Source organism: Triticum aestivum, chromosome 3B, assembly GCF_018294505.1.
Source record: "Triticum aestivum cultivar Chinese Spring chromosome 3B, IWGSC CS RefSeq v2.1, whole genome shotgun sequence".
Taxonomy (NCBI): domain Eukaryota; kingdom Viridiplantae; phylum Streptophyta; class Magnoliopsida; order Poales; family Poaceae; genus Triticum; species Triticum aestivum.
In genome coordinates this window covers 29,305,854-29,377,942 of record NC_057801.1, presented here as the reverse complement: position 1 = coordinate 29,377,942, position 72,089 = coordinate 29,305,854, and the positions used below count along the sequence as shown (strand labels likewise).

The 72,089-nt window shown below is 46.6% G+C and overlaps 1 protein-coding gene across 1 annotated transcript; it reads right to left on the bottom strand.

Moving 5' to 3' along the window:
• Positions 1-61,140: 61,140 nt before the first annotated feature.
• Positions 61,141-65,401, bottom strand: LOC123068378 (delta(7)-sterol-C5(6)-desaturase). Its single transcript, XM_044490948.1, has 3 exons — positions 65,040-65,401; positions 62,153-62,458; positions 61,141-61,723 (listed from the first exon to the last, which is right to left on the bottom strand). The coding sequence occupies exons 1-3, from the start codon at positions 65,284-65,286 to the stop codon at positions 61,434-61,436; spliced, it is 843 nt and encodes a 280-aa protein (XP_044346883.1). The 5' UTR covers positions 65,287-65,401; the 3' UTR covers positions 61,141-61,433.
• Between the last annotated feature and the right edge of the window lie 6,688 nt (positions 65,402-72,089).

The window sequence follows — 72,089 nt, the reverse complement described above, 5'->3', positions numbered from 1 at the left end:
AGGACTATGGCATCAATGTGAAGAATGTGCCACTCTATTGTGACAATGCGAGTGCTATCAAGATTGCTCACAACCCAGTTCAGCACTCGAAGACAAAGCACATCCAGATTCATCATCATTTTCTTCGTGACCATGTGTCGAAGGGCGACATCTCCATCAACCACGCAAGTATTGAAGATCAGCTGGCCGATATCTTCACCAAGGCCTTGGATGAGAAGAGATTTAGCAAGTTGCGGTGTGAGCTAAATATCTTAGACTCTTCGAATGTTCTTTGAAAAGGACACACATCCTAACACTTATGCTAAACTGATGACTTAGATGTGCAACACACGAAGTAATGTTTTTCTTCAATCAATGAAGACTAACCCTCTAAGTGTGAAGAAATTAATGAAGAATTTGATTCTCAGAACCCTACGACAATTATACGCGATGTTTGAAATCATCATTCTTATACGGTGGGTTACGCCACCAACCAAAGTTGAAATTCTTCAAATCTGAGTTTTTTTTGCAATTTCTTCAGAATTTTTTCAAATTCTTCAACATTTCAATTTCCTTAGTCTTTCCGACTCCGTTCTTCATTGCTATATATATATTTGAGTTTTTCATGTCCTCTACAACATTCACTTATAGCTAATTCTTCAAATTGCTTTTTCATCTAAGTGAATGTGATCAGACCCGTTCCCCCTCTATGCTAAACTCAACCTAGTCTGTTCACAAATTCTTCATGTGCGTTCTATTTGAAACCCGTTCAAAATCTTCACTGTGTCCTTGACAGCTGAAGAAATTGTGAACAAACATTAAAATTATCATATCAATTTTTTTCGGCTTTTGCCGCTCAAATCCAGTCGTGCATGATTAAACTACTGACCCACGATCTCTCATGATCTCCACCTCTCTGTACATGGGTGACACATGTCTCTAGGATAGCAAGGGTCAGGGGCACGTTCGTCCAAATTCTTTGGACAAACGGTTTTTCACCTCTGTTATAAATACCCCTCCCATTTTCACCTCATCTCATTTACTCCGCTCAACCTCTCTCCTCCGCTCGACCTCTCTGACCTAGAGCCGCCGCTAATCTTCATTCTCACCGGTGAGGAAGAGCTTAGCTGCCTCGACGTCGGCATCGTCGTACTCGCGCCGGCCGCGGAAATCTTCAACTCCGCCGTCGCCGTAGTTGTCTTCCTCTGCCAAGTTAGGGCGTGGAAGATCTGAACGGACGAACTTCCACAGTTCATCTCTCAGTTCGTCGTGTTCTTCGTCAAGGGTAAATAAAACTCGCTTTTACTGCCATTGTTGATTCTGATGATTTCCACAAAATCTTCAAAAGGTGTTTATTCTTCAATTTCCATATCTTAAACACCACAGTTGCATCTGTTCTTGATCTATTTCTCTAAGATGCATTTTTCTTCAAGATTCCTCAGTTGTGTGGATTTCCAATCTATACAACTCTGGAACCTAAGACAAGAACTCTTAGTGAAATTCCTCAAGACACCTCTGGTCAAATTCCTCAAACTTGATTTCTTTAAAAAAACACTTCTGAGAACGCATATGGCCTCTCCAAATTCTTCGCACCTATACTCTATTCACAGGTACACATGTCTGCTGATGAATCACTAGGTTCTCATCAACTTAACTCATTTGCAGCATTCCACGAAGAAAAACTGCATACCTCTTCAGAGACATCCATTATTAAAAATCCTCAGCTAAAGAATATGGCTGAAGAAAAGCGTCCTCAGAAGGGAGGCAGGAGGCCTGAGACTAACACTGCTCTTGAAATCCCTGAAGATATATATGCAGATTATTGTACTCCTGATGAGGCCACTCATGGCAAGGAAAACAAAAATCAGCGCAAAGTGCGCATTCAGCGGATTGAACGCAGATGGGCACGGGAGTGCAGGGAATACCGCTATATCACTCCCAAGTACATGAAGAAATTCGCAGTAAATCCTCCATGCCCAAAACCTCCATTGGCACCAGGCCAAGTTGCAGATCCTTCTAGCATCAGAAGTGGTGAGGAATTTCCAAAGGAATGGGCCAAGCGCCAAAGGAAATTGGGTAAAGTAGCAAAAGAGGCAGTGAAGAAATTCAATGAAGATTCTGCCGCTGCTGCTGCTGAAGCCTCTGCTAGTCAAGCCAGGAAGGCTATGAAGAAGAAATCAGATGTAAAGCCATCTTCTTCTGCAATGCGCTCACGGTCCAGCTCCTCAATGCCCTCACGGCCTAGCTCTTCAAAGCCCTTAGGGCGACCTGCTCAAGCAAAGCCCTCAGTTGCACCAACAAAGTCCTCAGCACTTGTGCACCTTGCCACGTGCCAAAGGACTACATGCTTTTAATGTTGGAAATATGCCCTAGAGGCAATAATAAATTAGTTATTATTATATTTCCTTGTTCATGATAATTGTTTATTATCCATGCTATAATTGTATTGATAGGAAACTCAGATACATGTGTGGGTACATAGACAACACCATGTCCCTAGTAAGCCTCTAGTTGACTAGCTCGTTGATCAATAGATGGTTACGGTTTCCTGACCATGGACATTGGATGTCGTTGATAACAGGATCACATCATTAGCAGAATGATGTGATGGACAAGACCCAATCCTAAGCCTAGCACAAAGATCGTGTAGTTCGTATGCTAAAGCTTTTCTAATGTCAAGTATCATTTCCTTAGACCATGATATTGTGCAACTCCCGGATACCGTAGTAATGCTTTGAGTGTACCAAATGTCACAACGTAACTGGGTGGCTATAAAGGTGCACTACAGGTATCTCCGAAAGTGTCTGTTGGGTTGGCATGAATCGAGACTGGGATTTGTCACTCCGTGTAAACGGAGAGGTATCTCTGGGCCCACTCGGTAGGACATCATCATAATGTGCACAATGTGACCAAGGGGTTGATCATGGGATGATGTGTTACGGAACGAGTAAAGAGACTTGCCGGTAACGAGATTGAACAAGGTATCGGGATACCGACGATCGAATCTCGGGCAAGTACAATACCGCTAGACAAAGGGAATTGAATACGGGATCGATTGAGTCCTTGACATCGTGGTTCATCCGATGAGATCATCATGGAACATGTGGGAGCCAACATGGGTATCCAGATCCCGCTGTTGGTTATTGACCGGAGAACGTCTCGGTCATGTCTGCATGGTTCCCGAACCCGTAGGGTCTACACATTTAAGGTTCGATGACGCTAGGGTTATAAAGGAAGTTTGCATGTGGTTACCAAATGTTGTTTGGAGTCCCGGATAAGATCCTGGACGTCATGAGGAGTTCCGGAATGGTCCGGAGGTAAAGATTTATATATGGGAAGTCCTGTTTTGGTCACCGGAAAAGTTTCGGGTTTTATCGGTAACGTACCGGGACCACCGGGAGGGTCCCGGGGTCCACCAAGTGGGGCCACCATCCCCGGAGGGCTGCATGGGCCAAGTGTGGGAGGGAACCAGCCCCAGGTGGGCTGGTGCGCCCCCCCCACCAAGGCCCAAGGCGCAGGGAAGAGTGGGAGGGGGCAAACCCTAGGGCAGATGGGCCCTAAGGCCCACCCCAGGTGCGCCTCCCCTCTCTCCCCCTCTGGCCGCCACCCAGATGGGATCTGGGGGCTGCCGCCACCCCTGGGGAGGGAACCCTAGAGGGGGCGCAGCCCCCTCCCCTTCTCCTATATATAGTTGAGGTCTAGGGGCTGCCCAACACATGAGTTTCACCTCTCCCTGGCGCAGCCCTACCTCTCTTCCTCCTCCTCTCCCGCGGTGCTTGGCGAAGCCCTGCAGGATTGCCACGCTCCTCCACCAACACCACGCCGTTGTGATGCTGCTGGAAGGAGTCTTCCTCAACCTCTCCCTCTCTCCTTGCTAGATCAAGGCATGGGAGACGTCACCGGGCTGTACGTGTGTTGAACGCGGAGGTGTCGTCCGTTCGGCACTAGGTTCTCCGGTGATTTGGATCACGGCGAGTACGACTCCTTCAACCCTGTTCTCTTGAACGCTTCCGCTTAGCGATCTACAAGGGTATGTAGATACACTCTCCTTCCCCTCGTTGCTGGTTTCTCCATAGATAGATCTTGGTGACACATAGGAAAATTTTGAATTTCTGCTACGTTCCCCAACAGCGGCATCATGAGCTAGGTCTATTGCGTAGATTCTTTGCACGAGTAGAACACAAAGTAGTTGTGGGCGTTGATTTTGTTCAATATGCTTACCGTTACTAGTCCAATCTTGATTCGGCGGCATTGTGGGATGAAGCGGCCCGGACCGACCTTATACGTACACTTACGTGAGACAGGTTCCACCGACTGACATGCACTTGGTGCATAAGGTGGCTAGCGGGTGCCAGTCTCTCCCACTTTAGTCGGATCGGATTCGATGAAAAGGGTCCTTATGAAGGGTAAATAGCAATTGACATATCACGTTGTGGTTTTTTCATAGGTAAGAAACGTTCTTGCTAGAAACCCATAGCAGCCACGTAAAACATGCAAACAACAATTAGAGGACGTCTAACTTGTTTTTGCAGGGTATGCTATGTGATGTGATATGGCCAAGAAGAATGTGATGAATGATATGTAATGTATGAGATTGATCATGTTCTTGTAATAGGAATCACGACTTGCATGTCGATGAGTATGACAACCGGCAGGAGCCATAGGAGTTGTCTTTATTTATTGTATGACCTGCGTGTCATTGAGCAACGCCATGTAATTACTTTACTTTATTGCTAACCGGTAGCCATAGTAGTAGAAGTAATAAGTTGGCGAGACAATTTCATGGAGACACGATGATGGATATCATTATGATGGAGATCATGGTGTCATGCCGGTGAAAAAGATGATCATGGAGCCCCGAAGATGGAGATCAAAAGGAGCAAAATGATATTGGCTGTCGTGGAATTGTCACGTCAGATGTCCTAGTGTCAGGACTTAGTCGCGAGGCCAACGAATCTATGTGGTAGCTTGAGAGGGGTTGATCGGGACGAGAGACGCAAAACGCAAGACAATGATTTAGACAGCTTTGGGCCCTGGGAAACATCATCCGGTAATAACCCTACATGCTGTTGAGGCTAGGTCTCATTATGATCATCGAGAGTCGCCGCATAAGCCGGCTCCCCCTTTGTGTCTAGCCCTAAATATTGTTTCTTGTTACTTGTCCCTCTTTGGGGAGCCCTGCCCCTCCTTATATATAAGTTAGAGGGGCGGGTTACATGTGGAGTCCAAATAGGATTGGACTAGCCTATCTTCTACTACAAGCCAGATACAAGTCCGGGTCTTGATTCCTTGTGAGGGAGATATTCCTCACGCCTTTCCTCTTAAGCCGGCCTACCATAACGTAAGCCGGCCTTCTGGGCCTTGAGCCTCCTGGGCCCTCAGGTCTTGTCGCTCCTCTGATCCGCTTGCCAGGTCACCGATAAGTCGCCAGGCTCGGGCGGGTCACTCAGTGAGTCGTCCAGTCAGGGCGGGTCATTAGTGAGTTGCCAAGTCCGGCCGGGTTATACATCCGGCCGGGTTACACCGCGGGGTATATCCCCGACATTAGCCCCCAAGTTTAGCTTGGATTTATCCATGGTAAACTTATGCTGCAAAATAAACACAAGAACAAATTTGACAGGTTGTGCTCCGGGTTAAGAATTCTTGTAAACCGGCACCTGAACATCCTTAAGTCCTTGTCACTTCCTTTTTCTAGAAAATCCGGGCCAATAGACCAGCTTCACAATCAATTTGCTCGTAGAATAAATATTGTAAACAAATAATCCATTTGAGTCGGCTTCCAAAGCGCCGGCTTAAAAAATATAGGTCTTGATATACTCATCTGATTTTCAACCGGCTTAAAGATGTAGATCTTGTCGAGTTATAATTTCCAAAGTCTCCGGGTTATAAAAGACTGATGATGTCGAGTCATAATTGTTGTTGACACTGGGTCATGTAATTGATCTTCCTGATTTACTCAAAGCTGGGAATTTTGAAGATGTTCCCTCTTTATATGCATAATACCTGTAGCCCCCAAGTCTTAAGAGGAGAACATAGTGATAACTTAAGACTTGCTTCAATATAAGTGTTGCAACCTTGAAGAAATCCGGGTTATTCATCTCAATCATTAGTCATAAAACTGAATATTCCACATATGTAGCCCCCAAGTGCCGGGTTGTCATGCTTGCAGCAACCTGGGACTTGAAATTGCCTTATGCTCATAAAAACTTCAACCAGTGTACCCCTCAAGGGCCGGGTCATTATGCAATAATAAGCAGAGACTTTGTAAATACTTCAATGAAAATAACATCATATGATGTAACCCCCATCATGGGCCTTGAATCCACGTTCACAAGGTTAAGAGCCTTATGCTCTACCAACTGAGCGATGGACCTTTCAATATAATGGATAAAAAGCTTTGTACCTTGAATTGTTGACAGGAGCAATTGGTAGCCCCCAAGGGTCGGCTCATTATAATGTGATGAGTCGGGTCTTCAATAAGGTGAGCAAAAAATGACTTTGCATTAGTCCCCAAGTGTCATGGTGCATGCTTGCTGCGACTTGAGACTTGCATATTTGATATAATCTCAATTTGAATAATGTATCCCCCAAGTGCCGGCTCGTAAGCCTGTAGCGACTCAGGACTATTCCTTCCATTGTAGAATAAATCATATCCTTTGATAAAATAATAGCCATTGCGCTAAAGCAACTTTGAAAACCTCAATAATACTGGTTATTGATAATCACAATAGAAATCCAGCCATGTTGGCTATTCAAGATTTGAATAATATAACTCGGTATGAAAACCTCAATCATTCAATATCATCATGAAAATCCAGCCAGTTTTGGCTATTAAAAATTTTAATACCTCATCGGTTGATAAGTAAACCCGAAGTTTAAATACCCAGCGGCTCTTGGCCGACGACGATTTAATTCGCCTTCATTGTAAGCCGGAATTTTTATAATCCGGCGGCTTATAGCCTTTGAGAAAAATCCAGAATGGATAATTATTTTGAATCATCAAGTTTGGTAATGAGCTTGAACTTAATCATTTACATGTCATATTCCTGCAAATCCTGCAAAGAGTTTAAACAACATATGCCCTGGTGACTTAACGTCAAAAGCTAGGGCGGGTAACCACCCAAATGTAGTCTTATCCTGCACACAAGTAGATCACAAGATCCCTATGATCCTTTGAATGATACCGCCGGTTTATGTGACTCGGACAGTGAAGTTGATAACTCAACTCTGTAAGAGCCGACACATATGATATTTGTAACAACTCAAATACTTGCGATTGTATAAAAACATATAAAAATTTTGAGGCTTCGGATTCGAATACGATCAGTAAACCGTTCCAAAGGGGTTAAGCTAAGATTCAAATACGATCATATAGCCCCCAGTGGCGTTGGCGTTGCCGATCAAAGTGGGTATCGACAGCTATGTTCTCTTTGGTTCGAATACGACCTATGTTTGAACAGGAAACCCCCAAATGACCACTGTGATATTGAATTTGTACTGCCGGTTTACATGACCTGTGTAATAAGGGTGAAAACCCAATCCTTAGAAGCCAATGCTTCCATATAAATGATGGTTGTCATAAGCTGGCGACTTATAGTCAAAAGTCAAGCCGGGTTAATCATAAAACACTTATATACATTTGAGATATAATCCTCAAAAGATCTCAAGTTAAGTAATTGTGGCTGCAATAAACTTTACCAGAGATAGAATAAAACTTTTTGAGGCTTCTGATTCAGATACGATCAGTAAACCGTTCCAAAAGGGTTAAGCTAAGATTCGAATACGATCATATAGCCTCCAGTGGCTTTGGCGATGCCGATCAAGTGGGTATCGACAGCTATGTTCTCTTTGGTTTGAATACGACCTATGTTTGAACAGGAAGCCCCCAAGTGACCATAAGATTTGTTTAATGACGCGGATTCGTATACGATCCACGTCAGACCCAAAGGGGTTAAGCTATGATTCAAATATGATCAAGAAGCCCCCAAGTGGGTTTGGCAGTATGCCGATCAAGCGGGTATTGACAGCTATGTTGTCTTTGGTTCGGATACGACCTATGCTTGAATAGGAATCCCCAAGTGACCATAATAAGATAAGCCGTAAGGCAGGATACCTATGTTTAAACCGCGCATCATGGCAGCAAGTTCTTTTTGGCACCCTGTAATCTTTCTGAGAACTCGAACTTGCGAGAGATTAATTTTTTTTGAACCGGAACTTTAAACCGGATTTGAAAGCTTTAAAAATTTGTGAGGGACAAATTTACCTTGAGTCGGATTTTGAGCCAGATTTGAGAGCTTCAAAAAATTTCTGAGGGACAAATTTACCCTAGGCCGGCTTTTGAACCGGATTTGAGAGCTTCAGTGCTTTGTGGGAGAAAGATGTCTCTTGAACTGGATTTTAAACCAGAGTCCTTATTTTGAACCGTAAATCTTCTGATGGCTTTTAAATTTTCATCGATCTAGCAGTAATCTCCGGGGCCGGGTTACTTTTCCCTTCAATGACCCGGAGTTCTTGAATTTACTGAAACCGGCTAATTTTGCCGAGTCATACCATTGTAGCCCCCGAGTCTCAAGACGACTCGAGGAGTTGGCTTGAGATTCTCCATATTTGACCATAGCAGAAGGTACATATCATTGGCGATGATAGCGTGATGTAAACCCACAGAAGGTTGAGGTGACTGCGGCGGGTTATAAATGATCCCGTATGAGCCGTGTCAGTAACTCGGCCAATGGCTCCTTCCACCTGGCTGTTTGAAGTTAACCAAACTGTAGTGGCGGCGACTTGTGCGCCTCCCCATTGAACCATCCAGTGCAGATGGCGGCTGATAATATATGATAATCTGCCTCCAGTTTGTTGGAAGAGAAGCCGGGCTTCCCAAGTAGTGACTTGCTCATACTCAAGGAACAGCTCACGCAGACAGACGCGGCCCGGTGTGTTGACGTAGACCAGGCCGCGAGAGACGGACGGTAAAGACGACCGTAACATCAAAGGCGGCATAGATAGATGAACCGGCCGTGGCGTTGTAAGCCGGTGCGGACGGGCAAGTTGTCCTCCTCATTGTAAGCCGGCGTGGTCGCGAGAGACGGCCACGTCGTTTTAAGCCGGCGCGGTCGCGAGAGACGGCCACGGCGTTGTAAGCTGGCACGGACGGGCGAGTCAATCACAGGCGCGGTAAGCTGCGCGGAGAGGCGAGCCAACCACGTCGTGTTGATGTAGTGAACAATTGTCCTGCATCAAAAACATCGCAAGCCAGAGTAATTGTTCTTTGACAAAAAATAATCATATATGATATAAAATATACCGGACGGATTTCACCTGATACGTCAGGCCAGTAATTATCCACTGCGGAGTTAATGATCACCATGATGAAGCCGAAATCAATCACGGCCGAGGCGGCCGCGGGAGCAGATAGATGAGCCGGCCACGACGTTGTAAACTGGTGCGGTCGGGCGAGTCAATCGCAGGAGCGGTCAGCCATGCAAACGCCGAGTCAGCCGCGGGGGCGGACGGGTAAGTTGTCCGTCACATTGTAAGCCGGCGCAGACGTGTGCGCCGGCCACGAAGGTGGACGGGCAAGTCGTCCGTGGCATTGTAAGGCGGCGCGGATGGGTGAGTCGGCTGGCGCGTTGATGTAGACCAGACCGTAGGGGCGGCGACTTACGGATGTCCGTTCTCCAAGTAGTACGTCACGGACAAACACCGGTATGGAATAACGCCATATTTGTAATGAATAATTATCCTCTGAAAAAATGTTACAAGGCAGTGTAATTGTCCTTAGACGAATTAACATGTGACGATAAAATACATAGGAAGAATAGCACCTGATGTTTTGTCGCCGACGTTGGTCCGTGCCAGATGAAAAAAATAGCCTGCACATATGCCCAGGCGTATATCTATCTCCATGTGGCATTACCACCCACGTGGGTTGCTTTTGTCTTTCTCTATTTTTCTGATTAATGATGGGCGAGTGCTAGGCGCCGGTGCGCCGGCCCAAATTTGGGCCGGCCGTACCCTGCGCGTCGGATCCTGCTCGTCCAGCCGTTCGATCTGTTCCCTTCTTCGTCCCCACCTTCTCGACCCCACGTTCATTTCTTTCTATCTCCAAATCACAGCGACGCTGCACACCTCCCCCCGTCCGCCCCAAGCCGTCACAGCACCCCGCCAGGCCTGCTCAGGTAGTCTCTGCTCACATCCTCGCTGGAGACATCGAAGCCCCTGTTCGTTGCAGCTTTTCCCCCCAATTTCTTATGAACAATGAAGAAAAAAGATGGTGGTAGCAAAAAACTCGTCAGTCGTAGCAAAAATCGATGACATTGCAGCAAAAAAGTTCTCACCAATTTCTCATGAACGATGAAGAAGAAAAGATGTTGGTAGCAAAAATCATTGGTGATTGTAGCAAAAAAACTCGTTGGTCGTATCAAAAATCATTGATCATTGTAGCAAAAATCATTGATGATTGTAGCAAAAAAGACCTCACGGACACTGAGGAAAAGGAAGGTGGTAGCAAATAAACTCGTCGGCCGTAGCAAAATCTGGTGACGGTTGCAGCAAAAAAGACCCGCCAATTTCTCATGAACAATGAAGAAAAAAGATGATGGTAGCAAAAAAACTCGCCGTTTGTAGCAAAAGTTGATGACGGTTCCAGCACCCCCGGTGGCCGGTTCCAGCATGCGTGAGCGCTGGTTGCAGCTATTTTGCCGAGCGTCAGCCCGGTTCCAGCACCCCGCGGCGCGGTCGCCACCGTCCGGCCGCCACCGTTGGAGCACGCGAGACCGCGGCCCTTCCTCCGTCTCGTGTGCCCAGCCGGTCTTGTGGCAGCTCGTGGTAGATTCCATGGCAGAGGGATTGGGAGGAAACAGAAAGTGCGGCGGAGCATGGGAGAAAGGGCGGTAGCTGGAGGCGTGCATGAGCTTGATTTGGCCATGGCAGATCGGGCGCTAAGATGAGATGTAGAGAGGGACCGTGGTGGGTCAACTCTTGGGGAAAAGTAACGAGTGGTTGTGCTTGCTCGAGAGAAGAGATAAGAAGGGGATGGAGCGGTGCGTGCTTGAGGTATGTGCCTCCTCGTGCCTGCGATATTGCTAGATCGTACGCCTCGCACGCGACCAACTCGACGTTCGGCCGGCGTGCCGAGCGCAAACATTTCCCTTAATGATTGCCCTTGATTGCCTTTGGAATTTGTGTTGATGGGCTTGGTGCACATCAATGCGACAACTCTATGACACGATGGAAACGGTTGACGCTAGCCTCGTTGGAACTTCTGTCATTAGATTCCCCTCATGTAGCAGATCCCCGGCCGCTGCTGATCGGGGCAGCGATGATTTTTTTTCAAGCTTTTGGTTCTGATGGATTGCACATGCACGTGTATGCGCCGAAAGGGGGCTAGCCAGCGCAGTCCTCGGTGCTGCCACCATCACATAATCGCTGGTATTGGCAACTTATGGATGTACGGCTGCCGTCTTGCAATCGGAGGGAGCAAACCCACCACCAGCAAAGTGACGTGGCACAGTAGCCAAACCTGGACGCGTGCGCGCGGTTGTCCGGGTTCGAATCTCATCTGCTCCAGATTTGACCGGCCAGTACCTTTGTTTTGGTAATACCATCATTATTGGGTTTGTTGCAAACAACGACGTATCCTTGTATGTCTTCTCGGGACTTGATATGAGCTGTAGCAGCGACAACGACTGCCCCTTGTACAACAGCTCCTATCCGGTCTCGATTGCAGAAAAAGTGATCTGCCCTCGGATTAGATGGGTTACCGAGCAATACATGGGGTGTCGGACGGAAACCCTGAAAATCTCTCCATCTTCTGACGAACCATAATTTTGATTTCTAAACGAGAAATTTGCCGGCTCTCCCATGGTTGTCCGACGGCTCACGTGATCGTCTCATGCCAACTCTTCTTCATCTGACCAATCGCGAGTTTCTTGATCCCTGAAGAAATCCCTCCAAGAACTAAACACCACCGTACGCAGGCCCCATGGTGGGCGCCAATTGTCGTTGAATTGTCACGTCAGATGTCCTAGTGTCAGGACTTAGTCATGAGGCCAACGCATCTATGTGGTAGCTTGAGAGGGGTTGATTGGGACGAGAGATGTAACACGCAAGATAAGGATTTAGACAGCTTCGGGCCCCGGGAAACATCATCCGGTAATAACCCTACATGCTGTTGAGGCTAGGTCTCATTATGATCATCGAGAGTCGCCGCATAAGCCGGCTCCCCCTTTGTGTCTAGCCCTAAATATTGCTTCTTGTTACTTGTCCCTCTTTGGGGAGCCCTGCCCCTCCTTATATAAGTTAGAGGGGCGGGTTACATGATTGGACTAGCCTATCTTCTACTACAAGCCAGATACAAGTCCGGGTCTTGATTCCTTGTGAGGGAGATATTCCTCACGTCTTTCCTCTTAAGCCGGCCTACCATAACGTAAGCCGGCCTTCTGGGCCTTGAGCCTCCTGGGCCCTTAGGTCTTGTCGCTCCTCTGATCCGCTTGCCAGGTCACCGATAAGTCGCCAGGCTCAGGCGGGTCACTCAGTGAGTCGTCCAGTCAGGGCGGGTCATTAGTGAGTGGCCAAGTCCGGCCGGGTTATACATCTGGCCGGGTTACACCGTGGGGTATATCCCCGACATTGGCCATATCATGTCACTTTTTGATTGCATGTGATGTTTATCATGTGTATGCTTCTTATTTGCTTAGAACGACGGTAGTAAATAAGATGATCCCTCATTAAAATTTCAAGAAAGTGTTCCCCTAACTGTGCACCATTGCGAAAGTTCATCATTTCGAAGCACCACGTGATGATCGGGTGTGATAGATTCTTACGTTCACATACAACGGGTGTAAGCCAGATTTATACACGCGAAACACTTAGGTTAACTTGACGAGCCTAGAATGTACAGACATGGCCTCGGAACACAAGAGACCGAAAGGTCGAGCATGAGTCGTATGGAGGATACGATCAACATGAAGATGTTCACCAATGATGACTAGTCCGTCTCACGTGATGATCAGACATAGCCAGTTGACTCGGATCATGTAATCACTTAGATGACTAGAGGGATGTCTATCTGAGTGGGAGTTCATGAGATGAACTTAATTATCCTGAACATAGTCAAAAGTACTTTGCAAATTATGTCGTAAGCTCGCGCTTTAGTTCCATTGTTTAGATATGTTCCTAGAGAAAATATAGTTGAAAGTTGACAGTAGCGATTATGCGGACAGTAGAGCTTATGTCCTTAATGCACCGCTCAGTGTGCTAAACCCCTAACGTAGTCTGTGGTTGTTGCGAACATCGGACATACACGTTTTGATAACTACATGATAGTTCAGTTAAACGGTTTAGAGTTAAGGCACCAAAAATGTTTTTTTTGAAACGTCGCGGAACATACGAGATGTTTCGAGGGCTGAAATTGGAATTTCAGGCTCGTGCCCACGTCAAGAGGTATAAGACCTCCGACAATTTTCTTAGCCTGCAAACTAAGGGAGAAAAGCTCAATCGTTGAGCTTGTGCTCAGATTGTCTGAGTGCAACAATCACTTGAATCGAGTGGGAGTTGATCTTCCAGATGAGATAGTGATGTTTCTCCAAAGTCATTGCCACCAAGCTGCTAGAGCTTCATGATGAACTATAACACATCAGGGATAGATATGATGATCCTTGAAGTGTTTGTGAGGTTTGACACCGCAAAAGTAGAAGTCAAGTAGGAGCATCAATTGTTGATGGTTGGTAAAACCACTAGTTTCAAGAAGGGCAAGGGCAACAAGGGATACTTCATGAAACGGCAAAACAGTTGCTGCTCTAGTGAAGAAACCCAAGGTTGAACCCAAAGCCGAGACTAAGTGCTTCTGTAATGAGAGGAACGGACACTAAAGCAGAACCACCCTAGATACTTGGTAGATGAGAAGGCTGGCAAGGTCGATAGAAGTATATTGGATATATATTGAATTAAATGTGTACTTTACATGTACTCCTAGTAGCACCAGGGTATTAAGATACCGGTTCGGTTGCTAAGTGTTAGTAACTCGAAATAAAAGAGCTACAGAATAAACGGAGACTAGCTAAAGGTGAGCTGACGATATGTGTTGGAAGTGTTTCCAAGGTTGATGTGATCAAGCATCGCACGCTCCCTCTACCATCGAGATTGGTGTTAAACCTAAATAGTTATTATTTGGTGTTTGCGTTGAGCATAGGCATGATTGGATTATGTCTATCACAATACGGTTATTCCTTTAAGGAGAATAATGGTTACTCTGTTTATTTGAATAATATCTTCAATGGTCTTACACCTAAAAGGAATGGTTTATTGAATCTCGATCGTAGTGATACACATTCTCATGCCAAAAGATATAAGATAGTATGATAGTACCACTTACTTGTGGCACTGCCATGTAAGTCATATTGTTGTAAAATGCATGAAGAAGCTCCATGTTGATGGATCTTTGGACTCACTCATTTTTGAAAAGTTTGAGACATGCAAACCATGTCTATTGGTGTATACACATGAAGAAACTCCATGCAGATGGATCGTTTGGACCCACTTGATTTTGAATCACTTGAGATATGAAAATCATACCACATAGGCAAGATGACTGAAAAGCCTCGTTTTCAGTAAGATGGAACAAGATAGCAACTTGTTGGAAGTAACACATTTTGATGTGTGTAGTCCAATGAGTGCTGAGGCATGCAGTGAATATCGTTATGTTCTTACTTCACGGATAATTTAAGTAGATACTGAGTATATTTACTTGATGAAACACAAGTCTGAATTATTGAATGGTTCAAGTAATTTCAGAGTGAAGTTGAAGATCATTGTGAGAAGAGGATAAAATGTCTATGATATGATCATAGAGATGAGTATCTGAGTTACGAGCTTTGGCACGCAATTAAGACATTGTGGAAATGTTTCACAATTAATACCGCCTGGAACACCATAGTGTGATGGTGTGTCCGAACATCATAGTTGCACCCTATTAGATATGGTGCGTACCATGATGTCTCTTATCGAATTACCACTATCGTTCATGGGTTAGGCATTAGAGACAACCGCACTCACTTTAATAGGGCACCACGTAATTCCATTGAGACGACACTGTTTGAACTATGGTTTGGAGAAACCTAAGTTGTCGTTCCTTAAAGGTTTGGGGCTGCGACGCTTATGTGAAAAAGTTTCATCGTGATAAGCTCGAACCCAAAACGGATAAATACATCTTCATAGGATACCCAAAATCGTTGGGTATACCTCCTATCTCAGATCCGAAAGCAAAAGTAATTGTTTCTAGAAACGGGTCCTTTCTCGAGGAAAAGTTTCTCTCGAAAGAATTGAGTGGGAGGATGGTGGAGACTTGATGAGGTTATTGAACCGTCACTTCAACTAGTGTGTAGCAGGGCACAAGAAGTTGTTCCTGTGGTGCCTACACCAATTGAAGTAGAAGCTTATGATAATGATCATGAAGTTTCGGATCAAGTCACTACCATACCTCGTAGGGTGACAAGGATGCGTACTACTTCAGAGTGGTACGCAATCCTGTCTTAGAGGTCATGTTGCTAGACAACAATGAACCTACGAGTTATGGAGAAGTGATGGTGGGCCCGGATTCCGACGAATGGCTCGAGGCCATAAAATCCGAGAAAGGATCCATGACTTTGGAAGAAATACTTGATGGTCGTAAGGCCGTTGGGTACAGATGGATTTTAAAAGAAAGACAGACAATGATGGTAAGAATCACCATTAAGAAAGCTCGACTTGTCATTAAGATGTTTTCCGACAAGTTCAAGGAGTTGACTACGGTGAGGCTTTCTCACTCGTAGCGATGCTAAGAGTTTGTTGGAAATAGATTAGCAGTTACTGCATTATTTATGAAATCTTGCAGATAGAATGTCAAAACATTGTTTTTCGACAGTTTTCTTGAGGAAAGGTTGTATGTGATACAACCAGAAGGTTTTGACAATCCTGAAGAACGCTAACAAATATGCAAAACTCCAGCAATCCTTCTAAGGACTGGAGTAAGCATCTCGGAGTTGGAATATACGCTTTGATGAGATGATCAAAGATTTTGGGTTTATACAAAAGTTTATGAGAAACTTGTATTTCCAAAGAAGTGAGTGGGAGCGCTATAGAATTTCTGATGAGTATATGTTGTTGACATATTGTTGATAAGAAATGATGTAGAAATTATGGAAAGCATATGGGGTTATTTGAAAAGTGTTTTCAATGGAGAACCTGGATTAAGCTACTTGAACATTGAGCATCAAGATCTATGAGGATAGATAAAAAAAAGCTAAATGGTACTTTCAAATGAGCACATACCTTGACATGATCTTGAAGGTGTTCAAGATGGATCAGTCAAAGAAGGAGTTCTTGCCTGAGTTGTAAGGTATGAAGTTAAGAGTTAAAAGCTTGACCACGGCAGAAGAGAGAGAAAGGACGAAGGTCGTCCCCTATGCTTCAGAAGTAGGCTCTATAGTATGCTATGATGTGTACCGCACCGGAAGTGTGCCTTGCCATGAGTCAGTCAAGGGGTACAAGAATGATCCAGTAATAGATCATTGGACAGCGGTCAAAATTGTCCTTGGAGTAAATAAAGGACATGTTTCTCGATTGTGGAGGTGATAAAGAGTTTGGCGTAAAGGGTTACGTTGATGCAAGCCTTAACACCTATCCGAATGACTCTGAGTAGCAAACCGGATACGTATAATGGAGCAACCATTTGGAATAGCTCCAAGTGGAGCATGGAAGCAACATTTACAATATGACCTAGAGATTTGTGAAGTACATACGGATCTGAATGTTGCAGACCCATTGACTAAAACCTCTCTCACAAGCAAAACATGATCAAACCTCAGAACTCATTGAGTCTTAATCACATGATGATGTGAACTAGTTTAATGACACTAGCAAACTCTTTGGATGTTGGTCACATGGCGATGTGACGTGTGAGTGTTAATCACATGATGATGTGAACTAGATTATTAACTCTAGTGCAAGTGGGAGATTGTTGGAAATATGCCCTAGAGGCAATAATAAATTAGTTATTATTATATTTCCTTGTTCATGATAATCGTTTATTATCCATGCTATAATTGTATTGATAGGAAACTCAGATACATGTGTGGGTACATAGACAACACCATGTCCCTAGTAAGCCTCTAGTTGACTAGCTCGTTGATCAATAGATGGTTACGGTTTCCTGACCATGGACATTGGATGTCGTTGATAACGGGATCACATCATTAGCAGAATGATGTGATGGACAAGACCCAATCCTAAGCCTAGCACAAAGATCGTGTAGTTCGTATGCTAAAGCTTTTCTAATGTCAAGTATCATTTCCTTAGACCATGAGATTGTGCAACTCCCGGATACCGTAGTAATGCTTTGGGTGTACCAAACATCACAACGTAACTCGGTGGCTATAAAGGTGCACTACAGGTATCTCCGAAAGTGTCTGTTAGGTTGGCATGAATCGAGACTGGGATTTGTCACTCCGTGTAAACGGAGAGGTATCTCTGGGCCCACTCGGTAGGACATCATTATAATGTGCACAATGTGACCAAGGGGTTGATCATGGGATGATGTGTTACGGAACGAGTAAAGAGACTTGCCGGTAACGAGATTGAACAAGGTATCGGGATACCGAACGAATCTCGGGCAAGTACAATACCGCTAGACAAAGGGAATTGAATACGGGATCGATTGAGTCCTTGACATCGTGGTTCATCCGATGAGATCATCATGGAACATGTGGGAGCCAACATGGGTATCCAGATCCAGCTGTTGGTTATTGACCGGAGAACGTCTCGGTCATGTCTGCATGGTTCCCGAACCCGTAGGGTCTACACACTTAAGGTTCGATGACGCTAGGGTTATAAAGGAAGTTTGCATGTGGTTACCGAATGTTGTTCGGAGTCCCGGATAAGATCCCAAACGTCACAAGGAGTTCCAGAACGGTCCGTAGGTAAAGATTTATATATGGGAAGTCCTGTTTTGGTCACCGGAAAAGTTTCGGGTTTTATTGGTAACGTACCGGGACCACTGGGAGGGTCCCGGGGGTCCACCAAGTGGGGCCACCATCCCCAGAGGGCTGCATGGGCCAAGTGTGGGAGGGAACCAGCCCCAGGTGGGCTGGTGCGCCCCCCCCACCAAGGCCCAAGGCGCAGGGAAGAGTGGGAGGGGGCAAACCCTAGGGCAGATGGGCCCTAAGGCCCACCCCAGGTGCGCCTCCCCTCTCTCCCCCTCTGGCCGCCACCCAGATGGGATCTGGGGGCTGCCGCCACCCCTGGGGACGGAACCCTAAAGGGGGCGCAGCCCCCTCCCCTTCCCCTATATATAGTTGAGGTCTAGGGGCTGCCCAACACATGAGTTTCACCTCTCCCTGGCGCAGCCCTACCTCTCTTCCTCCTCCTCTCCCGCGGTGCTTGGCGAAGCCCTGCAGGATTGCCATGCTCCTCCACCAACACCACGCCGTTGTGCTACTGCTGGATGGAGTCTTCCTCAATCTCTCCCTCTCTCCTTGCTGGATCAAGGCATGGGAGACGTCACCGGGCTGTACGTGTGTTGAACGCGGAGGTGCCGTCCGTTCGGCACTAGGTTCTCCGGTGATTTGGATCACGACGAGTATGAATCCTTCAACCCCGTTCTCTTGAATGCTTTCGCTTAGCGATCTACAAGGGTATGTAGATGCACTCTCCTTCCCCTCGTTGCTGGTTTCTCCATAGATAGATCTTGGTGACACGTAGGAAAATTTTGAATTTCTACTACGTTCCCCAACATTTAATTGATTTAGGAGCTTCAGCAAGTTCCACAGCTCAGCCTCAGATGCTAAAGAAAAAGGTCATTGTTGGACGCGACACAAGGCCAAGTCCTCACAAGAAGCAGGTCGCCTTTGAAGTTCTGTTGTCTGGAGACGAAGCTGATGATGAAGAATTGGCATAAATCATCAGAGACAGACAACAACGGGCCGCTAGTGCCAAAGGCAGTGATGTGCCACTCCTACTGGATCCAAAGTAGATCCTGGATTTTATCGATCTTTGGCATAAAGATCCGAACACGCCTCTTCTTGATCTAAAGAAAAATGGAAGTTTGACAAGCACAAAGCCACATGTTGCCTGCTTTCATTGCTGAAGAAAAATGGAAGTTTGACAAGGCTAGATTAGCGAAGAAAGCTCAATACAAGAAGGAGCGTTATTTGAAGAAAAATGTCCTAAAAATGTCAACTGAAGAACTTGTGACAATTCAGTCTGGAATCAAAGCTCTCAGCGATGAATTTGACTCGTACTGTGCTGATTGGCTAGGAGCCAAAGTCAGATTTGTCAAGCTGGAGAAAGGCCTCAAGCCTAACTTTGTTGCTGAAGCGCAAACAGAAGTTCCTCTGGGTGAAGCATCTGCTCAGCCCACTAAAGAACATGCCAGCACAGCTGATGAAACCCAGGTTGCTAAAGAAACTAAAAGTACCAGGGCTGATGACTCTATTCCAGCTCCTAATGAATCTGCCAGGGCAACCACCAATATTGCGCCTGATGAACAACCCATGCCAGCCAGAGAATCTGCTGCTGCGCCTGAAGAATCTGAACTTGCCAGGGCAACTAGCACAGTTGTGCTTGAAGAATCTGTGCCTCTTTCATCTGCTCCCCCTACAAAGTCTTCACAGATGAAAAGCACTCACCTTCCTTCTGCATCAGAAGTGAAGAAAACAAAGGTTGCAGAAAGGGCAGTTATGAAGAAGAGGAAAGCATCAGATGCCTCAGAGTCTTCTGTTCCAAAGAAAGCAAAGACTTTGGCGAGATCTTTTGAGAATCCAATTGATGATGTTCCACTGAATGTGATGCCATCAAAGGAAATTGTTCCTTTTGGTGATGAATATGTCATAGCTGATGACATTGATGAAGAAGATCCATCTGCTACTACGTCAGAGCAGTTGGATGAAGAAATTGAAGTGGATGCTATCCCTTCACCTCTACAGGTATCATCGCCGCTGCCTTAGTTCACTGCTAAAGAGGCCGGTGTTGAAGAAGTTGAAGCTGAAGATGAGGATGTGGACATCGGGTCTATGACTCTAGCGATGAATGATGGTTATTGGGAAAGTCATCATCCCAATTCTCCTCTGACCACTCCTTTGCAACAAATTCTTCAGTCCCCAGTGCACACTGAAGTAATTCACTCGGGTTCTGGTCTAGGTCAAGCTTCACTTCACTCAATCCCAGAATAAAATTCCAGCCACTAGTGCTGATGAAATTGTAAAGAAGACAGCAGAAAAACTGCTCCTGAGATTCCTCAGCCTGAGGCTCCAAAGGTTGTGCTTCAAACGGCTATGAAGACTTCAACTACAAATCTTCAGCCCAAGCCACAGGATCCTCACTCCAAGAAGCAGAAGTCCAAGGATGATGATTTCCTTGCAGAACACCATTTCTTCTCTGACTTCAATCCCTATGACGTTGCTCGCCTTCACCGCAAGCGCTTCTAGACTGCATCTCAGACGAATTATTATTCCACACTGCTATTTGACAAGGACAAGGTGTTTGACCATAGGTAAATTACTCATGTGGATATGGAGTCACTACCATGCCTTACTCCAGTCCTCGGTGTTGTTCATGATGAAGGGCTGCTCAACTTCTGCACAGACATCTGCGATTGGAATGAAGAGATAATTCTTCAGTTCTATGCCACTTTGCATATGACAGGCAATGTTCATGACGTAAATTCATGGGTTTGGACTGTATGACTGAAAATAGTCATCATAAAGCTCTGGCCTCTGAATTACTTCATGTTGTCCCAGTCAGTCCACCCACTGAAGGAGCACTGAAGTTATATGAAGAACCTGAATTGCAAAATCATCTTATGCAAGTGCTGATGAAGCCTTTGAAGGCTGGCCAAGCTCCATGGACCAATTTCCTTGTCAAGGAATTGTTATATGTGTTAAAGACCGTCAATCACATTCTGGCCAAAACCCCCAGTCCGATCAAGGGCCACAACTCTGAAGAAGAAGAAGTTGTTGGCATCATGAAGAATCTGCTGTTCAATATCATGCATGGTATTCCAATCAACTATCACGATTTCTTCATGAGGACTCTGGCCAATGCTGCTTTGTCACCCTTTGAGTTGAAGCCTTACGCTCCCTAGATCATGAAATTCATCAGATCAAGGTCTTCAATTCATTACAAGGCTGATTTTCAGAATCATCTTAGCTATTTTCCCCTGATTGAAGTCCTCAAACGGACTATTTCCTCAGCTGGTGAGAAGGGCAAGGCTGCAGTTATTGATGAAGGCACTCGTCCTTTGGATGTACAATTTCAAAAGGCAGCATCCTACTCTACAAATGATGACTCTGCCACTCATGACACTGCTGCAAATGCTTCAAAGCAATATCCTCAGGCAACAGCTCCGCGAGTGATGACTGATCGTGAGCTGCTTCTAAGTCTTCATCAGAAGGAGGAGAGAAATCACAACTGGGTCAAGCGCCAATTAGGTGCAATTCTTCACAACATGACAGTTACTCAAAATACTGTGAAGAAGAATCACTATTATCTACATCAAGTCTTCGACCACACCTGGGCTATTCTTTCCCATGTCTACACTGCTGCTGAACTCAAGGATATGGACTTTTAACAGGACTTTGACTGGTCTCAGCCACCGTCAAAGAAATTCAAGAAGGTCAAAGTTCCTCCACTGGTCGTCAGTTCATATTCTTCATCACGCGACATAGACGAAGTTGAAGATTTCGACGACACTGCAGGAGGCCCTACAACGACAAATGACCCCAACAATGTTGGCGCTCCTCCATCGACATCTTGATGATATTTTTCAGGGGTGTTAGTCCTCACTTTTCGTCCCTTTTGGTCACGTGATGACAAATGAGGAGAAATTTGAGTTAGTCTTCAAGCGGGTCTATATATGGGTGTTTTTTCTGCTAAGTTACAACTCTCATTCTTCTGAAGTCTTTAATTGCTGAGTTGTAAACTTAAGTCCTATGGTGGTCTGATACTTTTGCTCTGTTTTTCTGCATGATATTTCCTCATATATGTTAATACACGCATGCTGAATTACATCAGTCACCATATTTCATCATGCATTTCAAATTCTTCATATGATATTTCAAATGTGTGTATGAATTACAAGATATAGGGGGAGATCTCCATGATATTACTCTACATGTGCATCTGCTATCAAAAGCAAATTCCTCACATATGCACATCTTCAGGGGGAGTTTCTCTATATCTTGCAATCAAATTCCTAAATTTTAAGCACTTTCAATTTGTATGTTTATCCCCATTGAAAACTTAACCTATTTGTCATCAATCACCAAAAAGGGGAAGATTGTAAGTGTATCTAGTGTCCCTTAGTGATTTTGGTGTATTGAAGACTTATAGGTTAAGGGACTAATATGTTTGTGAGTGTACACAGACTCTATAAGTCGATGAGGAGTTTGATATTTACGATGAAAGTCGACCCCTAAAAATGAATGTCTTCACGTGAAGACTTTGGTCTCCTGAAGACTTTGAAAGTGAAGAAATTGGTGTGACCTTGAATACTTGGATATTCATGCGAGGATTATGAAGCATGAAGACTTTTGTTTTTGTAGTTTTTTTTCCTTCTTGAGTCATAGGAAACACCGTACTGTTAAAGGTGGTTGAGATAATACTAAGAAAACTGATTTTCAAGTGATGCTCATCTCAAAATCCTACACCTACCCAATCCTTTCGAGTGAAGCCATTGGAAATCTCATAACAGTTCAGTCAATTTCTTCAGTGACAGTGACAAAGATCTTCTGGTCTCTGAGAAATTTGTTCTGACTGAGGAGTTAGGCATTCACTAGTGCGGATTGCTTACACAATGAGCATGATAGCCCTGAGGAATTTGAACCTCAAATCCGACCGTTGTTGTGCTACGCGCGAGCTGTTCCAAAATATCTACCCACCTAACGGTCATATTATTGAAGGGCATTTATGTCTTATCATGTCGGGCTGCTCCCTAGGCTATAAATAGCCGCCCCCTACAACCACTAGCTGGTTGGCTGCTCCGAGAGACACCTGTCATTGAGAGCATCCCATCCTCCGAGGACTTTGAGCGAAAATCATCAAGCGAGGAAAAATCCAAAACCCAAACCCAAACACCTACAAACCCAAAGTGATTGAGCATCACTGAAGAGATTGTTCCTGTGTGGAACCGACGCTTGTTACCTTTGAGGATTGTGCATCCTCCAGACGATTAGGCGTCATGGTCTAAGCATCCAAGAGGAATTGTGGATTGCCGAGTGACCAAGTCTGTGAAGATTTGGAAGTCACCTGAAGACTTACCATGAGTGATTGGGCGAGGTCTGTGTGACTTTAGCTCAAGGAGAATAGGGTGAGGACTGTGTGTCCGGGACTGTGTGTCCTCGTGTTTAAATATTCAGCCGCTGCAACCAGACGTACAACTGTCACAACAGTTGGAACTGATCTACCAAATCATTGTCTTCACCAAGCCAACAGGTTCTATTTCCTCAACCCTGTCATTTCCTCATTCATGTGTTGATGAACCTGATCATTACTGTTTGAAGACTTTGACTGAAGACTTTCTCTATTTCCTCAACCCAAATTCTTCAGTCACTTAGTCTTCAGCCTGCTTATAATGTTTTCACGCTATCTGTACTATGTGCTTGTTTTCATTTTATCATGAGGACGATGTTGTTGCTTTGTTATGTTTATGCCTGAGTACTTATTCCGCTGCTAGTGTGTCGTTAAATAGGAATTTCTTCACCTAGAAATTCCTCAATGACGAATTTGTAAAAATCGCCTATTCACCCCCCCCTCTAGTTGATATAACGCACTTTCACCCACACAGGTAGCGAGCGGTGTAAAAATGAAAGAAAACGCGAAGCTTCAGCGAGGAATCGATCTTACGACCGCGCACTTGTAGAGCAAGGTACTTAACCATTGTGCCTGATTGATGCTTGCGGTGATATGGCAATGTGAATACTATAAAACTAGTCACACCACTAGATCCGGTTATTTTTTCTTGTTTTGACTTTTCTTGTAATTTTTGAATATTTTGTAAAATGTAAGAACATTTTTTATGAACACACACGCGTTTCAAATTTTTTAGCATTTTTTGAATATGTAATCAAATTTAAAAAAGGAACAATTTTGAAGTTGTGGGCAAATATTCAAAAAACAGGAAAAAAATTATAAGTACGATCAGTATTGATAAAAACAGACAAGTTTTTGGAAAATGTGAACAATATCTTGAATTGTTGAAAAAACTAAAAATAGGAACATATTTTTAATTTGTGAAGAAATCTTGAAAAAATATGAACATTTTGTTAAATTCCGAAAAAAAATCATAATCATGAACAAATTTTGACAAAATGCGACCATTTTTTGAATTTGTGAACACTTTCAAAAAGAGTAGCATTTTTTAATTTGTGAACAAATTTTGAGAATGGGAACATTTTTTAATTTGTCATTTTTTCTAAAACGGGAACATTTTTTTAGAATGATGAACAACTTTTTAAATATATGATTTTTTAAAAGAAATACGTACCAAACAAAATTTGAAAACCATCATTTTTTCAAACTTGTAAACAATTTTTGAAACAATCCAAAACATGTTCTCGAACCTAAAATTTGTTCAAAAATTCAGAAAATTGGTCTATATTTTGAAAAAGTGCATACATATTTTGAATTTCTGAACATTTTCATAGACAAGAACATTTTTTTGCTTATGCGAACATAAAAAATTGAAACTGCAAAAAATGGTTTTGAAGAACATGAAACTTTTTTGAAGTTGTGAACAAATAATAAAATTATGAACAAAATTTTAAACCACGATCATTTCTTGAATGTTTGAACGAATATTTGAAAATAGAACATTTCATGAACTTATGAACATTTTTCGAAACAAAGCGAACAAATTTTGCAAGTGATGAGCAAAATTTGAAAACGGGAACATTTTTTTAAAAATGAACAAATTTTGTAAAATGCGAACAATTTTTGGAAAAGAAAGAGAAATCCGAGAAAGAAAAAAGAAAAGAAAAGAAAATCGGAGAAAACAGAATTGAAAAAGAAATAAGTAAAGAAATAAACAAAAAAAAGGAAACAAGGAGAGAAAAGGAAAAAAGAAATAGAAAGAAAACAGAAAAGAAAGAAATCCGGTTCAGGAACCTTCTAGAAGGTTCCCAAAACCGTAAAATACTGTCTGGGAACCTTCAGAAGATTCCCAAAACTGGGAACGCTAAAACACGCAGACGGGCCGGCCCAAAACGGAACGACCACCTGATCGCTTGTGCAAAACAACGTCTGTTTGCCGCAGAGAGCGGCGAATAGGGAATTTCCGCCCGATACCCAATTGAGGCCTTCCCCATGGCTGCCTCTGGATCCTCGTCCTCCATCGCTCCCCGGAACCAGGAGGTCCTCTTCGTACCAGAATAGGAGCCCCAGGACTGGCGAACTCTGAAACCCATCCTGCAGGTGCAGGTGTATGTGTATCCTCGCGGCGCATACCTCCGGGGGTGAATGACGTGAGGCGAAACGGATTTGCTGCTGTCGCGAGCAAGGTCTGACATGAGCGACGATCACTGGACGACGTCTCCGTCGTTCAAGTCGACCAGGTGGACGTCTGGGTCGTCCGTGGTGGTCTCCAGGATGGCTTAGTTGGTGGTGAAGTACGCGAGCTTGATGAACGGTGCCAGCTTTTGCTGCATCTAGTATGTCGACAATCTGTTGGCCAGCCCCGGCCAGGGCTATCCTACACCGCAGGCCCAGGCGATGCAACAGGACAGGCGATCGAATGAGCTCCCTATTGCATTGTATCTTCCAAAAGGTCTGCTATCGAGGATGTCGTCAACCTTGGCCATGATCGCCTAGGCGTGTATCAAGTCCCAGCTCAAATTCCAGGGTTTGTTTAAGAAAAATCAGTGTTAGCAGTAAGCAACTCTTGTGTGTTCGCGTGTGCTAGAACTTGATGTGTAGGGGAAAAAGTGTGAGCAACTATAGCGGGTTTTTAGGCAAATCAAATATTGAAAATAGGCAAGTCCCGTTAGTACATGTCCAACTACTGGTAGTTGTACATTCAAAGAAAGCCCTTAAAGTTTTTTTAGGTTGCCTTTTGTACTACAAGTGTGTTGAAAAACAAAAAAGAGCATCAATTTTTTAGGTTTGTTTAAGCAAATCAATGTTGCCAGTAAGCAATTCATGTGTGCTCGTGTGTGCTAAAACTTGATGTGTTTCGGTTTTTGACCATTTTCCCCCATTAACTGGTCAATTCTCTTCTTAATGAAAATGCAGAGCTCCTGCTGGTTCGTAAAAAAAAGAGACTTAATGTGCGAAAAGAAAAAGTTGTGAGAAACATGTCGCAACCTTTAGGCTTTGTTTAAGCAAAAATAGTGTTACCAGTGAGCAACTCCTATGTTGTCCAGGGTGCCAGAGACTTAATGTGCAAAAAAGGTGTGAACAACTACTTGAGCACTTGTAAGCAAAAGAAAACTGGGTTGAAGTAAGCAAATCATGCATCCCCTGAAAAAACTGTAGGAAGGTAGTAATGTTGTTTAAACAAATTCAGGCTACCATTAAGCAAAAATATGTAGATTTATTGTCATGTATTGACATAACCACTCTTTCTTTCCTAAGATTTTTTTTCGCACCATAACTTTGTTAGAAATAAAAAGCAGCAACTTATTGGGGTTGTTTAGGCAATACAAGTGCTACCAACGAGCAACTCGTTGTGCGCTCATGGGTGCTAGATTATCTAGATAGTAAAACAACGAAGTCTCTCGAGCAGGGGTGAGGGAGTACCTGGTAGAGGTTTCCTTACTTGGGCATTACTTTGATAGCTTGAAAAGGTTTTTTTCGTGGGTCCTGCGAAAAATACAAAACGAAAAGAAAAAACACAAATTTTAGTTCTTATGCTACACCCCAAAAGGAAGAATAACTGCAATTATTGTGGTTCTATTGATCACAATGTTGCTCTGCGCAAGACAGGTTGTTGTGGGAGCGGGTGGATAACCAGGTTCGAAAGAGATGATATTTTAAAACAAAAAAAAGATGTTCTTTTATGAATGCTCCGTCCTATGAAGTTTCATTTGTCTTGCATGTTTTCAGATTGTGTCTTACTATTTCTGTTGGATAAATCCCGTTGAACTAAGGTGTCGTCGTTTTAATATCTAGATAATCGCTAGTAGATATATGGATGTTGTGGTTAGGAAGGTTTCAAAAAAGGCAAATAAAAATATGGTTTAACTAAGAGGAACTTATATATGGGATGCAGAAGCAACTTGTCGGGTGTCTTTTAGGCAACTTACTACACATGTGTAAGAAAATTTGGTCATTTTTAAATGGATGTGTTATTTGGCTGACTACTCAGGTTGATGCGTATCATTTCGGCAACTTATTTGGATACTAAGGAACCTTGCATATGGACCTAAAACAACTTGTTTGGAATCTTTTAGGCAACTTACTACCACTGCATAAGCAAGTCGTTTCATTTTGTGACATGGAAAAAATAAACTAAGGAACCTTGTATATGGATCTAAAACAACTTGACAGGTATCTTTTAGGCAACTTACTACCATTGTGTAAGCAAGTTGTGTCCTTTTCGTGATGTGGGAGAAATAAAAATGAAGGAACCTTGCATATGGATCTAAAACAACTTGTTTGGAATCTTTAATTTAAAGTCCTGTCATTTTGCGACATGGGGAAAAATTAAACTAAGGGACCTCATATATAGATCTAAAACAACTTGATGGGTCTCTTTTAGGCAGCTTATGGTCAGTGTGTAAGCAAGATTTGTCCTTTTTGTGATGTGGGCGAAAGAAAAACTAGGAATCTTGCATTTATGGTTCTAAAACAACTTGTTTGATATCTTTTAGGCAAACTACCGCCACTGTATAAGCAAGTGAAACCCTAGCAATAAATTCCCAAATTAGATGCTCTCCTTGTGACTGAAATCCATTTCTACTAGCGCTAGGTTGAGTTGAACTCTAAACCTTACACCACTTTACCGAGAATCTAAAGAAGCATGACCACCTTCTTTGAGTCTGGTGGAAAGTTTTTGCATTATATACTTAATGCCAACTTCGACAACATGGTATATGTTGAGGATATAACTACTGAGTGTAAACCGCCCAGGAGGGGCCAGTTCACCTTCAACTATATTGAAGCCCATGAAGACCCAAAAGATGGCGCTTTACTAATGAAGCTTAGAGGCCTGGAGCCCAAAGGCGGATTAGGGCCCATAGTGATAAACCGCCATGGTTTTGTAACTTGTATGGTAAGTTAGGAAAGGAGAGACCGAGCCGGACACTTGTATGAGCCGGTTGTCGGTGTCAAAACCGGCGGATCTCGGGTAGGGGGTCCCGAACTGTGCGTCTAGGCGGATGGTAACAGGAGACAAGGGACACGATGTTTTACCTAGGTTTGGGCCCTCTTGATGGAGGTAAAACCCTACGTCCTGCTTGATTGATATTGATATTGTAGATGTTTACAAGAGTGGATCTACCACGAGATCAAGGAGGCTAAACCCTAGAAGCTAGCCTATGGTATGATTGTAATGGTTGTTGTTGTCCTACGGACTAGAGCCATCCGGTTTATATAGACACCGGAGAGGGCTAGGGTTACATAGAGTCGGTTACAATGGTAGGAGATCTACATATCCGTATCGCCAAGCTTGCCTTCCACGCCAAGGAAAGTCCCATCCGGACACGGGACGAAGTCTTCAATCTTGTATCTTCATAGTCTTGGAGTCCGGTCGATGATGATAGTCCGGCCGATGATAGTTCGGCCGATGATGGTAGTCCGGCTATCCGGACACCCCCTAATCCGGGACTCCCTCAGTAGCCCCCGAACCAGGCTTCAATGACGATAAGTCCAGCATGTGTGTAGTCTTCGGCGTTGCAAGGCGGGTTCTCCTTCAAGTTCTACGTACCTGCCGAACAGTGTCCGGCTTCCTCATCAATGTTGCGCGTCTTGGCTTCCACGCCCAATAATGGCCTTCTTCCACGCGTCGCGCGAATGTGAAAAGCCAGGGTGTCTTTTATGTTTTACCCCCTAGTTGTGCGAATAATCTGCCTATAAGGGAGGCAAGAATCCAGATCCAAATCACCATCTTCCTCCCGCAAATACTCATCGGAGCGCTTTCGACCAAGAATCCATTCCATCATGGACCGTCAACGCGGCTCCTCTTCTCGCGCTCCCAGCCCTTTGCCAGGAGATTGGAGGAGATGCTCTGTTCCGCACAACGAGCTGGTGAAGCTCCAAGCGGGGGGATATCTCCCTCCGGCCTTCATGGTTCCGGTTCGAGCCGGGCTGGCCACCTACAAAGGTGGGAAGCAAGCGGAGGTTACCCCAAATCCCAACAAAGGGGAGCGGGTATGCTTCGTCCCCTATCTGATAAGGGGGCTCGGATTTCCTGTACATCCATTCCTTCGCGGGCTCCTGGAGTTCTACGGACTCCAGCTTCATCACCTCACGCCCGCCTCAATCCTGCATATTGCGGGTTACGTAGCTCTTTGCGAGCTATTCCTGGGCGTCGAGCCCCATTTCGCGCTGTGGAAGAGGTTGTTCTGCCTTGTACCCCGTTCTCACGAGGGGTCCATATATCAAGTGGGCGGCGCCGAAATATGGCGCATTGTCGGGACCGGATATCCATCCGGAACCCCTAAGAAGGCGTCCGAAGACTGGCCTTCGGAATGGTTTTATATAGAAGACGCTCCGCTGCCGGACCCTGTTCGGATCGGCCTCCCGGAGTTCAGCAATGCTCCTCTGAAGAAACGCCTTAGTTGGCGTCCGCGGAGCCCCCAACTGGAGGAAGACAAGAGCGTCCATTATTTGATGGGCCGAATAAGGTTACTGGCCCATGCCGGGTTGACCATGATTGGAGTCATGGCGACATGCATTATGCGGGGGGTGCAGCCACTACAATACAGGGGCCACCCCATGTGGGATTTCAACGGGGAGGACGATGCCACCCGTCATGGCCGCAAAGGGCCGGATTCGGTCGAAGATCTGGTGACGATCCTGTCCGGCCTGTATAAGGGGGAGAAGGAGGATTTCCTTCGGACGAACCCGTTAAATGGGTTCTCCATGAATAATCCCCGGCCTTGGGTAAGCGAACACTCTGCGTGCCCGACCCATGCTTTTTGAAACTTAAGTTTCTTATATTGTGTTCTTCTTTCGACGCAGGAGCTGCGCCGGATCGTGGAGGACATGCTAAGTCCAGCTCCGCAACCCGAGGATCCAGAGAGATCCCGGGATCCGGCCTCCGAAGAGGATCCGGACATAATGGTGGAGCTAATCGACGGGGTGTTCCACCAGCTCAGCATGGACAATGCTTTAGTCGCCATCACGGCCGACTATCCCGGACTATATCCGGCTTCCCAGGTGATTGCGACCGAAGTCCTGACACCGTCATTCCTTCCTTGCTTATTTCTGACCACCGTATACGATGGCGCTGTGCAGGAGGCGCCCCTAGGGCGAGAAGCCGAGCCCGCGGTGGCTGGCCAACAAAGGCCAGTCCGGACCAGTAGGCGGAAGAGGAGCGCGGCGCGGACTGAAACGTCGCCGCAAAGGTGTAGCTCACAATTCATTATTTAGAGCAACGTTCCTAGGAAGCGTTTGAGTGCTCATGACTTTTGTAGGGAAAAAAGCGTCCGCCGGACTGCGGGCGTGGAGGTTGCCAATCCAACCTCTACCAGCCAGGCTCCAGCACCTGGTCTGGAGGGGGAGGCGAGCGCAAGGCGCGAGCCGGACATTCCTCCGACGGAGGATGCCGACAGACTGTCCGCCACCAAGTCTGAGGTGGAGAGTGCCCTGAATCACAGGCGCCGCCGGACAGTATTTCGTGACGCGTGCTTCTCCCCCGAGGCGTTGAATGCCTTTAACGCGGGGGACACGCACCTTCATGCTGCTCAAGATGGTTTTACCAGAGCCACGGAGCAGTATGTAAAAGACATACGGGTAAGAGAATTTAATGGTTGTATAGCCAGTAGCCCCCGAGAGTTAAAGTAGTTATATTAACTGATTTAAGGATCATATGAAATGTAGGATCTTACCGAGAAGAATACCCAACTGTCTCAGGAGCTGCAAGAGTGCAAGGCCCAACTTGAGGCTGCACTCTCTGGCGCAGGAGGAAACACAGGGACCTCTCCTGGTAACGCATTATTTTAGAAAGATAAGTAGCGTTTAGCCTTTGCGCAAGTCTAAAAAATGACATTGCAGGTGCTGCCGGACAAGATCCGGACATGCAAGAACTTCTGCGCCAACTAAAGGCCAGTGAGAGGGTGTTGCATAAGGTGCAGCATGAAAGGAACAAACTCCAGGATGCCCATGCCCAGCTTGGAGAAGAGCTGAAAGGCGTTCGGGCCGAGCTGTCGGGCTCCGTTAAGGAGAATCAGCGGCTTCGTCGCGGCATCTATAGTAAGTGCTTGAGCGAACTCCTTTGAAAAGAAGAGTTCGACGAGGAAGTCAATTTGACAGAATATGTCTGCAGGTATGCTCACAGGTCACCCTGCGGAGGAGATTCCCGTATCATTGGGTGATCAACTTCCCGAATTGTTGCAACTGATCGAACGAGTTCGGCAGGCAATGAGCGGCGTCATCCAGGCTTTATGGCCAGCCTTCTCCTTACCCGAGGGTCTTGGGGAGCTTGCGGAGAAGCTTCAGGGAGTGCGGCAGCGCTTCCATTTATGGAAGATTTCGGCCTGCCGCCAAGGTGCCAGGGAGGCCTGGGCCATGGTAAAGACGCGGTACAAGAAGGCGGATCCCAACCACATGGCCGAAGTCGGACCTGTGGGGCCCGATGGGAAGGAGATCCCTGTGAGTTTAGTATACGGCCAAGTAGAGCTGGCCGCTAAATTTTCCCAACAGGACTGTAAATTAGACAACCTGTTAGACAGGATTGAGGAAGAATACAATCAGTCGATTTGACAATGTATTATAAAATGACATATAAAATGCCTTCTAGCCGGATTGTAGATCGTTTGTCTTTGCCGACCTTTTCGCTTCGACCTCGGGACCCTAGAGTCCGGAGTGTGTCCGAATACCTTCTCGGTTATGAAACAACCGGGGTATGCATGGAGACCAGGCATAGGGGTCATTAGTGCTTTATCAGACAAGTGCCCAACTAGTTATGTTATATTACATGGGTAGTAAGAAACATCTTCCAGGGAGAATAGTTCCGTTAAGGGTTCCTTTCCTCTGGGGGTGGCATGCCCTAAAGTGCATGTCCGGACTGCGAAAAAAGCAGAAAAACATCTGGGGGCAGATAAATAAGTGGATAAAAAATCATCTTTTAAGTCACCGACCGAATATTCCCTTAAGAACGCTAGCTTTCGGCTTCACCCAGTCTGAGGTACACATCCGGCTGACCCGGCAGTAACAATCGCAGAGGTGCTCCCTTTACCTCCTAGCCGAACAATCGGGAACGTAGGGGTAAGCACAGGAGCCAGGCAACCCAGCTTGGCCAAAACTTAAGTCATATCGATGCATATAATGGTGAATAAAAGGTACATGTGGAGGCTTGACACATGTGAGGGGCATGAAGCCCTTATAATTAAGCTTCTGGTAAAGAAGCCCCCAGGTATAATGAGTGCGGATAGCACATCAATTGCGCGCGAACGTTGCGCAAGTAGGCCCTTTAAGGCTTGGATGAATAGGGTTGAGAAGAAAAAGATAAACAAAAGGCAGGTGAAGTAAAAGAAAATTTGGACGGGGGGAAAGGGACGAACTCTTAGTCCGGCGCTAGGCATAGAATCTTCGGAGGCGGGCTGCGTTCCATGGGTTCGGCTCGAGTCAGTTATCCGATGCATTTCGTAGACGGTACGCTCCGCCGGTCAGGACTTGATCGATGATGAAGGGGCCTTCCCATTTGGGCTTGAGCTTGTCCTTTTTCTTGTCCGGCAGGCGTAGAACCAGTTTGCCAATGTTGTAAGTCTTGGCCCGTACTTCTCTGCTTTGGTATCTTCGAGCCTGATGGTGATAGAATGCGGAACAAGCCTTGGCGACGTCGCGTTCTTCCTCCAATGCGTCCAAGCTGTCCTGCCGATCCAACTCGGCTTCTCTTTCTCCGTACATGCGCACTCGAGGTGAGTCATGAATTATGTCGCAGGGCAAAATTGCTTCTGCGCCGTATACCATAAAAAATGGTGTGAATCCGGTAGTACGGTTAGGCGTTGTCCGCAGCCCCCAGAGTATGGAGTCGAGCTCCTCTACCCAGTGCGTGTCAGATTTCGTAAGGGACCACACTAGTCTGGGTTTGATGCCGCTCATTATTAGACCATTTTGCTCGTTCCACTTGACCGTTGGTTTGAGGATGATAGACTGAAGCGTAATCGAGCTTGATGCCCATATTTTTGCACCATGATTTAACCTCATCGGCCGTGAAGTTCGTGCCGTTATCAGTGATGATGCTGTGGGGGACACCGTAACGGTGTACTACCCCGGTTATAAAGTCTATCACTGGTCCGGACTCTGCCGTTTTAACTGGCTTGGCCTCTATCCATTTGGTGAATTTATCCACCATGACCAACAGGTACCTTTGCTTGTGGGTTCCCCCTTTAAGTGGTCCAACCATGTCAAGCCCCCAAACCGCGAACGGCCAGGTAATGGGTATAGTTTTGAGGGTGGTGGGTGGCATATGGCTCTGATTAGCAAAGAGCTGACAACCGACGCATCTTTGGACTAAGTCCTGAGCATCTGCTCGGGCCGTCGGCCAATAAAATCCTGTACGGAATGCCTTTCCTACAAGGGCCTGAGCTGCGGCGTGGTGTCCGCCTAGTCCGGCATGAATTTCAGCCAGGAGGTTTCGCCCTTCCTCTTCGGAGATACACCTTTGAAGGACTTGTTGGAAATATGCCCTAGAGGCAATAATAAAAGTGTTATTATATTTCTTAGTTCATGATAATAGTCTTTTATTCATGCTATAACTGTATTATCTGGAAATCGTAATACACGTGTGAATACATAGACCACAATATGTCCCTAGTGAGCCTCTAGTTGACTAGCTCGTTGTGATCAACTGATAGTCATGGTTTCCTGGCTATGGACATTGGATGTCGTTGATAACGGGATCACATCATTAGGAGAATGATGTGATGGACAAGACCCAATCCTAAGCATAGCACAAAGATCGTGTAGTTCGTTTGCTAGAGCTTTGCCAATGTCAAGTATCTCTTCCTTTGACCATGAGATCGTGTAACTCCTGGATACCGTAGGAGTGCTTTGGGTGTATCAAACGTCACAACGTAACTGGGTGACTATAAAGGTGCACTACAGGTATCTCCGAAAGTATCTATTGTTTTATGCGGATCGAGACTGGGATTTGTCACTCCGTGTAAACGGAGAGGTATCTCTGGGCCCACTCGGTAGGACATCATCATATGCGCAATGTGACCAAGGAGTTGATCACGGGATGATGTGTTACGGAACAAGTAAAGTGACTTGCCGGTAACGAGATTGAACAAGGTATCGGTATACCGACGATCGAATCTCGGGCAAGTAAAATACCGCTAGACAAAGGGAATTGTATACGGGATCGATTGAGTCCTTGACATCGTGGTTCATCCGATGAGATCATCGTGGAACATGTGGGAGCCAACATGGGTATCCAGATCCCGCTGTTGGTTATTGACCGGAGAACGTCTCGGTCATGTCTGCATGTCTCCCGAACCCGTAGGGTCTACACACTTAAGGTTCGATGACGCTAGGGTTATAAAGGAAGCTTGTATGTGGTTACCGAATGTTGTTCGGAGTCCCGGATGAGATCCCGGACGTCACGAGGAGCTCTGGAATGGTCCGGAGGTAAAGATTTATATATAGGAAGTCCTGTTTCGGCCATCGGGACAAGTTTCGGGGTCATCGGTATTGTACCGGGACCACCGGAAGGGTCCCGGGGGCCCACCGGGTGGGGCCACCTGCCCCGGGGGGCCACATGGGCTGTAGGGGGTGCGCCTTGGCCTACATGGGCCAAGGGCACCAACCCCAAGAGGCCCATGCGCCTAGGGAACCCTAGAGGGAAGAGTCCTCAAGGGGGAAGGCACCTCCGAGGTGCCTTGGGGAGGATGGACTCCTCCCCCCCTCTTGGCTGCCGCACCAGATGCCATCTGGAGGCTGGCCGCCGCCCCTTGGGGTGGGAAACCCTAAAGGGGGCGCAGCCCTCCCCTTCCCCTATATATATGAGGCCTAGGGGCTGCCCATAACACGCGATTTGATCTCTCGTGGGTGCAGCCCTGGCCCTCTCCCTCCTCCTCTTCTCCCATGGTGCTTGGCGAAGCCCTGCGGGATTGCCACGCTCCTCCACCACCACGACGCCGTTGTGCTGCTGTTGGATGGAGTCTTCCTCAACCTCTCCCTCTCTCCTTGCTGGATCAAGGCGTGGGAGATGTCACCGGGCTGTACGTGTGTTGAACGCGGAGGTGCCGTCCGTTCGGCACTTGATATGGCCAAAAGGATGTGATGAATGATATGTGATGTATGAGATTGATCATGTTCTTGTAATAGGATTCACGACTTGCATGTCGATGAGTAAGACAACCGGCAGGAGCCATAGGAGTTGTCTTTATTTTTTGTATGACCTGCGTGTCATTGAAGAACGCCATGTAACTTACTTTACTTTATTGCTAAACGCGTTAGCCATAGAAGTAGAAGTAGTCGTTGGCGTGACAACTTCATGAAGACACGATGATGGAGATCATGATGATGGAGATCATGGTGTCGTGCCGGTGACGATGATGATCATGGAGCCCCGAAGATGAAGATCAAAAGGAGCAAAATGATATTGGCCATATCATGTCACTATTTGATTGCATGTGATGTTTATCATGTTTATGCATCTTGTTTACTTAGGACGACGGTAGTAAATAAGATGATACCTTACAAAATTTCAAGAAGTGTTCTCCCCTAACTGTGCACCGTTGCTACAGTTCGTCGCTTCTAAGCACCACGTGATGATCGGGTGTGATGGATTCTTACGTTCACATACAACGGGTGTAAGACAGTTTTACACAGCGAAAACACTTAGGGTTAACTTGACGAGCCTAGCATGTGCAGACATGGCCTCGGAACACGGAGACCGAAAGGTCGAGCATGAGTCGTATAGTAGATACGATCAACATGAAGATGTTCACCGATGAAGACTAGTCCGTCTCACGTGATGATCGGACACGGCCTAGTTGACTCGGATCATGTGATCACTTAGATGACCAGAGGGATGTCTATCTAAGTGGGAGTTCATAAGATGAACTTAATTATCCTGAACATAGTCAAAAGACCTTTTGCAAATTATGTCGTAGCTCACGCTATAGTTCTACTGTTTAGATATGTTCCTAGAGAAAATATAGTTGAAAGTTGATAGTAGCAATTATGCGGATAGTAGAACGCTTATGTCCTTAATGCACTGCTTAGTGTGCTGAACCCCAAACGTCGTTTGTGGATGTTTCCAACATCGAACATACACGTTTTGATAACTACATGATAGTTCAGTTAAATGGTTTAAGTAGAAGCACCAAAGACGTTTTCGAAACGTCGCGGAACATATGAGATGTTTCGAGGGCTGAAATTGGGATTTCAGGCTCGTGCCCACGTCAAGAGGTATGAGACCTCCGACAATTTTCTTAGCCTACAAACTAAGGGAGAAAAGCTCAATCGTTGAGCTTGTGCTCAGATTGTCTGAGTGCAACAATCACTTGAATCGAGTGGGAGTTAATCTTCCAGATGAGATAGTGATGTTTCTCCAAAGTCATTGCCACCAAGCTGCAAGAGCTTCGTGATGAACTATAACATATCAGGGATAAATAAGATGATCCTTGAGATATTCATGATGTTTGACACCGCGAAAGTAGAAATCAAGAAGGAGCATCAATTGTTGATGGTTGGTGAAACCACTAGTTTCAAGAAGGGCAAGGGAAAGAAGGGATACTTCATGAAACGGCAAATCAGCTGCTGCACCAATGAAGAAACCCAAGGTTGAACCCAAACCCGAGACTAAGTGCTTCTGTAATAAGGGGAACAACCACTGGAGCAGCATTACCCTAGATACTTGGTAGACGAGAAGGCTGGCAAGGTCGATAGAAGTATATTGGATATACATTTTGTTAATGTGTACTTTACTAGTACTCCTAGTAGCACCAGGGTATTGGATACCGGTTCGGTTGCTAAGTGTTAGTAACTCGAAATAAAAGCTACGGAATAAACGGAGACTAGCTAAAGGTGAGCTGACGATATATGTTGGAAGTGTTTCCAAGGTTGATATGATCAAGCATCGCACGCTCCCTCTACCACCGAGATTGGTGTTTGCGTTGAGCATAGACATGATTGGATTATGTTTATCGCAATACGGTTATTCATTTAAGGAGAATAATGGTTACTCTATTTTTGAATAATACCTTCAATGGTCTTGCACCTAAAGGAATGGTTTATTGAATCTCGGTCGTAGTGATACACATTTTCATGCCAAAAGATATAAGATAGTAATGATAGTGCCACTTACTTGTGGCACTGCCATGTAAGTTATAATGGTATAAAACGCATGAAGAAGCTCCATGTTGATGGATCTTTGGACTCACTCGTTTTTGAAAAGTTTGAGACATGCGAACCATGTCTATTGGTGTATATGCATGAAGAAACTCCATGCAAATGGATCGTTCGGACTCACTTGATTTTGAATCACTTGAGATATGCAAATCATACCGCATGGGCAAGATGACTGAAAAGCCTCGTTTTTCAGTAAAATGGAAAAAGATAGCAACTCGTTGGAAGTAACACATTTTGATGTGTGCAGTCCAATGAGTGCTGAGGCATGCAGTGAATATCGTTATGTTCTTACTTCACAGATGATTTGAGTAGATGTTGAGTATATTTACTTGATGAAACACAAGTCTGAATTATTGAATGGTTCAAGTAATTTCAGAGTGAAGTAGCAGATCATTGTGACAAGAGGATAAAATGTCTATGATATGATCATAGAGATGAATATCTGAGTTACGAGTTTTGGCACACAATTAAGACATTATGGAAATTGTTTCACAATTAATAGCGCCTGGAACACCATAGTGTGATGGTGTGTCCGAACATCATAGTTGCATCCTATTTGATATGGTGCATACCATGATGTCTCTTATCGAATTACCACTATCGTTCATGGGTTAGGCATTAGAGATAACCGCACTCCCTTTAAAAGGGTACCACGTAATTCCGTTGAGATGACACCGTATGAACTATGGTTTAGAGAAACCTAAGTTGTCGTTTCTTAAAAGTTTGGGGCTGCGACGCTTATATGAAAAAGTTTCAGGTTGATAAGCTCGAACCCAAAGCGGATAAAATGCATCTTCATAGGAAACCCAAAACAGTTGGGTATACCTCCTAATTCAGATCCGAAAGCAATATGGATTGTTTCTAGAATCGGGTCCTTTCTCGAGGAAAAGTTTCTCTCGAAAGAATTGAGTGGGAGGATGGTGGAGACTTGATGAGGTTATTGAACCGTCTCTTCAACTAGTGTGTGACAGGGCACAGGGAGTTGTTCCTGTGGCACCTACACCAATTGAAGTGGAAGCTTATGATATTGATCATGAAACTTCGGATCAAGTCACTCCCAAACCTCGTAGGATGACAAGGATGCGTACTACTTCAGAGTGGTACGTAATCCTGTCTTGAAGGTCATGTTGCTAGACAACAATGAACCTACGAGCTATGGAGAAGCAATGGTGGGCCCAAATTCCGACAAATGGTTAGAAGCCATGAAATCCGAGATAGGATCCATGTATCAGAACAAAGCATGGACTTTGGTGGACTTGCCCGATGATCGGCAAGCCATTGAGATAAATGGATCTTTAATAAGAAGACGGACGTGGATGGTAATGTCACCATCTATGAAGCTCGACTTGTGGCGAAGAGTTTTTTCACAAGTTCAAGGAGTTGACAACGATGAGATTTTCTCATCCGTAGCGATGCTTAAAGTCCGTCGGATTCATGTTAGCATTAGCTGCATTTATGAAATCTGGCAGATGGATGACAAAACGAGTTTCCTTACCAGTCTTCGTATGGAAAGATTGTAGGTAATACAATCAGAAAGTTTTTGTCGATCCTAAGGATGCTAAAAGGTATGCTAGCTCCAGCGATCCTTCTAAGGACTGGAGTGAGCATCTCGGAGTTGGAATGTATGCTTTGATGATGATCAAAGATTTTGGGTTTGTGCAAAGTTTATGAGAAACTTGTATTTCCAAAGAAGTGAGTGGGAGCACTATAGAATTTTTGATGAGTATATGTTGTTGACATATTGATGATCAGAGATGATGTAGAATTTCTAGAAAGCATATAGGGTTATTTTGAAAGTGTTTTTCAATGGAAAGCCTGGATTAAGCTACTTGAACATTGAGCATCAAGATCTATAAGGATAATCAAAACGCTTAATGGTACTTTCAAATGAGCACATACCTTGACATGATCTTGAAGGTATTCAAGAAGGATCAGTCAAAGAAGAAGTTCTTGCCTGAATTGTAAGGTACGAAGTTAAGACTTAAAGCTCGACCACGGCAGAATAGAGAGAAAGGAGGAAGGTCGTCCCCTATGCTTAAGACGTAGGCTCTTCAGTATGCTATGCTGTGTACCGCACCTGAAGTGTGCCTTGCCATGAGTCAGTCAAGGGGTACAAGAGTGATCCAAGAATGGCTCACAGGACAGCGGTCAAAGTTATCCTTAGTAACTAGTGGACTAAGGAATTTTCTCGATTATGGAGGTGGTAAAAGAGTTCGTCGTAAAGGTTACGACGATGCAAGCTTGACACCTATCCGGATAGCTCTGAGTAGAGAGACCGGATACATATAATGGAGCAATAATTTAGAATAGCTCCAAGTAGAACAGTTGTTTGGAATAGCTCCAAATAGAGCATGGTAGCTGCATCTAGGAGATGACATAGAGATTTGTAAAGCACACACGGATCTGAAAGGTTCAGACCTGTTGACTAAAACCTCTCTCACAAGCAACATGATCAAACATAAAACTCATTGAGTGTTAATCACATAGTGATGTGAACTAGACTACTGACTCTAGTAAACTCTTGGGTATTAGTCACATGGCGATGTGACCTGTGAGTGTTAATCACATGGCGATGTGAACTAGATTATTGACTCTAGTGCAAGTGGGAGACTGTTGGAAATATGCCCTAGAGGCAATAATAAAAGTGTTATTATATTTCTTAGTTCATGATAATAGTCTTTTATTCATGCTATAACTGTATTATCCGGAAATCGTAATACACGTGTGAATACATAGACCACAATATGTCCCTAGTGAGCCTCTAGTTGACTAGCTCGTTGTGATCAACTGATAGTCATGGTTTCCTGGCTATGGACATTGGATGTCGTTGATAACGGGATCACATCATTAGGAGAATGATGTGATGGACAAGACCCAATCCTAAGCATAGCACAAAGATCATGTAGTTCGTTTGCTAGAGCTTTGCCAATGTCAAGTATCTCTTCCTTTGACCATGAGATCGTGTAACTCCTGGATACCGTAGGAGTGCTTTGGGTGTATCAAACGTCACAACGTAACTGGGTGACTATAAAGGTGCACTACAGGTATCTCCGAAAGTATCTATTGTTTTATGCGGATCGAGACTGGGATTTGTCACTCCGTGTAAACGGAGAGGTATCTCTGGGCCCACTCGGTAGGACATCATCATATGCGCAATGTGACCAAGGAGTTGATCACGGGATGATGTGTTACTGAACGAGTAAAGTGACTTGCCGGTAACGAGATTGAACAAGGTATCGGTATACCGACGATCGAATCTCGGGCAAGTAAAATACCGCTAGACAAAGGGAATTGTATACGGGATCGATTGAGTCCTTGACATCGTGGTTCATCCGATGAGATCATCGTGGAACATGTGGGAGCCAACATGGGTATCCAGATCCCGCTGTTGGTTATTGACCGGAGAACGTCTCGGTCATGTCTGCATGTCTCCGAACCCGTAGGGTCTACACACTTAAGGTTCGATGACGCTAGGGTTATAAAGGAAGCTTGTATGTGGTTACCGAATGTTGTTCAGAGTCCCGGATGAGATCCCGGACGTCACGAGGAGCTCCGGAATGGTCCGGAGGTAAAGATTTATATATAGGAAGTCCTGTTTCGGCCATCGGGACAAGTTTCGGGGTCATCGGTATTGTACCGGGACCACCGGAAGGGTCCCGGGGGCCCACCGGGTGGGGCCACCTGCCCCGGGGGGCCACATGGGCTGTAGGGGGTGCGCCTTGGCCTACATGGGCCAAGGGCACCAGCCCCAAGAGGCCCATGCGCCTAGGGAACCCTAGAGGGAAGAGTCCTCAAGGGGGAAGGCACCTCCGAGGTGCCTTGGGGAGGATGGACTCCTCCCCCCCTCTTGGCCGCCGCACCAGATGCCATCTGGAGGCTGGCCGCCACCCCTTGGGGTGGGAAACCCTAAAGGGGGCGCAGCCCTCCCCTTCCCCTATATATATGAGGCCTAGGGGCTGCCCATAACACGCGATTTGATCTCTCGTTGGTGCAGCCCTGCCCCTCTCCCTCCTCCTCTTCTCCCATGGTGCTTGGCGAAGCCCTGCGGGATTGCCACGCTCCTCCACCACCACGACGCCGTTGTGCTGCTGTTGGATGGAGTCTTCCTCAACCTCTCCCTCTCTCCTTGCTGGATCAAGGCGTGGGAGATGTCACCGGGCTGTACGTGTGTTGAACGCGGAGGTGCCGTCCGTTCGGCACTTGATCATCGGTGATCTGAATCACGACGAGTACGACTCCATCAACCCCGTTCACTTGAACGCTTCCGCTTAGCGATCTACAAGGGTATGTAGATGCACTCTCTTTCTACTCGTTGCTGGTCTCTCCATAGATAGATCTTGGTGATACGTAGGAAAATTTTTGAATTTCTGCTACGTTCCCCAACAGGACTCCGTTTGTGCTTTTCTTATAAAGTTCTCCCTCATAGACCTTGTAGGCTTTAGATCGCCGGACAATGCAGCAGGCCTCATTTTGGTCTTCGGGAAGCTCCTGCCTAAGAAAGTAGGCGAGGAATGGTTCTGTCCACGGGGCAATTACTGCCATTATGTCGTGGGCTGAAGGTGTTATGTCATCGGCTGAATCGCCGGTTGGTGCGGCTTGTTCCGGTTTGTTATTTCCGGACTCCTCTTCCCATAGTACAGATGGCTTGAAGAGCCGTTCCAGGAAGATGTTAGGAGGGACAACGTCGCGTTTTGCGCCGATGCGTGCCAGTACGTCGGCTGCTTGGTTATTATCCCGGGCTACGTGATGGAATTCAAGTCCTTCAAACCGGGCTGACATTTTTAGGACAGCGTTGCGGTATGCTGCCATTTTCGGATCTTTGGCGTCAAAGTCTCCGTTTATTTGGGATATTGCGAGGTTTGAATCCCCGCGCACCTCTAGGCGTTGAATGCCCATGGAGATTGCCATCCGGAGACCATGTAAAAGGGCCTCGTATTCGGCTGCATTGTTGGAGTCCGTGTACATTATCCGAAGTACGTATTGGACTGTGTCTCCGGTCGGGGACGTCAATACGACGCCAGCCCCCAATCCGGCTAACATTTTAGAGCCGTCGAAGTGCATAATCCAATTGGAGTATGCGCCGTACTCTTTAGGGAGTTCGGCTTCGGTCCATTCAGCGACAAAGTCAGCCAAAACTTGTGACTTTATAGCTCGCCGAGGTTTGTGAGTTATATCAAATGGTAAGAGCTCAATGGCCCATTTTGCAATCCTTCCCGTCGCGTCGCGGTTGTTTATAATGTCGTTAAGTGGTACTTCAGAGGCCACTGTTATCGAACACTCTTGAAAGTAGTGTCGGAGCTTCCGGGATGCCATGAACACCGCGTATGCTATCTTCTGATAGTACGGGTAACGGGACTTGCAGGGGGTTAACACAGTGGATACGTAGTATACTGGTTTTTCAAGAGGGAATTTATGCCCTTCTGTCTCTCGTTCGACGACGAGTACCGCGCTTACAACTTGATGCGTTGCTGCGATGTATAACAACATTGGTTCGCCCAGGTTGGGCGCAGCCAGGACCGGATTTGTTGCCAATATGGCCTTTATTTCTTCGAGTCCGGCGGTGGCAGCATCCGTCCACTCGAAGTGTTCGGTGCGCCTAAGGAGGCGATAGAGGGGCAATGCCTTTTCTCCTAGACGGGAGATAAAGCGGCTTAGAGCCGCCACACATCCAGTCAATTTTTGTATTTGCTTGAGGTCTTTTGGGATATCTAGCTGTGACAGAGCTCGGATCTTGGCTGGGTTTGCTTCAATTCCTCTACCTGATACGATGAAGCCCAGCAGCTTTCCAGCTGGTACGCCGAAAACGCATTTTTCCGGATTCAGCTTGATGTCATATGCTCTGAGGTTGTCGAATGTGAGCCTCAAGTCGTCTACTAGAGTTTCGACGTGTTTAGTTTTGACGACTACGTCGTCTACGTATGCCTCTACTGTTTTGCCGATCTGGGTAGCCAGACATGTCTGAATCATGCGCTGATATGTTGCGCCGGCGTTTTTAAGTCCGAAGGGCATCGTGTTGAAGTAGAATGGTCCATATGGAGTGATGAATGCCGTTGCGGCTTGATCCGCTTCTGCCATCTTGATTTGATGATAGCCAGAGTATGCGTCCAGGAAGCACAATGAGTCGTGCCCTGCAGTGGCATCGATGATTTGGTCGATGCGGGGGAGGGGGAAGGGATCCTTTGGGCAGGCTTTATTTAGGTCTTTGAAATCGACACATAGGCGCCAGGATTTTTCCTTCTTTGGTACCATTACCAGGTTTGCTAGCCAATCCGGATGTTTGATGTCTCTGATGAATCCGGCTTCCAATAGTTTGGCTAGCTCTTCTCCCATTGCCTGTCTTTTGGGTTTGGAAAATCGTCGAAGAGCCTGTTTGGCTGGCTTGAATCCTTTTAGGATGTTTAGGCTGTGTTCTGCCAATCTGCGTGGGATTCCGGGCATATCCGAGGGGTGCCAGGCAAAAATGTCCCAATTTTCCCAAAGGAATTCTCGCAGTGCGGCGTCTACATCAGGGTTCAATTGTGCCCCGATGGAGGCCGTCTTTGTCGGGTCCGTTGGGTGGACCTGGAATTTTACTATTTCATCTGCTGGTTTAAAGGAGGTGGACTTGGATCTCTTATCGAGTATCACATCGTCCCTATTCACCGTAGAGCGCAGCGCGGTGAGTTCCTCTGCCGCTAGGTCTTCGGATAGTGCCTCTAAGGCTAATGCGGCTGTCTTGTTTTCGGCGTGGAGTGCTATGTCCGGATCACTAACGAGAGTGATTATTCCGCTGGGCCCAGGCATTTTGAGCTTCATGTACCCATAATGGGGTACGGCTTGAAAAATTGTGAATGCCTCTTGTCCTAATATAGCGTGATATCCGCTGTTGAACGGGGCCACTTGGAACGTGACTTCTTCGGATCTGTAATTGTCCGGCGAGCCGAATACCACATCGAGTGTGATTTTTCCTGTGCAGCGCGCCTCCCGGCTAGGGATTATTCCTCTAAAGGTTGTGCTGCTTCGCTCAATGCGGCTCCAGTCTATTTCCATTTTTTGAAGGGTTTCGTCGTAGATGAGGTTTAATCCGCTGCCGCCATCCATGAGGACTTTTGTAAGTCGAAAGCCGTCCACTATTGGACTAAGTACCAGTGCGGCTGGAGCTCGGGCTGTTCGGAATTTAGGTTCGTCGCTGGCGTTGAAGGTGATGGCTGTGTCGCTCCATGGATTGGTTGTTGCTACTTGGTAGACTTCGGCGAGGCTGCGGATTGTTCATTTCCGCATATTATTTGATGCGAAAGTCTCGAAGACTGTTGATACTGTACCGATGTTGTTGGAGTGGTTTTCCGGGGCTAGAAGCTCCTCTCCACTTTTGGCCACCTGCCGTAATATCCAACATGCTCGAAGGCTATGTGTTGGGACGGCGCCTTCTGTACTGTGAATTTTACAGGATCCGCTAAGCCATCCCTCCAGTACGGTTCCGTGCCCTTTATGGGGTTTTTGCTTTTTGGTTTTTGTATCTGGTGCCTGAGTGTAATGCACCCTTTTGTTGCGGACTAGGGTTGTATTCGGGGCCGGATTGTCCCAAAACTTATTTTCGGTTGTCCGGAAACTCTCCATCGCATAGTACTTTCGTACTATGGATGCCAGGTCGGCAAAGCGTGTAATTTCACGACGGCTGACGGCGTTCAAGATTCCCTCGTCCGTGCAATTATTGCAAAAAATTGAGATTGCGTTTTCCTCTCGGCAGTCCTTTATCCTGTCCATAACCAGGAGGAATCTGGCCCAGTAGTGATGTACTGTCTCAGCGGGCTCTTGCCGGATTAGAGATAGATCGCATATGTCTGGGCGGGTGGGTGGAATCAAGTCCGGAACCCTACCCATCTCAAGGCTCGAAGGCCGAGAAGTTTCCAAATTTGGAAGCTTGGATTGCTGGACGTTGTCCAACGAGTCTGGTCCGATGCCTGACTTTAAGTTTAGTGCTTGATCGAAGTCCGTCCCTCCGCGGGAATCCGGCATGGGGGGTTCGGGAGCCCGGACCTGACTAGTTTTCAATACAGGAGAAGAGTCGCCGCATTGTTCCTCTACCACTGCAACATGGTGGGTGACCTGGGGAGAGTTAATCTCTCTCAGATCGGTTTTAAGCCCAATCTGATTGTAGTCTGTAGCGACTCCCAGGGCAGCGATGCGATCCAAGAGCTCGTTTACAGACGAGAGCTCTATTGGATCCAGCCGCTCGGCGAATTCCGAGCGGACGTGAAGATTGCTTTTGACGACTTGAGAGGTCATTGTCGAAGCGGTGGCCGGACAGGCGGTCATAAGAAAACCACCTAGCCGGATAGTTTGGCCGGCGGCCAAGGCTCCTTTGGCGAAAATACCGTCCTTGAAGACGGGAGGAGGCATCCTTCCTATCGGTGACGGCACAGAGGAACTCTCAATGAAAGCACCAATGTCGGTGTCAAAACCGGCGGATCTCGGGTAGGGGGTCCCGAACTGTGCGTCTAGGCGGATGGTAACAGGAGACAAGGGACACGATGTTTTACCCAGGTTCGGGCCCTCTTGATGGAGGTAAAACCCTACGTCCTGCTTGATTGATATTGATATTGTAGATGTTTACAAGAGTGGATCTACCACGAGATCAAGGAGGCTAAACCCTAGAAGCTAGCCTATGGTATGATTGTCGTTGTCCTACGGACTAGAGCCATCCGGTTTATATAGACACCGGAGAGGGCTAGGGTTACATAGAGTCGGTTACAATGGTAGGAGATCTACATATCCGTATCGCCAAGCTTGCCTTCCACGCCAAGGAAAGTCCCATCCGGACACGGGACGAAGTCTTCAATCTTGTATCTTCATAGTCTTGGAGTCCGGTCGATGATGATAGTCCGGCCGATGATAGTTTGGCCGATGATGGTAGTCCGGCTATCCGGACACCCCCTAATCCGGGACTCCCTCACCGGCCTCGGGACTCTGTAAACCGGCCGGGTGTCAGCCTGTGTATATAAGGGGACGACCCGGCGGCGGTTCAGGGACAAGAAACAACAACTCGAGAGCCAGGCATAGCATGTTTAGCTCCCTGGTTATCGAGACCCCAATAATCCCAACACAACTAGACATAGGCTTTCACCTTCATCGAAGGGGCCGAACTAGTATAAAATCCTCGTGTCCTTTGTCCGGTTTAACCCCTTTAAGCTAACCCATCACGATGGCTCCATGACTAAGTCCTTTCACGAGGACATCTGACGTGATATTTCCACGACAGTTGGCGCCCACCGTGGGGCTATCGCATGATGGTTTCGAGTTCTTAAAGGGAAGCTTTGAAGGACTCAAAGGGTATGCGGTCGGCCGGATGACCAAGAGTCGTCGCGACAAGCTCTACATCGACGATGAAGGATGGGGCCCCGAGGCCGGCTCAATCGAGTACGGGTACCGAGTCCCCTTTGGCGGAATTCATGTCTTCATCGGCAACATCGGTGAACCGGGCCCTGAGCCGGACATCTGCACCGACCTCGTCGAGACGGCTTAGTGTGCAAGCCGTGCTCGGATTCAGCCTGCCATGAAGCATGCGTTCGTAGGATGTGTCCATGGGATCGGATCTGAACCGGTGTCTGAAGGTGAGACGGTCGCTTATTCCGACAGCAAATCATCCGCTGGTTAAACGGAGTTCTTATATCAAGTTCGTGACGGTGTGTATGAAGGGTATTCCGATGGCACCAGTATTCCGAAATTTCTTGATCGCCAAACCGAGTTGGAATCTTTATGGTCGGAACACAGCCCACTTTGCAGTCTTCATCTATAGCAGCAATGAATTTAGGATCAGCGACCGTGGCAGGAGGCCCGGTGCGCCGACCGGCTCAAGTTCTCTCCGGTTTAATCGATGCCTGGGCGACCTTTTTGACCACGGCAGTTACCCCGACGACGCAGGATTAGCACAATGCGGACGTTGCGAAGCTAAAGGATCAGATAGCGCAGGCTAAGGAGGACCTGGCAGCTGAGGACGCTAGGATGGCTGAAGAAAGGGCCGCTTTGGATGCCCAGGCGAAGAGGATTCAAGCCGAGAATTATCGACTTTTGATGGATCAGAACGCTTCGAATCAAGTATTCAGGAGGAGACATCAATCTCGCTTGCCGGCGGATTACGATGCGATGAATCTCTTTGATACACCAGGAGCAGGGACTAGCAATCTGGCTGCAGTGAACCGGACTATTGTGCCAAGGACCGGAGCGCCATATCAACCTCAGGTGATGGGCCCACCTCAACAAACGGACAACCCGCCACGATATACCACACCCCCATCGGGTCACTTTTCTACCCCTTTGGATAATATGATAGCAGCAACATCTCGGCTGGGAGCTATTCAGATAGAGGGTGAATCGCCAGCGGCGGTTGAGACACGGCAGGCCAGGGATCTTCTTCAAACGGCTATGACACAGCAGCAGGCTTACTCGTATAGCCAAGACAAGATTCATACGACCCCACGTCCGAGCAAAAGCTATAGCAGGCATATAGATGAACCGGAGGTTTCCAGCAGTGCGTGGCGCCGTATTGTCCCTCAAGGACCCAATCCGGCACGTGGTAAGGTGAATGCTCAGGACATGGTGGATAATGGCAGAGCTCGAAGGGAGGCCGCTTTAGCAACGCAATATGCGGGTTGTTATCAACCCGCCCCGGTTCAGCCAGCGGCATCGGTAGACCGAGGCACCGGGCTTGCTTTCAGTTCCTAGGGAGTGCCGTGCCTTATTCCGACTCTCCGTAATATGCGACTGCCTAAGGATTTCAAGGGACCACGTAAGGTACCTAATTACACCGCTGATCAGCAACCTGAGGCGTGGGTTGAAAGTTATGAGATGGCAATGGAGATGCTGGATGTGGATGAAGCGGCTTGTGCAAAGTACTTCACGATGATGTTAGAGGGAACAACTCGTACATGGTTGAAGAACTTACCAGCTAACTCCGTCGAGTCATGGGACCAGTTGAAGGCCCGGTTTATAGCCAATTTCAAGGACACATGTAAACAGCCTATGTCCATTGTGGATCTGGATGCCTGTGTTCAAGGGGAGAACGAGTCAACAACTCATTGGCTTCGCCGGGTTTCAGAGGTTTTGCATTCATCAGACCAGATTAATGCTGGCCAAGCAATCATCACGCTGGAACGTAATTGCCGATTTAAGTCACTGAAGATGAAGTTGGGACGGCTCAACCGCCACTGTAATGATATGGGCACCCTTATGGCCGCCTTGGTCAAATATGCCGATTCTGATAATACCAAGGATCCCGATTCTGATGAGGAGAAACCGGAGAAGGGAAAGAAGAACGGCGGTGCAAAGGGACAGCAGCACAACCAAGGAGGCCATGGGAATAATGGTAAGCGCAAAGCAGATAATTCAGATTTTGTGGCTAATGCTAATGTGCAGCGTCGTAAGGGTAAACCGCCCCAACGTGGTGGCGGAATGAATCCGGAGCGTTTGTTAAACCAGCCCTTCCCAAATCATGGGACCAAGGAGGTTCCGGCAACAAATCTTTGCAAAGATTGTCACATTATGAAGGAGTTCAAAAACTCTGATCTTTTCCGGTATGATCAGGGTCCATCGGGCGGTTCAGGTCTAGGTTTTCATGGTGGCGGCGGTTCAAACTCTGGATTTCAGAATAATCAGGGCAACCAGAACAACCAAGGTGGTAATAACCAACAGAATAATCAAGGAAATCAGCAGCAGTCAGGTTATCAGAGTCACCCAGAGCAGTTGAATGGTGGGCAGTATCATGTATTCACCACTAGTTTGTGCAAGCGTGATTAGAAGCTTCACAAGAGGGCAGTTAATGCTGTTGAACCGGCAGTACCACGTTACTTGCGGTGGTCCGAGCAACCCATTGTGTGGAGCACAGAGGATCATCCGCCCTGGGTTGACAATCCGGGTCACCTGGCTTTAGTGGTGGCACCTCAGGTGGGAGGTTATAAGTTCACCAAGGTGCTTATGGATGGAGGGAGCAGTATCAACATTCTGTATTATGAGACCTCCCGTCGCATGGGGTTGACAGACAAGAGTCTTAAACCGTCAAACACTGTTTTCCATGGTGTGGTACCATGTAAATCGGCATATCCTGTTGGCAAGATCGCTTTGGAGGTTGTGTTTGGTGATGAGCACGACTCCCGGTCTGAAACATTGACCTTTGAAGTGGTGAGGATCCAGAGCCCGTATCACGCACTGTTTGGACGGCCGGCTTATGCAAAGTTCATGGCAAGGCCTTGTTATATTTATTTGCAGCTCAAGATGCCGGGTCACAAGGGGACCATCACAGTTCACGGAAGTCGTAAGATCACTTTGGATTGGTAGGAAGGTGATGCGGCCTATGCTGAGTCGGATTGTGCTACAGAGGCGTTGAAACACTACAGGGACAATGTTGATCCGGCAGACATGACCCCTCTGAAGAAACCCACCACTGAGCATGACCCAAGCCTGCATTTCAAACCGGCTGATGAGACTAAACTTGTTGACTTTGTTCCTGGCAATTCATCCAAACAGTTTAGCATCAGCACAAATCTGGATCCGAAATAGGAAAGCTCGCTCATCGAGTTCATCCGTGAGAACCAGGACATTTTTTGCATGGAAGCCTTCTGACATGCCAGGTGTACCGAGGGAACTCGCAAAGCACACTCTCAATATTGATCCCAAGTTTAAACCGGTCAAGCAGTTTCTTCGCCGCTTTAACGAGGAGAGACGCAAGGCAATTGGTGAGGAGGTAGCCCGGCTGTTGGCTGCTGGGTTTATCATTGAAGTGTTTCACCCTAAGTGGTTGGCTAATCCGGTGCTTGTTCTTAAGAAAAAGGCACTTGGCGCATGTGTGTGGACTACACAGATTTGAACAAAGCTTGTCCGGTCGATCCTTTTTCTCTCCCGTGTATTGATCAGATCATTGATGCGACGGCGGGTTGTGAGCGTTTGAGTTTCTTGGATGCTTATTCAGGCTATCATCAGATCAAAATGTCAGTTAAGGACCAGGAGAAGACCGCCTTCATCACTCCCTTTGAAGCCTTCTGCTATGTTTCTATGCCCTTTGGGCTTAAGAGTGCCCAGGCAACTTATCAGTGCTGTGTGCAAAATTGTCTTCACACTCAGATTGGGCGCAATGTTCATGCCTATGTTGATGACATTGTGGTAAAGTCCAGGAAGAAGGAGACATTGATAGATGATCTCAAGGATACTTTTGACAATCTGCGTGTTTACAAGATGATGCTCAATCCGGACAAGTGTGTTTTCGGTGTTCCGGCAGGCAAGCTTCTAGGTTTTCTGGTGTCCAACAGAGGCATTGAGGCTAATTCGGAGAAGATCAAAGCGATTACATCTTTGGCTAAACCTTCGTGCATTAATGATGTTCAGCGTCTGGCAGGTCGAATTACAGCCCTAAGCCGGTTTATTAGCCGCTTGGGAGAGAAGGTGATCCCTTTATATCAGATGTTGAAGAAAACAGACACCTTTGTCTGGAGTGATGCGGCTAATGCGACGTTTGAAGACTTGAAGCGGCAATTGGTTGAACCGCCGGTCCTTGCTGCTCCGGTTGACAAAGAGCCCTTGTTATTGTACGTGGCTGCTAATGCCCGTGCTATCAGTGTGGCGATTGTGGTAGAACGCAAGGAGGCTGGCAAGGAATATCCGGTTCAACGACCAGTTTACTATATCAGCGAAGTGCTTATCGAGTCAAAGCAACGGTATCCGCATTGGCAGAAGCTGGTTTATGGGGTTTTTATGGCTAGTCGGAAGCTCAAACAATACTTTCAAGGCCATCCCATTATAGTGGTCAGTTCAGCTCCTTTGGGTGATATAATTCAGAACAGGAGGCAACTGGCCGGGTTGCAAAGTGGGCAATTGAGCTTGGCCCGCACGGGTTGAAGTATATGCCTCGGACATCTATCAAGTCACAGGCACTTGTTGACTTCATCAATGATTGGATCGAGTTACAGGCACCAGAGGAAAAACCGGATAACACATACTGGACTATTCACTTTGATGGATCTAGACAATTGGAAGGCTCGGGGGCTGGAGTTGTCCTTACTTCCCCTCGAGGTGATAAAATTTGTTATGTTCTCCGTTTAATGTTCCCCTGTACTAACAATGTAGCTGAGTATGAAGCTTTACTTCATGGCCTTCGTGTGGCCAAGGAGATGAATTTAAGCCAAGTACGATGTTTTGGAGACTCTGATCTGGTGGCTCAGCAAGTTTCTGGCACTTGGGATTCTAAGGATCCACTCATGGCGGCTTACAGACGCGAGGTGGATATTGTGGCGGGTCACTTCAAAGGGTATCAGGTTGAGCATATTGATCGGCGTAAAAACGAAGCGGCAGACGCTTTAAGCCGGCTGGGATCTCAGCGTAAACCGGTACCTCCCAATACCTTTCTAGATATCTTGCATAACCCGTCTGTTAAGTTGCCTACAGAGGAGGATTTGGCTGTTCCTGATCCGAAGGCCCAATTGGTGGCCGCTTTACATATTGTTCCGGATTGGACGGTTCCATATTTGGCATATATGAACCGGGGCGAGTTACCAGACGATGAAGTTCTGGCCCGACAGATAGTCCGGCGATCCAAGTCCATGGTCATTCACAATGGCGAGTTACACCGCTGCAGCGTTTCAGGCGTATTCCAGCATTGTGTTTCCCCTGAAGAAGGCCAAGAGATTCAACGAGAAATTCATGAAGGAGATTGTGGTCATCATGCCGGTACAAAGTCCCTGGTTGCTAAAGCTTTTCGTCATGGGTTTTACTGGTTGACAGCTCATGCTGATGCTGAGGATCTGGTAAAGCGGTGTGACGCTTGTCAGAAGTTTTCATGACGAGCTAGTTCCGGCTCAAGAATTAAGGATGATTCCCATCACTTGGCTGTTTGCCACTTGGGGGCTTGATATGGTGGGACCCTTTAAGCGCTCCAAGGATAAGAAGACCCACCTGTTGGTGGCGGTTGACAAGTTCACTAAATGGGTTGAAGCGGAGCCCATTAGCAAGTGTGATGCAGCTATGGCAGTTCAATTTCTTAAAAAGATTATCTTCCGCTTTGGCTTTCCACACAACATCATCATGGATAATGGTACAAACCTTTCTAAAGGTGAGATGGAGGATTTCTGTCAGAGAGAGCACATCCAGCTTGATTTAGCATCTGTGGCACACCCCTAGTCCAATGGTCAAGCTGAGAGGGCGAATCAAGAAATCTTGAAGGGTATCAAGCCCCGGCTCATGGTTCCTTTAAAGCGGACGCCGGGTTGTTGGGTGGAAGAATTGCCTTCTATGTTATGGAGCATCAACACCACCCCCAACAGATCGACGGGTTACACACCTTTCTTCATGGTTTACGGGGCAGAGGCAGTCCTTCCAAGTGATATTCGTCATGATTCGCCCTGGGTTGCCAATTATGTTGAAGCGGACAATGAGCAAGCACGCCAGGAGGCGTTGGACCTGTTAGATGAAAAACAGGACATGGCTTTGGCTCGTTCGGCGGTTTATCAGCAAGACCTGCGGCATTATCACAACCGCCGGGTTAAAACAAGAACCTTTCAAGAAGGCGACTTGGTGCTTCGGCTCATCCAGGATCAGACTGATATGCACAAGCAATCCCCACCTTGGGAAGGACCCTTTGTGGTCAGCAAGAATCTGCACAACGGATCATACTACCTCATTGACGTTCGAGACAACTCACGCAGTTCTGAGGAGGAGACCCGGCGGCCATGGAACATAGCTCTCCTTCGGCCTTACTATACTTGAGCCATAGGCTTCTCTTATGTATATATTTCGACAATGTATATATTATGATCAATATAATAAACCGGCATCCTTGCTATAAGCAGGGCCTCTGCTATTTTTTCTCAAATATCTTTTGAGTTACATGGGGGCTTCAGCTGACAAAGCGGAGTACTACCTGTTAAACCGGCTATCATGCCACAATACAGCTTGGGAGCTTCACACCCAAGGGGCCAAAGAGAGTCTGGATGATATGCACAGCTCAAACATAGGCACCCAATGAGCACAGCTCACAAAGTTACTTGGGGGCTCTTTGTGTAAAGTAACAAAGAGTTTGAAAGGACCCTTGTAATTGGGTATCGACCCACGGCTTGGAAGCCTGGTGTATTCACCTAAAACCCCGGGTTAACCTGCCTTCATCAAGTAAGCCACTCCTATCCAGGTAATCCTGGCATGACCCGCCGAACATTTGACAGTTACTCTCATTGAGACCCTGAACTTGCCAAAGTTAAAACGATGATTGGTTAGTTGGAGGCCCATCTTAAAAGGCTTTGTCAAATGGTTTAACTCAGCGGCCTGGCAGCCCACAAAAAGCCTCGAATTTGGGCCTGGCAGCCCATGAAAAGCCTCGACTACACGGTTTTATTTGCCTTTGTTAGAAGTTTTTTCTTTTTGGATGAGTTTTATGTTGAACCGGTATCTTTTGATCTGGTCTGGCTCTTCAGGTATCATACTAACCCGGTGTTTGTTAATCCGACTTGGCTGTCAACTAAAAGTTGTTAGACCTTATTATCAAACCGGCGTTTGTTAACCCAGCCTGGCTTTGACTATATGTCACTAGTTTGATCATCTGGTGTTTATCGTAACCTGGCATGACTTATTACACAAACATCATTACATGGTGAGAGTTATAACAGCTCAAGATTTGGGTCTTCACCCTTACTACAATAACAGTTGGTTAACTAACTAAGTAATTTCATATCACAGGTATGAGTTATTTCATATTTACTCCGCTTTGGTTATTAGCCAGGCTTTATCTTGGGCATTATGACCCGTCCGGTGGTAAACCGCCAGGATAATTCTTTTTATGCAGATATCAGAATCGCAGGAAAATTATCGAAGTGTAACCAAGCATAGAAAATATCATGATGGATCAACCAAAGTTATGTATCAGTACTGAAGATTAAAGTACTTGCACTAGCCTATTACAAGGTGCTTTGAGGCCCAAAATGTTGTTTGTTTTAACACGACAAAGTCTATCAAAGTAATCGCATGCAGGATTAAGACTCATTGCCAGGATGACGTGAAGTTGATGGATCTTCAGGCGCCGGTTCAACCTCCTCCTCTCCACCCAGAGGCTGGAAGTCCATGGTGGTCCAGTCAATCCGGGTTAGAGCCTGAAATACAGCTTCCTCACTTATTAGATTGGACGGTTCAACATCAAGGGCGTAAGTGTGCTTACGGATTGGCGGGATAAGGTTTTGCGCTTCTGTCACAGTTGTATCAACTCGCTGGTTCCTTTCATCATAAAAGGACCGATGAACAGTCAAGTTAGCCTCTGCAGCCAGTTGACTTGATAACGGACGCATCTCCTTTGTCAGGGCTTTGAGGGCTTCGTTGTCAAATGCTGACCCGTCTGCTTGTTCATCCGGAAAACCCTTGGCGATATCAACTGGATCCAAGTCAGATATCCATGCTTTGTCCTGAGTTAGTGCCAGTAAAGCGCCAGACCTGGCAGCAGATCGCTTCACCTCTTCTATCTGAGCCGGTGTCATGGATAATCTTGCTAGTGTGTCCTTGATCAATGTTGGTGCCGGTTTATTGTATGAGACTGCACAGATAACCCGTTGGGCACCGGTGTATAATTGCTCAATCAAAGTATATGTTGCCTTCAATTTCATCCTCATATCTGTGCCCAGCTGAGCAATGCGATTACCTACAACGGTTTAAGAATTCAATGTTAAACCGGCAGAGTTCAAGATATTTTCAAACCGGCTATGACAAAGTACTTACCAAAGACTGCAGAAGTCATCGCATCCACTTGATGTTTTAGCCCTGTCAGCTCTTCCGCCACCGGCTTAAGAGCTGCTTCGGCATCTTCCGCCCGCTTCAACAAAGCAGCCTTCTCAGTTTCCCAGTTGATGCGTTCATTTTTGAACCCATCCTTCAATTGCTCCATGCTGGTCAAAACATCCTTTAGCCCCTCTTTGGCTTTAGAGGTCTCTTCTTGCTGGGACTTGATGTTTTCTTGGAGGTCGGCGATTTGAGATTCTTTGATAGTCTTCTCGGTCTGCAAAAGTCAGAAGATGAAGTTATTAAAGTCCCAAGCACATGACAAGTTATGCACTCGGCACTTGGGGGCTAATGTGGATTGCTTTTTAAAAAGTGAGTATTTTCAAGTCCCAAGGCTCAATCCAGGTATTAAACTTGGCACTTGGGGGCTAATGCACAATTGATCAATTATAAGTAAAGACAGTTAACAAGGACAGAAAGTCCCGGTTTGTCTTCAAGAGACAAACCGGCCCTTGGGGGCTACTAGTTGAAGTATTCTTTATATCGAAGTCCCGGTTTATCTTTAAAAGATAACCCGACCCTTGGGGGCTACAATGGAAGAGATATACAGAACAGAGTAAATTTCAGAGTGTTCTTGAAGATTACCTCATAACGTTCCTTCATCGGGTTCACCAAACCGGCTTCAAAGTCACGGCTGGTGTAAAGGCGGTTTAAAAAACCGGAATGAAGTTCCTCGGCGCTAAGGTTGATGAAGTTGGATAAATCCGTCTTCCCTTTCCCCTTGCCCATAGCAGTGAATTCCTCCTTGGCAGTATGTTTGGACAAGACAACCGGATTACTAGGACTCGTGTGACCCGTGCCAGTAATAACAACATCATCATCATCACCTTTTGGTGGACTCGGCGGATTAACGGTACCCCTAGCTGGACTTGGCGGATTAGCAGCTGGGCTTGGCGGATCAGCAGCCGGGCCCGCAGGAGTAGCATGAGGGCTCGATGGATCAATATGAGTGGCCGGGTCAGCTTCCGGCGGATTAGCTTCAATGTTCTCGCCTTGTGGGGCGGAATCATCCATAACATCAGTATTTCTACTGATACCCTCAGGAGCCTTCTCCGGTTCAACTTCACCAATAGGGGTACTAGTTTTAGCCTTCTTGCTCATACGAGCTTTGGCACTGTGATATCAAAACAAAGATTAGCACGGTAAACCAAACTATGAAGGAAAAATATGAAGGGCGGTATACTTACCCAGGGACGGTTTTTAGGGGAGGCAGCTGAGTGGTTGATGAACCGCCAGACGAATTGGAAGACACCTGGTAATTCAGATCAGACGGAATGAGTGGGTATCGGAAGAAACCCTTCAAAGGGTAAAGTTTTTCGGGAGAACAAGTAACCTCTGGACGACGTTTGCGGGTTGGTGTATCTAGTAAACCGGAAAAGGTGATTTGCTGGCCACTGTGCCAGGTTGTGCGACGCTCTTCACGTTGCTATGTCTTCAAAGAAAATTTTGGATCCAAATAAGCAAGAGGGTGAGAGTATTTTACTTCCCGAACTGCACGGCGAAATCTTTGAACCGGCACAAGATCTGAATCGGAGGAAAGAGAGATTACCTCAACATGGTCCGCACGGCTGGCCTCCGCATCATCCTAGGAATAGTCATTCTCAATAAGGTGTATGAAAAAGGAACCAAGCGAGTCAAGTTCTACCTCTGGATCTGATTCGTCAATATCTTCTGGCGGATCAGAAGACTCGGCGGTTTTCTTCTTGGCAGCTCTCTTTGTGACCTTACTTTTCGCACGAGGAGCCCTAACCGGTTTATCTTGAGTTTTCCGCTTCCAGAAGGAAATGTTGGCCTGGAACAAGAATAAATAAAGGATTATCAAAATAAGGTTAAAGCGGAAACGGGTCAACAAATGTGGAAAAAGATAAAATGCTTACTGCTGGCGGTTTGTTGGAAGTACAAAAAGGAGCCAATCTGGTCTTGCTGCATTGAGCGACCGGTTCATCCAACAATTTCTTCACGGCTTCAGTAACTTCATCATCAGTCAATTCTATCTCATGAAACCGTTGAGGGTCTTTAACGTTTCCGGTGTATTCATGCATCAAACCGGAGCAGCGACTTAAAGGCAGAATATCCCAAGAAACCCAGCAGCGGACGAGATCAATACCAGTCAGACCGTTGGCTAGGAGAGCCCGGAGCTTGGCGAGTTGAGGTGCATAAGCTTACCGTTCTTTGGCAGTTAATCGTTGAGGTAACGGATGGCCATTGCTAAGCCGATGAGGGCGGTATCTCGGCAAAGGATTTTCTCCAACAGGGGCAGTGTTCTGGCAATAAAACCAAGTTTGGTTCCAATCTTTGGGATGGCTGTGGTGTTTTGCATGAGGGAAATCAACTTCTTTTCTCTTCTGGATTGATACTCCACCAAGTTCCGTGTTGGGACCATCAGAGAACTCCGTGCGGCGGTTTAAATGGAAAAAATCCCGAAAAAGCTCCACAGATGGTTCTTCTTGAAGGTAAACTTCACAGAACACTTGAAAATTGCATATATTGGACACGGAATTCGGTCCAACATCTTGGGGATGGAGTTGAAAGCTCGCAAGGACATCCCAATTTTTTTTTGATCCGGGCGGGCTGAAACCCCGGTCTAAGTGCTGAGTAAATATGATCACCTCTCCATCTTGAGGCTCAGGAGGGCACTCAGGGCCAGGGACTCGCCAATGAAGGACCCTTTTTGAGGCTAAAGCGCCAGTGGTAACATATCCATTTATTTGTGTTTCCGTGATCCAGGACGGAACCCAGTTGCAAGTAGAGAATTGTTTGGTCATCTTGGAAAGCAGACTGTAAAGGAAAAATGAAGGCCAGTTTATGATTGACGGTTCAAGTGCACTAATCGGTGTTAAACCGGGAATTTGATCAAAGCAAACATGTGAGTTAAACCGGAAATTACTATTCAAGTCAAGATGGCGGTTTAAGTGAGGGCTAATGGTATATGGCGGATTGTCAACTACTAAAAAGTTAAACCGCCCTTAGGTGGAAGAGCCAGAGCTGAAAATCTACTAAGTGTCGGCAGAAACAGGTTTCACAAAATGACAGTGTAAATTTGGATCTACCGTGGTTCAGTAAGAAGATTATTCTAAGCCCTAAAATGGCGATGACAGAACACCATAAGTCTAGAAGGGAACTATCAAGGCAAGAGGAGATACTACGGCAAGGTAAACTGAAGTTATGTATCAGTGGCCGCCGGAGGAGGATGATAAGTTCATCTAGTTTCAAACAATACGCAAAGAGGCAGCAAGCAAAGATGAACACGTATGAACACGGAGGAACGCAGAAACCCTAAATACATATCTAGGGTTGAGAGGGGGAGACTTACCAGATGCGCAGGGATAGCGGAGAAGAGCTGCAGGTTTCTGGTACGATCAGGTTGATGCAGCGGCCTTCGGCGATGCAGTGCTCGAAGGTTGAGGGTGGCGGCGGAGCTTCAGAGCATGAGCGTCGCGAGGAGGAAGAAGAGGCACGGAAGGGGGAGAAAGAAAGGACCCCTGAGCCTATTTATAAGGCAAAGGGATAAATGGCAGGCGCGAGAATCGAGGAGCCTGAAGCGGCAAAAGTGGGCGCGGCTGTCGCCTCGATCTTCGGGATAACATTAAATGAAGGGAATCTTTTTAATCTTTTTATACAGAGATGACGTCATGATGATCTGTTGCTATGTCCAGAGGATGACATCATGGCGGTTTAACAAAGTTTACAGGAGAAGATATCATGGCGGTTTACAAGAAATATAAGGAGATGTTCACGGGACTTCTTTAAGTATTGAAGATTGACATGAACAGGTTCAAATCAACCTGGGGCCTAATGTTGAGGATATAACTACTGAGTGTAAACCGTCCAGGAGGGGCCGGTTCACCTTCAACTATATTGAAGCCCACGAAGACCCAGAAGATGGCGCTTTACTAATGAAGCTTAGAGGCCCGGAGCCCAAAGGCGGATTAGGGCCCATAGTGATAAACCTCCATGGTTGTGTAACTTGTATTGTAAGTTAGGAAAGGAGAGACCGAGCCGGACACTTGTATGAGCCGGCCTCGGGACTCTGTAAACCGGCCGGGTGTCAGCCCGTGTATATAAGGGGACGACCCGGCGGCGGTTCAGGGACAAAAAACAACAACTCGAGATCCAGACATAGCGTGTTTAGCTCCCTGGTTATCGAGACCCCGATAATCCCAACACAACTAGACGTAGGCTTTCACCTTCATCGAAGGGGCCGAACTAGTATAAAATCCTCGTGTCCTTTGTCCGATTTAACCCCTTTAAGCTAACCTGTCGCGATGGCTCCACGACTAAGTCCTTTCACAAGGACATCTGACGTGATATTTCCACGGCAGTATAGGAGAAAACCATTCTTCTTCATCGAGTTTACGAGGTCCCTTATGGTAACATAGCAGCTGCCATAGTCAATTACAGGACAAAAAGAATCTATCACAAGAATGGCTGACCTTTTTGCGATATGAATCTGGGAGTCTTGCCGCCACAAATATCATATGAATCTAGATCACTTATTCACGGTCGCCAGCGCCGTCCGATCTAGATCGCTCGTCCGCGCACGTGGTCAGGTGGCGTCTGGTCGGCACCGACCGTTTTCATCGCGCATGCTGCGGGTGTTACTGGAAACGGCATCATCCCACCCACTAGCATATTTAGAAATTCAGGGGAGGAGCAGGGGATTTGTGGCGAATTTTTTTTTGCATGCACAACGTCTTAGTAGTTCTTTTTTTGCAGTTCCAGAAACCTTAGTTGCCATGTTCTTTGTATATTCCCTCACTGATACACCCTTGGTTCCACAGAGTTTTGTAAAAGAGGAGGCGTCTTAAAGGGCACATCAAGACGGAAACTCACTTTCCAGGTGTTGGATTCGTTGAAGGAGGGCAAGAGGAGGTTGTGGGTTGGGAATTCAGGAACACCTGAATCTTAGATCAATGACCACCAAAACCGGGGATACGACGGAGAAGGGCAGGTTTGGGGGGCTATGACTTGGGGAAGGAGGCGAGGCTGGGTTTGGTGCGTTGGTGTGTCCCTTACGTGGAGCAGAAATTACGATCATGTCAAATTCTCCCCTGGGGGCATGTGCGCGAGGGACCTGTTTGTTTCATTTTTGGTCTGCCAGCCGGATCCAGGGAAAGGCCCACTACCTATTTTGGGGCGTGTGCTCTGGACCGCTAGCCAGCCAACGGTTGCTGGCTAGCCTGGAGCTTCTACAATTGGGCATGGGACAAAGCGTTGCCAACCTTTTTGCTTGGTTCTGTAGCGAGTTTCCTGACGATGTTTCATCTCACCTCCTTTTCTATCTTTTCTCCTTTATCGGCATGTTTAGATGCTGATGTGGACTTTGTATTTTTGTTAAGAAATTGATGAAAAAGGGAGACGCCCGGTTGGAAAAAAAGGTTCTGTCTTAGTCTTTCAGACATTCCACAACAGAAATCAGCAGCGCGAAACCAAAACATGCACTTCTGTCAGAATCAGACAAATGCAGGGAGACGAAATATGAACTTATTCTTTCGAGCAGCAGCAGCAGCAGCAGCAACATGGCCACAACAAAAAACGTTGTTACAATCAGAAAAATGCAAGAAAACTACAGAGAAAGTATCCGGTGGAAAACCAAGTTACGATGACAATCCATATATAAATCACATTTGGGAGTTGATGTTATACAAGCACACGAAAGAACCATGCAGGAAGAGTGATGCTACAAGTTTTGTCACCATTCATCCATTGCTGGATATGGTTTTTGTTTTATACTCCTCTCAAGTGAATTTTATTTTTTCACTTGATTTTTCACATGTTTGTAGAACATCACCTCTCCAGCATAATATATAACATTTGAAACATACTTTGTCCAACGTACTACCCGGCTTCCACCCGGATTTATTTTTTCTCCAAACCACTATGAACTCTGGGAGCAGAAACAGCATCAAGCCCTATGTATGTATATAACAAGAAACAAACCCATCATCATGCTGCCGAGAAGGGTACAAGCCCCCTTGATTTCACCGCATCCCAGAGGAACAAAGCTAAATGAACAACCTTATTATTTCCACCTACCGGACTGAGACTGAAACAGCACACCGCTAACTGTCGTAAACACAACAACAAACATCTTTCAGCAGAATAAGAGAACAGATGGAGGGTTAAGCCTTAACACTTCTACTACACTTCACATTGCTTACAGAGACAGGAAAGACCGCGCTCGCACGAGCTCAGTCCTTCTTGAGGAGATCCTCCGGCTCGCGGAGGGTGCCAAACAGCCAGTCCATCCACACGGTGTAGTGGCCGTAGTTGTGCCGGTACGTCGTGTGGTGGATGGTGTGGTAGCCGGCGCCCATCACCGGCCAGATCTTGCCGTGGATGCAGTCATGGATGTTGGCCGTCCACACCGCCTCTATGAATAACAGAGCAATGTGCGTCCTGAAGTGCATAGGGAGAAGGAACAGAGCAATCACGTGCGATATGGCTTGCAGGATCCCGTCCAATGGATGGAATGCTAGTCCTGCAAGGAACAAAACGCGTAGATTAGAGCTGTCACTCCCTGATAAAGAGGCAATTTTATTTCTTGCCGTCAAAGGGGCATTATATCTCTATTTAGTTTTCCTTTGCTAATGGCATGGCCTCCAGGTTCAAAACATTAAATTAAAGAAGCCCAGTGTCTACCGCATTCCGAATAATTACTCCGGAGTACAAATAAATGATTATACTAAAGTATACTGAAATACAGATAGCATCATAAGAAGAATTATAAGTAATGGCTTAACATTTATCGGCAATGGATTAACATTTCACAAGAACAAGAAATAGGAACGCTAACGTAAACTAAGCCCGTTATCTAGAACCCTTGTTCATCACTGTTACAGCGAAGTTATATACTCTAGCACATCTAGCACAGAAGAAGAAAAGAATCAACAGCTCAATAAGAACTTACCAGCAAATGGTGATAGGGTATTCTCCTTGTTGTAAATGTGGTGGGTTGCATGTAGGTGCTTGTATAGTGGCTTTATGTCATGCAACTCTCTGTGCATCCAGTAAATTCCGAACTCCACAAAGATGAGATATAGAGACACATAGACAATGTACATAGGCCAACCAACTTCACTGATATGAAAAAAACACCGTGTCCATCCACTCTCAATCATGTGCTCAGATACGGACGGAAGAGCACAGTAGAACGGCATAGCCTTTGATGCAACAATTATTTGCTTCTTCATAGCTTCTACTGTAGGGACAGCATCTGCATCAAATAACATAATGTTTCAGCAACACGTTCTATAAATCCTTATCAAATACACCTACAGAAGGTTTTAAAATTACTCGAATAAATCCATAGGACGAACAGGAAAATCAAGCAGAAGTGAAGTGCATGCGATAAATGTGGCACTTACTGGTCATTTGGAGTTAAAGAATGAAGACTAACCATATAAATAAATTTATGTTACAAAGTACTTTCATAAGATGCAACATTTGGCAGCATATTATGATTAAGATTCATAACTAAAATGCATTGGAGGATATGGAAGGTCAAAAATGATTTACATTTGTGAGCAGGAAAAAATAGCATTTCAATCTAATTAGACCTCAGCCAAGCAATTAAGGGGGTGAGAGTCACAAACTTATAAATAAATGAAGGTTACTATAAGTGATCTGTATGAATCTTGTGTTTTGATTGGGCCTGCGTGCCTGATGTTGATGTCAAGTTTTGCAGCAGTTAGCTCAGGCTGGTAGAGAAGTATTTTATTTCCATGAACCTGTTTGGGTCACACTCGCCTGACAATGTTGTGTTATCAGTTTAATTGCGAAATGAAATTGGGAGCAGAGATCTCCTAATTTTTTTTAAAAAAAAAAGATCTGTATGCAGCAAACATTAAAAAATAAAATCTAAAGAACCATTTGGTTCCGGCAAATGACCTACAACCAAAACCATGCCAGCACTGCAAAATGTTGAACATGACGTTTAAAAGAAAGCTCTGCTTCCAGACTACTACACGCTAAATCACAACAAATGAAAAATATTACAGTGATGATGAACAAACAAATTGGACTAGCAGCTTTGCTTGCACAAAACAGTATCATGCAGCAAAATGGAATTCAATTTCCAAAGAAGCAGGAAATCATGCTGAAAAGGTTCTATTCCAGTTGTCTCGTACCTAAGGAAAACAAAAGGCATCTTGGTCCCATAGGAAAAAAATCAAGTCAACAATCGCTAGACACAAGTGTGCACCAGAGAAGATAGGCTGCTATATCCTTTTCATTACTGTTTTCTGAAAGAGACACCCTGCCTTTTTCTTAGCTGTGAGTTCAATTATGAGTTTTTGTTCGAGAAGATAGGCTGCCATATCCTTTCTACTGTTTTCTGAAAGAGACACTCTGCCTTTTTTTTAGCTGTGAATTCAATTATGAGTTTTGCTCGAGTGGTCCAGAACGTGGGTGCACCGAAATATCATGCAATTATCTCCATAAAAGATGCAGGCCGTTGACAAATACCAGCCATACAGGTCCCCCGTCTATTCATAGTACCGGAAGGACGAGCTGTCTAGTATGAGCATATGCATGATTGCAAGGTCCTGGACGTTTTACAAAATGCCCAGGAGAAAGCATGACAAGAAGTAGTATCTGTAGTTCAGTAAAATAGAAATAAAATATATTTTCATATCATATCAATGCCTTTTTTTTTGGAGTTGGAGGGAGTATTTAAGCATAAGCAAACACGGAAATTGACGGTTGACAGAGACGTCCATTTGTTACAATGTCACTGAGCCATGAAGAGTCTGAGCCCGATTGCAAGGTCCTTGGACATTTCAGAAAAATGCCCAGGACAGAGCATAAATCAGCAAGTTGTAATGCCCAGGACAGAGCACAAATCAGCAATTTGTAGCTGTACTACTACTTAAGCACAAGCAAACACGAATATTGCCAGGTCGACAGAGACCTCCATTTGTTGCCATGTGATCTGAGCTAAGAAGCCGGCAAAAGTAATGAATTAAATCATGATGCAATCTGGCAAGGCATTATAAAAACGCCCCGAAAACGTTGGCAGTCTAAGTATGCATCAGCCACTTAAAAATGTTAGTTGTCTGCATCAACGAGTAGTAGCGTGCAAGCTCTCTCTATCTGTCATCTAACTTGATTCGCGATCTGACCCAGAACACAAACAGGAGAAGAGGTCGACTTACCAGAAAGAAATAGCATTTAAATGTGGCACCTATCAGAAGGCAGACTTTTTTAACAGCTTGGTTAATTATGCATCCATGCAACTGATTACTGAATGCCACACACCTCAACCAAGCAGTGATAAAACAGGAGGTTTGGTTCCAACAAGCAAATAGCAGTTCGATCAAGCAAGAAGCTGCTTATTGTTGCTTGAAAAAGCAGCAGGAATGGACTTCAGGCGATTTGTTCGACGGAGAAGTGTCTGTTGAGTCGATCTTCGTGACCATCGACGAGCCAGCAGACAAATCCAAGATGTGACCCCAAACCCACCTCATCCAACAACCAGACTGGGAGGTAGGAGCTGAGCCCAGGCGCAGCACCTGAATCGTGAGCAGGGAACTCCAGACGGAAGACTGATAATTGGGGATCGAAAAGCCCTCAACAACCAATCAAACCTCTCGCCGTCATTTTTCTTCCATCAAGGGACCACTGAAAGAGGCCGAAGCCCAAATCCCTTTCGCGGAACACAGTTAATAATCCAACTAAATCCTCGGATTAGAAGAGCCAATGAATCATCAGGAGGGAAGGGGCCGGGGGAGAGGAATTAACACCAGTACTAGGATTCTAGGACGGCGTGGGGGGGAGGGGTTGAAGAAAGGCGGGACCTTTGGGGATGTAGGCGTTGCGCTTCCAGTAGTAGATGACGAAGCACCAGAGGAAGCCGGTGGCGAAGTAGAGGAGGTAGCCGCCGATGCAGTTGCGCAGCCAGGAGCGGAGCGGGTGCGGCAGCGCCCGCCACCAGCCGCCGCCGCCCGGCACGACCGCGCTGAGGAAGATCTCGTTGTACCAGCCCGTCTCCTCCCGGAACAGGCCCCAGTAGTCCTGCTCCGCCGCCGCCGCCGCCGCCGCCATTGCCGGCAGCCGTGGGAGTGTCTGGTGGGTGGAAAACGTGGGGGGAGAGATGCTCGGTGGCTGCGGGGTGGGGTTTTAAAAGGCAGTGGGGATGCGATCTGTGCACTGCCACCGCGGCCGCATGTGCCCAGGTGGAGCGGGGGGTCTCGCCCCCGTCCTTTGTGTTGCCCGAAGGAGGGCGTGACAGAAATGCCGGCGACTCAGGGGCGCTGGATCCATGCCGTGGGAATCATCATCGGCCGGCAGTTTTTCCACACAAAAGAAAATAAAAAAAAAACATCTGCTCGCAAAAATTGTTAGGTATTCCATCTGTTCGCATCACAGTCAGCCAACAGACGGCTGATCAGGAAGTTGGGGGTACTGTCCAGCCAGCTCTCAGTCATGTCAATTGTGCAAGCATGCTTGGCACAAAGGTGAGCAGGACCGTTCGCTGACTTGAATACATGTTCAATTACAAAAGAGATAAGAGTGCTAGCTAGCTCTCCAATTTCTACTAAGATTGGTGCCACAACTGCGCGCGAGTCGTGGCGATTGGTACAAAGGTTTACAACCTCCAAACAATCCGTCTCAAGGACGACGCTCGTAAAGCCCCTCAGCTTGGCGAAGATGACACCGTCTCGTACTGCCATCGCCTCCGCAATGAGAGGATCCGTCACACCTGGGTATGGTTTGCTCCAAGCTCCTAGGAAGGATCTTGGTGATCTTGCCACGCCACCTCCTCCGCCTTTCCCTTCCTCGCGCCTAACAGCAGCATCAATATTGATCTTCACGAGGTCGGCCTGTGGGGGGGGGGGGGGCAACCATGTCCTGATAACACAAAAACTTGGCGCCGGGGAACATCTAGAAGTGCAAGTGTCTCCCTGGTTCTCCGGACTGAAGTAGCCGGATCCAGTTTATCCTCCCAATGTGTCAACTTGTTTCTTGAGTGCCGGACCGACCACATAATAGAAACTATGATGGCTCGGTCTCTGCATGAAAATCAATCATCACATATAATATCTTGGGCCCATGTATCTGGATGTAGGCAAGGCAAACTGAAGTCAAACAGCTGCTGGGCCTCCTCCCAAAATAGTTGTGCATGAGAGCACTTTAGCAAGGCATGCTCGAAATTTTCGTCCATTGCCAAACATATTTTACATCTGCTCATCTCTCTCAAATGCCGGTGTTTAAGAGTGTTTTCATCCAGCAAAATACCCCTAAGCACCCGCAAGAACACCCTAACCACATGCACAATTATTCCCTTTTCGTCTTCTCTTCATCGCATGTATACTCTCAAATGCGACAAGGACATTATCAATGATTAGCCTGCCGGGAATGAATGCACTCTGTTCCTGGCTGATGATCTCGGACTCGGCTCCCCTGACGTACTGCAGGGAGCAGTTGGGTCACTGACAGGTGGGCCAACTTGCTTTCGGGCCCACCTGTCAGTGGCCCAACTGCTCCCTGCAGTACGTCAGAGGAGCCTCGTCCGATGATCTCATCCATAAACTCTCGCATCCTGTTAGTTATAGCCTTAGCTGCGATTTTATATAGAAGATGATAAAGTGATATTGGACGATATTGGGTAATATTCTATGGATTCCATACCTTCGGGATTAGCATAATGGAGGTGTCATTCAATCATGTTGGTAGGTTCCCACCATTGAGAAAATCCAGAACAACAGTTGTTACCTCATGCCGAAGCAGGTCCCAATGCTTCTGAAAAAAATCTTGCCGTGAAACCGTCGACACCGGGTGCCTTTGACGGCGCCATTTGGAACAGGGCCTTGCGCACTTCCTCCGGCTCGAACGGTCTATCGAGGACTGAATTCATATCCGGAGTAAGTCGCGTTGGAACATGTGATAAAACCTTGCTTGCCTCCGAGGGTCCCCGCGAAGTATAGAGCTGGTGGTAGAATTTTTGGATTTCTGTTTTCACCTCGTCTACATCAACACATTCTGTGACATCCATCCTACGCAAACCGGTAATCTTGTTGGTACATTGCCGCTGCTTGGCCTGCGCCTGGAAGTACTCGGTATTACGGTCGCCGTCGTGAAGCCAAAGCACTCGCAAGCGCTACTTAACCCATATCTCCTCCTGCCGGAGAGCATCGCGTAGCTTGATTACTGTCCGTTTTTCCTCATCACTTGGGCCTCGTCCCACCGATAGACGTCAAAGTTTCTCAAGCCTTTCTTTTAGTTGTCGAACTGTCCTGGCGAGACAGCCGAATTCCTTCCTTCCCCATGGTCCCAATCGCTCTTGCAAGGCTCACAGCAATTCGACCACACCTTGTAGGCTGGGTGCTCATTGTTGCTGAAGCCAGCACTCGGTCACCACTCGCTCATAGTCGCTATGTGTCTGCCACACGTTTTCATATCTGAACGGTTTATTTCCCCGTCCACTCTGATCGCTTAGCTGTTTTCTGAACTCCACCTTGATAAAACAGTGGTCGGACTCAACAACACTAATGTGGCATACACATGTATGACTAAACATCTGCCGGAATTGCTCGCTGGCCAACACCCGATCAATCCGAGCTTTCACATTTGCACCTCCATCCTTTCGGTTATCCCAGGTGAAAGGAACACCTGTCCAACCAGGGTCCTGAAGTGCACAATCATCAACTGCTTCGCGAAACGCCCGCATCTGCCACTCAGCACGAGGCGAGCAGCTAAAGTGTTCCTTAGCAAATAACGTTTCGTTGAAGTCTCCCATACAAATCCATGCATCATGCTGTAAAGAGAACAGAGTTATGAGGAAACGCCATATGTGATGTCGGTCCTCCACTCTTGGCGCGCCATAAAAGCCTGTAAACCACCAGACATCCGTGTCTTGTTCAACCCTCCGTACCACAACATCAATATGGCTGGTACTATAGTTTTTCAGTTCAACAGATACATCTTTGGACCAAAAGAGCCCTATGCCCCCGCTGAGCCCTATGCTATTAACAGCAAAACAACCAGAGAAACCCAATGTAAACTTCAGGTTCTCTACTCTATCAGCCCTAATCTTAGTTTCCATCACAAAGAGAAGGGCGGGACCTTCCTACTTCACAACATTGCGAAGCTCGCGAACTGCCTCGGGGTTCCCAAGCCCCCGGCAGTTCCAGCTGATACAGTTCATTACTCCCGGCAGGGCTGCCCTGCAACTGCTGCCGAATTGTCAGAGTTCGTCGGAGTTGGTTTCTTCTTCTTCGGTACTCATTCTGTGCCCTCATCATCCTCTTCAACTCCAACCACAGTCAGCTCCTTATCAGTGGCGACTCCTTCCCCTTCATTAGCTGCAGTGTTTGTCAGTAGGGGCATAGTCACCTTCCTATAAACCTGTGTTGGGCGCCCTCCCTTCCATTTGGGTGCCTGATTCCTTTTCATTGGTGAGTTCACCTCGGCTCCTCCATCTGCTGCATTGCTCGAGTTTGTCGACTCCTGCTTGTCTTTCTGTCCTTTCTGGTTTTTTGAGGAAGAACCCTCGGACGATGCATCCTTCTTCTTCTCCTCCGGCGGCCTGAGTCCCTTGCCGAAAGGCAGATCACCATGCTCATCCCGTGTTCCGGGCGTCGGACAGAACAGGTCCGAGTGGCCCAGCTGGCCACATGAGAAACAAAAGTGGGGTATATTCTCATATTGGATGTCATAAGGATCAGTACTACCCCTCCTTGCAGAGTCAATCAGAATCCACCTCCCCAACGGCTTGGCCACATCCAAAGTAACTCGAGCGCGTAGATATCCTCCGTTGTGGTCAAAGTGGATCTGTGTTGCATGCTTATCAATCTGTTTTGCTATCGCTTTATCCCACCGCTCGTCCATGAGGTTGAACGGGAGGTTTACAACTCTGGCCCAAACTTGCAGTTTATCGAATCTGAGTTTAGATGGTTGCATGCACTCGTCAAATTCCGATAGGATCACCGCATGCTTACTGATATGCCATGGACTTCCTTCCCACACACGGTAAAAGTTAATGCACCGCGCCTAAGTGTTTTGGGATTATTTGATTTTCGTAAGATAACTTACACACCTAGACAGAGGGAGTACCATGATTGGAAGTGATGTCGTCCTTCTCTGACTTCTCCGTTAGTGCTACACATCCAACGCTTCACAATAAATAATCATGGTCTCACCTCTCATTTCTTTTTTTAATTTTATTTCTTACACTCAAGGTCTTCACGAGTCTATGAGTAGTGATGAAAACAAATTGGAAACTTTTCGTTCGTCCCAGGAATATATGCAAACATAGTGAAATAAAATGATAATGAAAACAAAAACATACAAAAGGGATCTGGAAACAGAAAAGTTCTTACGGAAATGAAAACCAAAAATGAAACATCATTCCGGTACATCATTAGCAGAAATGGAACATGTGGAAGTTTTTGTTAAACGAACAACGTGCCCTGCCGGAACACTATCGGAAATGCAATTTCCATATCCGCTCACGTGGAAGTTTCCCTAAACGGAACATTGTGTTCCGGTGGAACACTAGCGGAAATGGAATGTCCGTATTTGACATGTTGAAATTTCTACTCCATCTGTTCCTAAATATAAATCTTTGTAGAGATTTCACTATGAACCATATACAAATGTATATAGATGCATTTTAGAGTGTAGATTCACTCATTTTGCTCGTATGTAGTTCATAGTGAAATATTTACAAAGACTTATATTTAGGAAGGAAGTATTTATTTTGTATGTACTCGGTTCAACCAATATGCCCTTTTGACCCAGCTGGATACTTACCATGAAAGAAAAACTAATCCTTCGTCTGATCTGTCTCGTCACACTGCTTTTACCGGACAACATACTTTATCATGCTACTAAAAATGGATACTTGTGCATAATAGTAGTCATACTAGCAATTGAATTTGATGGGTTCATTATGTTTTTAGGTATGGTATATGAAGTTCTTTGGTTCCACCGAATATTGGCTCTGCATCCGCATCTATGTTGTATTTGCTTTTTCTTTGTTTTAGTAGGTAATATCTGCTTCGATATTGTTTTCCACTTTTGATAAAGAAAATACCGAAGTAAATACAGCAACACTTAGTTTCATCCTTTCCCGCCCTGTTTTCATACCTAGATATATACCTAGATATATACTATGAGCGAGCTTACCTTAACTTGCTCGAATCAAGGTCCACATTCCTTGAACCGCCATTTTTTTTGAATGTTGGTAGTTCTACCAAATTCATTGATCAAGAGAAAGAAGGTTGGTCCAGTTTATGAGGGAAACCGTACCCAAAAACCATACAGACAGCGCCTTTCGGTAGCAGCACACACAACACATATCCTCACGAGCCACGGGTCCCTCTAACCGGATCCATCTCCAGGACGATGCCCCCAAGAGAGAACACGACACCGAATGGCGCTGCCATCGTCCGATCTAAACTAGATCAAGAGTTTCCCCCGGAGCACGTTGGGAAAGGCAAGGTAAGAGCAGCTACATCGATGCCTCCAACGAGGAAGCGATGCCTGAAAGCGCCGCCATCGACGACTCCGGCCGCAATCGGAGTACGACTTTCGCCGGTAGTCTCACCTGCATAGCCCGAACCCAGGATCCGACCAGCCTACACATTGAACCACTATCCCTGCCTCCACGGCCAACCACACCTCCCCGACGAGCTCGGCGTGCTTTCAACCTTGCATCCACACCCCCACTGGATGGAGGATGCAACCCCTAGCGGCGCCATTCGTCTCCCATCGAAAGGATGCAACCAAGCACCACGCCATTCGTCTCCTCGAGGATGCAACGCGTGCCGGCCATTCATCTCCCGACGAAGGATGCAACACCCGCAGCGAGGCCATTCCTCTCCCTCCAGCCACCACCATCACGGCCTCCCACCCGAAGCAGCATCGAGCTCACCGAACCACCAAGCAGAAGGATGCAACACCAGGCGAGGTGCCATTCATCTCCCACAGCCTCGCCCGCACGGCCAGCAGAAACCAGATCGAGCCCTGCTGCCTGCGGAGCTCCCATGCGCGGGCCCGGCCGCCAATGCCCCAACACAGCCGCGACCCCAACACACCAGATCCGGGCCGCTAGAGCCATGACGCGGCATCCAGGCGCCAGATCCGGATCCCGGCGCGCGAACACGCGCCTCCCTGCGCAGCCAAGATGCTCCTCCGGACGCGGACACCCCGCCACAGCGCGCGCCCTCGAGACGCCAGATCCGCACGGGCTGGAGACCTCACGCGCCCACGGCTCCTACGCCGCGACCTGCCTCCTCCTCGCGCCAGAGGCGCGCGCGCTAGCCACCCCTCCGCCATGGCGTGCCGAGCAGTGCCGGCCCGCGCACAGCCACACGCCGCAGCGCCTCGCACCTGCCTCCTCCGCTTGGCGCAGCTGCCTCGTGCAGCCCACCTCGCGAGCGGGAGTGGAAGAGCCCGCCGTCGCCGACACCACACGGGCTTTGCCCGGGCGGCGCTCGCCGGCGGCGGCGGGGGAGGAGGGGGGGATGGGTGGCGGCGGTGCCCGGTGGCTAGGGTTAGCGCCCGGGCCGCTCGCGGGGAGCGACACGGGGCTCGGGACTAGTCGAGTCGATTGTTTCTGAACCGCCATTTTGAAAGCGAAAACCGGCAGTTCTCTGCAATTTCGACCATAATCATGGTGCCTTTATGCAAAGTTTTTCCGCCACCGTTCCCACCCGATGGGCTGCCTGCGCTTGTGCGGTGTCACGTCACGCGCATTTGCTCGAGCGAGCACGCGTGGTTGGTAAACCTTTTTGTTTTTTTAACACAGTACAGACGCAAGCGTTCATATACACATGCATATACTCTTTTTTTTCCGGGTGACACGCGCATACATTCACTTATATGAACGTACACACGCACAC

Coding starts and splice junctions, on each gene's coding strand:
- LOC123068378 (XM_044490948.1), bottom strand. CDS start 65,286: ATGGCGGCGGCGGCGGCGGCGGCGGAGCAGGACTACTGGGGCCTGTTC. Junction 62,459..65,039: donor CAACGCCTACATCCCCAAAG/GTCCCGCCTTTC, acceptor TATTTGATGCAG/ATGCTGTCCCTACAGTAGAA. Junction 61,724..62,152: donor TACCCTATCACCATTTGCTG/GTAAGTTCTTAT, acceptor TGTTCCTTGCAG/GACTAGCATTCCATCCATTG.